This window comes from Ixodes scapularis, unplaced genomic scaffold, assembly GCF_016920785.2.
Source record: "Ixodes scapularis isolate PalLabHiFi unplaced genomic scaffold, ASM1692078v2 PGA_scaffold1__304_contigs__length_218370807, whole genome shotgun sequence".
NCBI classification, from domain to species: domain Eukaryota; kingdom Metazoa; phylum Arthropoda; class Arachnida; order Ixodida; family Ixodidae; genus Ixodes; species Ixodes scapularis.
Window position 1 is genome coordinate 65,871,613 of NW_024609846.1, and position 72,089 is coordinate 65,943,701.

A 72,089-nucleotide genomic window follows, 5' to 3' on the forward strand; every position below is an offset into this window, starting at 1 on the left:
GACATTCATTTTCTGCAGTCTCAGCTTAAGGGTGGACGGAGTAGAATGGTGGGGCACGCGACAGATGTCGCGACAGATTAGTCGCGAAAGAGTCATAGATGAGCCATCGTACAAACAACCGCAAAAGAACCCGTTCAAATTTCTTTTTATTGCTGACGGTCTAGCAAATGATGTTCGTTTTACGTTTTGTGCTCGGGACTATACTTCTCACCTTAGTATGAACCAACGTCACTAAAATACTCAGTTCGGAATATCCCCCTTAAAACCTATAGGTCGCTGGCGTCCACCGAGACCGAGCTAAATACGTACAATAACAGCGCCACCCTTTAGCGGGCCACTGAAGGTTCCCAGAATACCGAAACTCCCAGGCTCGAGGTGCCAAGATGGCGGCTCAATCTTGTTCTTTACTGTGGTCACCATGAGCTTTTAGAAAGCATGCCTTTGCCTAAAAACGAACGGGAAAAGCTCCTTTTATAGGAACCTTTATTGGAGATTAGTACAGAATGACAGGCGCGTGATGCTTTTTAAAATATATAGTTTACAAAGTTTTGAGGTACAATTAGTATTGTTTTTATACAACCATTTCTCACCTGTGATTTCAGGTTGCGCGTCCCGACCTTGGCGCGTCCTGACTTCGGTAGTATTTCGCGGCGCGTCCGCTTGGGAGATGGGGTTGGCGTCCCTGAAACCCATTCCAACGTACATGTTTCAGAGTGAAAATGACCGATTAAAGCCCAACTAGATCCGTCACAGTAGACGCTGTCGAATGCGTCCCTAACCATTGCCCTAACCGATACAGCCGTGCAGTTCCTCGAGTGGCCGCTGCGGGAGAAATGGCAGCGTTGCGATCGTCGTGAGCTCGCCGCTTGTGTACGGATCGGTGGTACTTTTTCAGAGCAGGCTCTATGGCAGTTTCCCAACTGAGATGTTTTAGTCACGTTGGTATGGACAAACTGCGAAGGCTGTGCAAGCGCGAACGGGTAGCCTTGTCAGCCTTGACTGGAGCCATAGCCTCCTCTATACTCACAAAGCCTGGCAGTTCGACGACGGGGCCACGAGCGCCCGATCGCAGATTTGGAGCGTGAGGATCTGGTAGCACACATCATTAAAGAACCATTTATCGGGGAGCCGGGGGAGCCTGGACGCCAGCGCACAGCTTTTGCAGCGGCCAGGACCCGAAACACACTTGTTCGTACCGAAAAACTGTGTTTTGGCGTCTCGCCGCAGTGGGGCGCCAGTGGCGTGGCTCTCCTCTCATCCGTTGTCTTCCGCTCCACCTTTTCCATTTCGGCGGCCGCTTCTCGTGGCGACCTGCCAGGCTTTTTCAGGGCTATGCTGAAGCACTTCCTGCACGAGCGCTCATGCAGCCACCGAAGCTTCATCCAAAGCACTTTATTTTTCAATCAGTCATAAAGAGCTCGGCGTTCTGACAACATCGCAACCCCTGTGCAAGAAGCAGACGAACTTGCGCTCCGCATAGTAGTCAGTGCTAAGGTGTGACGAAGTATAGTGCGAGAGCCTGAGGTTTGAAGATTGGCCCGCTTAATTTACAGAAACGTTCAGTTTCAACGCGAGACACACCGAACGCTGACGAACTCTGGCAGTTTTGGATAATTGGCGCAGCGGCAACTAGAGGGAGCGCGCACTTTTGAAAAGGGTATGGTGCTGCCAGTAACGTCTCGAAGAGGCACGACAGGGCGTCAGTACGCTTAGGCGATATCTTCTTGCTTTGTCGAGGATTGTTCCGACATTTTTGTAGCCTACACTGGCCTAGGTTGAGCAGTTTCGCGTGGCCCTCATAATGAGCCGTGCTCATTATGTGGAGCGCGCGGCGGCGGTGGAGCTCCGCATAATGAGCACGCATAATAAGCGCGCGGTGGCGCGGCTCGCATAATGAGCACGGCTCATTATGAGAGCTACTCAAAGCCGCCGCCGCGCGCTCCGCCGCCGCCGCGCCCACCTCGCCCGCCTTGCCGGTCTGCGCATTCCAGAGGAGTGACGTCATAGCCGCGGCAAACGCACTGGCGCCGCCGCGTGCCCAGCTGTGCGCCTCCGTTGCGCAGTAGCCAAGTCTGACGCTGCACCGGAGCCGCTTGATAGCGCCTCTCACTTTGTGCGCATAAGCTCACGCTACGTATATCCTGGCATAGCCGAGCTAAGCCACCGCAATTTTTTGGTGGACTTTTGGTAAGGCATTTCCTGAGATGTCAGATAAAGCTTCGAATATCCGGCAACCATGGTTTTAAGCAGCAAATATGGCTGATATGTCGGTATTTTTAGGTGTAGCTTATTTTGTGACTAGAGTTAAGTCTGGGGAACACTGTGCCATCGGCGATATTTCTCTGTCTCCAGAAACAGTCAGCAAAAAATGTGAAGGCGAAGAAACTGACGACGAACAGGAAGACTCCAGTGACGGATGAGCGTCGCACGTGTGGCGCTCCACGCTACCCGCCCTTCAAGGCTGCCTCAGAGAGAGCCTGTCCCGAGCCCCAGTACGGGAGCCTCTTCAACCTCAGGGCTGAGACCAGGTGACGATCTGAAACATACACAGCGCATATCCTACTTTTACACTCGCTGTGGGGGGTTGACGCGTGCCGTTGCGCAATACAAGGCGTGATCTGCTTTGCGATTCGCGCGGAGCATACACGGCCCGCAAGTTCGCCTGCTCCCTGCGCACCTCATGCGTTTGTTTTCTCCCGAGCTCAACCAACGATGATGCGAGCTCGGCTGCCTCGTCATCGCGCGTTCTTTATGCGTTATCTATGCTACCCTTTCATTAACTTGCCCCTCTTTGCGTCCCGTTGCGCAAAAGACGCATTTTACAACACTTGCTCGCCGTATAACATTTCGGGCAAACGGGCATCCCATCAGTCGCAACGCCTAGAGTGTGGTGACGTAGTACCACGAAGTACAGTAAAGTGCAGCAGATATATACTATGGTGACTGACAACTTAAGAAAACCCGGGCGTGTCTTTTCACGCTTCTTGTTTCGTAATTCGTACATCGTCGTTCTTATTGGTTAATTCTGCAATCTCATTGGGCTGCTGAGTGATTATGAGATGTTTGGGACTCGCCACGCCCTGGTTTTTTAAAGAAACACTGCAATAACAGAAAAAAAAAATCATTTTTTGGGAATTGAGTGTAAGATACTTTTTTAAAGCTTTTCTGCACGAAAAAAAAAATAGCAATACTATTTACGTGAATAGACGGAATTTAGGTTGTGGTAGCACTGCTCTAGCCCCCGCCAATGCGGAGCGCAAGTTTGTCTGCTTCTTGCACAAGGGTTGCGAGGATGTCAGAAAGCTAAACTTTATTGGCTGATCGAAAAAAAAAATATTGAATAGACCTCAAGGCATTTAGCATTGAGGTCTGCTCACTATCCTTAATTCCAATCAAAGCCAATCAGAACTTGACGTCGTTCTGACGTCACCGCAGCTCCTTCGCTAGAAGCTAGGCAACTTGCTCTCCTCATAACGGAAGGTGCTTAGTTTGCTAAGCACCTTTTCTCGGCTCTCATTGGTTGGAGAGGTGATCAAGGTGTAAAATGTTTGTTGTAAATTTTTTTTTTCGTGCCGTAATACTATTTTTATCGGCACTATTTTTATTTTATGTTTGAGATACAAATAGCCATAATAGAATAATTATAGTATTCAAGACTATCCCTAGATGGCCTTTTCCGATTTTGTTTAAAACGATAACAAAACATGTTGCCTGCGTTTGCGGTGTGCTCAGCGAGAGTAGCTCTTTGAGCTCGTTTATCTCTACGATAAACGAGTCGTTTTGCGTTCACCGAGGTGTTTGGAGGAAGATAACCTCAACCGATCTAATTTACAGCGAGCCCCTGTCCCAAGTACGCGCCTTTGGAAGCGCTCTGCGGGTGCTTAGCAGTGCCTAAGCCTAGCGTCCCATGTCAGCTATGTTGCTTGATCTGGACTGATTTATTCCTTTGCGCGTGTTGATGCTAAACAAACATGTTGGTTCCCGTAAAAGCGGCCCCGCTGCTCTATGAATTGTGCAACCGTCGTGATTGCGACCATGGTTTCAATGCCCGAAAAGGCACCTACACAAGCAAGAATTTGCGAGCCATTTGGCTGGAGGCAATCGGGCGTTCGGCTAGCATCAGCTTTGTCTAGGTATCTTCCCGTCATTTATCGCTTTGAATGGCAAGTATCTCTCAAGTTTTGTATTGCACACACCAAAGCGAATATTTTTAGGTCGCATTTTAATTGTGCGTCATGGCGCTCACCCACCTTGTTTGCGGATGCACGCGAAAATAAGGACAGCAATAACTGAAAAGCTCAAAGGACTGCAAATTTATTTTGTTGACTTGTTTTAGTCCTCTCAGCCGCTTTTTACCGCCGCCAGACGCTGACAAACGCTCGTGTGCACTGAGAAACTGTGGGAGAGGGGAATACGATCAAGCGCAAAGGGACGTTAGAACGCCGAGCTGTGGTTTGAATGATTAGGGGGTAGACTAGCTGCCTCTGTCTCCACTGCACTCGTCGAACGTGTTAGAACGGCGACTCTGGCGTCTGGTGTTTGGGTTTCGCATTCGAACGCGTTCAACGAGTGCTGTGGATCCAAAAGCAGCTATATCTTTAAGCCCACCCACTAATCATTTGAATCAGAGCTCGGCGTTCTGGCGTCCTCAGATGCTCTCGCCTCCTCCTCTCCCTCAATTTCTTGGCGCATTGAACCGTAGCTCGTTCATGATGGAACACTAGAACGCCGCTTTCGTGGTCTCGTCTTGCGAGTGTTGCGAAAGTTTTTACTAGGGGGGGGGGGGGGGGGCAGAACAGCAGATGGACGCAGGCGACAACGAACGTTGACGCGCCACTTTTATGGCCGCGTCTTACGGTCGTAGCAGATCAGACAAGACGCGGTGGTGGAATAGTTAGCAGACGCGTTGCAGATCAGACAAGAATAGACGCGGTGGTGGAATAGCAGACGATGCCGGAGGCTGCGCCGCGCGTCTGCTCGCACGACTAGCAGGCAGAGGTCGGCATTTTAAGTCGCCCTCACTCACCCTCACCCTCACAACCACACTCACCTAAGCCCCTCACTCACCCTCACTTTCATAGCTACACTCACCTTCAGCCCCTCACTCACCCTCACTTTCACAGCTACACTCACCTTAAGCCCCTCACTGACCCTCACCCTCAGAGTCACACTCACCTTCAGCCCTTCACTCACCCTCACTGAACCTCACGGCCCTCACGCACTCACCGCCCTCACGGCCCTCACGCCCCTCACGGCCCTCACGGCCCTCACGCCCCTCACCGCCCTCAAGGCCCTCACGCCCCTCATTCACTCATGGCCCTCACGCCACTCACCGCCCTCACTCCACTCACCGCCCTCACGCCACTCACCCCCCTCACGGCCCTCACCGCCCTCACCGCCCTCACGGCCCTCATCGCCCTCACCGCCCTCACGGCCCTCACCGCCCTCACGGCCCTCACGCACTCATAGCCCTCACGCCACTCACCGCCCTCACGGCCCTCACCGCCCTCACGGCCCTCACGCCACTCACCGCCTTCACGCCACTCACCGCCCTCACGCCGCTCACCGCCCTCACGCCACTCACCGCCCTCACGCCACTCACCGCCCTCACGCCACTCACCGCCCTCACACCCCTCACGTCCCTCACGCACTGATGGCCCTCACGCCACTCAGGCCAGCTTCAGATAGGGCAAAGTCGCCCAGAAACCTTACGTCACAACACCAGCAACACGGGCCGCCCGCGATCACACGCAGCAACCAATTGCTGCAATTTACCATCGTCATAATAAAATTTTATTTTTCTTGCACTATTTAGACACAATTACGCGTTACAAACGTGTTTTTTTGCATTTAAATCTTGTTAGGAATACTAATGCACCTTTTTGAAACAATTTATTTAAAAAAAAACGATCGATTTCAAACCAGAACCAAGTCTTTCGGTGTCATCATCACCGGCACGAGGTATCACGTGAAAATTTTGCGTCCCTGATTGGATGCAGCCTCTTGAAACGCATTCGAATTGCTCCGAGTTGCTTGCTTATTCCGAGCCGCACCCGATCTCAGCAATTCGTGTCGGTCTAGGGAAAACTAGAGAACAGCCCGCCATTAACACCAAAATTGCTGAGAAAGATGCTCGATCTGAAGGGGGCCTCATGCACTCACCGCACTCACGCACTCATGGCCCTCACACACCTCTTGCGCTGACCGCCCTCACGGCCCTCACGGCCCTCACGCCTCTCATGCCACTCACTGCCCTCACCGCACTCATGGCCCTCACACCCCTCACGCACTCACCGCCCTCACACCACTCACACACTCATGGCCCTCACGCCACTCACCGCCCTCACGCCCCTCACGCACTCATGGCTCTCATACCCCTTACCGCCCTCACCACCCTCATGGCCCTCACGGCCCTCACGGCCCTCACCGTCCTCACGGCCCTCACGGCCCTCACCGCCCTCACGGCCCTCACCGCCCTCACGGCCCTCACCGCCCTCACAGCCCTCACGGCCCTCACCACCCTCACAGCCCTCACGGCCCTCATGGCCCTCACGGCCCTCACGGCCCTCACCGCCCTCACGGCCCTCACGGCCCTCACTCCCTCACGGCCCTCACCGCCCTCACAGCCCTCACGGCCCTCACCGCCCTCACAGTCCTCACGGCCCTCACTCACCCTCACACTCGTGAATTTTCCTGGTTCAGAAACTCACTCACACTCACCTCACATGTGAAGATGAGGGTGAGTGAGGTCCCTCATGAGTGAGGTTTGCCGAGGTATGCTAGCAGGTGGTATCAGACGCTTGACTAGACCAGTGGATAGACCCACCGGACGTCGCGGCAGAAACACATCAAGCTGCCGAGCGTGTTCGGTTGAGCAGCCAAGCCAATCCAGTAGTGATGGGCGGTGCCACCATAGAGATCAGTGGGTGCCACTGCACTCTAAAAAAAAACCCATGCGTCTGCTTTCCTGCGCAACATTCGGAGAGCCAATCGCCGTAACTTACGGAGGCAGCTCAGCGAATGGCGATGCCGAAACATATGTTTAGACCAAAAAGCGCAGTCTGAGTTGTGACATTAAGCAATGCAAAACGTCACGCTTGCATTGCTTAATGTCAACTCACACTGCGTTTTTTGGTCTAAACATATGTTTCGGCATTGTCATTCGCTGAGCTGCCTCCGTAAGTTGTGGTGATTGGCTCTCCGAGTGTTTTGCGGGAAAGCAGACGCACGAGCTTTTTTTTAGAGTGTGATCTCTATTGTAGTAAGCTTAATCGCGTATCGGTAGCCCGTCGGTGTCGCCACCGGCGGCCATCGCTTGACACCAGGCAATACACGCAAGTCTATCGGTGAAACGCACAAAAGTGCGAATATTGAAGCATGTACGTTGTGTTCTGAGGCGAGTATTTTAGGGTGTGCTGCGATCCTTATGTCGAGTGTTTCGAGTTCGAATCGGTATTTGTCAAACGCTCGAACGCTGATTAAAAAAATTCAAACGCACCGTAGCACCTACATTTGAGCTGGCAAGCTTGCTCTCGTAGTAAAGTAAACAAAGGAACTTGCCGTCTATGAGATCGTCCTCGGGGAAGCCCAGAAGTTGATGAATGACCAAGGGGTTCCATCTCGACAGCGGCATTCCGAGAGTGGGCGAATTCCGCGTAGCAAAACCTTCGAGCTTGTCGTCTGCTAAATTCAGCTCAACGAAACCGCCACTGGCTCCGCGGTAACTCTAGGTAACTGTCGCCTCATTGAGCTGCACTACATTTCTAACCCAGCGGAATCACCCTTGACCACAAAAAAATTATTTGGAAGAACTCCGAGGGCTTTCAGTTTTAATGTTTTACGCAAGCTATTTGACGGGCTTATCGAAAAGCAGCCAAAAAGTTTCAGCGCTGACAACAGCTTAGAAATGGGGGAAACAGCACTTTTTCTCGTTCTTCCCGTAGAGTCTCATGCATTGGCAGGTGTCAATCAGTGGCCGCCGGACCCAGCTACCGAGGCCGCGGTCCGCGGTCCAGCCTACTACAATAGAGATCAGTGGGCGCTGCCACTACTACTACTAGTACTACTAAGCGTTGTTATGTTGGAAGAGAATAAGAAAAAAAAAAGGGGGGGGGGGGGGGGGGAGAGGACCAATTGTGGATGCGCACCGGGCGCGTTTGTCACTGGCTCTCGGGGGGAGGGGTGTGTGGGAGAGAAGTTGGGAGGGGGGGGGGGTAGGGGGGAGATAGAGATAGAGATAGTTTATAGGAGGGGAGGGAGTGGGCTAAGCCTGAGGAGCGCAAGGGTATTAATTTAGCTGTATCGGGTATCGGATAGATTGTCGGATGTCGGAAATCGAATATTGGGTGGCCGGGAGGGCGCTGCCACTGACACGTGGGCAGGGCTTAGAGCGGGCCATCACCTCTTCCTAAGTTGCGTCAAATGGCATAAATACTGCGCGAATTTTTTTTTGTCTCGTAAAAAAGTTACACGAAGAATGCGTGTAGGTCCTTTAAAAAACTTTATTTCATTTCATTTCAGCGTTTCTTTAAGGCGTATCTAAATATATTCGCTGACAGCTTAAGAAATGCAGGGCGTGGCTTCTTATGTTCACGCTTCTTGTTTTGTGATTGGTTCTTCGGCGTTCTTAACGGCTAAGGCCGCCATCTCATTGATTGTGGAGCGATAATGAGATGCCGAGGTCCCGCCACGCCCTTTTCACCTAACTTTGGACCGCAGCAGCGGACGCTACGAGTAATTTCCGACCGATCCGTATACTGGGAACATTTCACGCGACTACGCTCCTTACGAAGGTTGCGTGACCCGCACGCGACATGGAATTGACTCCGATGATCCGCAGTGTGCGTCCGTTGCAGCCCATCGTGATGTGAAAAACTAAGGGCGAGGAGGATATTATAGAGTGCGCGCTGAGATGTCAGAGCGCCTAACCCTGATTGAAATTAATAGTGGGTAGGCGCGAGGGCTAGCTGGCTTTGACTCCACCAATTATCCCCCTCCAATCGAAGTGAACAAGAGTGTCGTCTGCCTCTCACAGAGTGTCTCGCCTTCGAACGTTTAATAGAGACAAAGGCAGCCATAGCCTTGCGTCTAACCCGTTATCTTTGCAATTAGAGCTCGGCGCTTTGGTGTCCCCGCGCGCTCTCATTTCCTCCTCTCCCTCAGTTTCTACCTTGTCTTGACCGCGGTGGTATGTTGCTCTGCAGGGTGATTGACAAGACAACGATGGCTCCTGGATCAGTACGACAGTCCGGCGGCGCGGCGAGCACTGTGCCGATCAACCGAGGGTTCGGCTGTAGAGGTCCTGAGCCTCAAAGTCCCGATCAGAAAGGTCCTCGGCCCAGAGGTCCTCTCATTCCCGCCGCGGAGACGGCAAGTGCCCCGTGTCGAAACTTCCCACGCTCCGAAAGCATTTTCAGTCTCAAACTGCCCAGACGGAACAGCCTGCCGTCTGTTCATGGTGAGCACCGCGTCGTTGGTGCCTTGAGCGCCTTTGAGGCTCTTTCCCCCCCCCCCCCCCCCCCCCCCCCCTCCGTTAAAGGTATTTTGTTTCGAACTGCTAACAGTCTTATCTTGTGTCGTAGTTATTATTGTACAAATCGCACGAGGATGACACCTGAATAATCCTTCGCTATCCTTTTGGATGTCGACTACATGTATACTTGTGAAAGCTGGAACAGTTGTTCTTTATAAGGTGTAACTCTTTCGTACTTTTCGGTTTTTTTATGTCCCCGCGAGCCCATTGCTTTTTTCGAAACACTATTTTTATTATTTCAAAACTTGAAACAAAATATATTTAATCTTATTAAACCTTTTCCATGCCCATAGTTATCTCCCACTGTCCTTGAGCATGCAACGAGTCGCTCTAGTTTTGCTGGCCCTGGTTACTTCCAAAACCTTGCCCCCCCCAGCACCCTCCCCCCCTCCCGCCCGCCCCCCCCCCCCCCCCCACACACACACACAGAAGCACTTTACATAGTTGAAATATATTATCTTTTATTAAAAATGCCTTTTCTAGACAATGCAACAAGAAATACATGATTCCATAAAAGTACATATATATCTTACATACGTAACGTGCACGCGCGCGCTCCTCCATAAATAGACACTAAATTTCGTGCTAAACTGACGTCTACATCTTAAATAAAAAATATGTTCCGAGTCTGTTCTAACACATTCTCTTCAATCTATTGACATCAGGGCAGGGCCGCCACAGCAAGCCATCAACGGAGAAGACGAACTTAAAATTGCAGCCGCAGGTGACATTAGAACGCAAGGAACGGATCCCTGCTAAACGTCAAGACCACGCGAGCATCAGTTCCGTGGCGGCACAGGGCAAGCCCAGAAACGAGCAACAGCAGCAGCTGTCGTCCCAGCGACAGCACCGGTCGCCTCAGCCAACTCCGTCCAGTTCCAGCCTCATCATGTCCATGAGATTTCTGATGGCCCGTACAGGAAGCGGAATCACCAAGCTTTGTGTCATCCTATGAAGGCATCCTAACAGGGCAACCTGTTATGCTAGGGCTGGAGAAGATTTCACCTGGTACCAAAACGTAACTGCTGATCAGGGTAAAAAAAAAAAGTGACGCAGAAGAGCCGCAGTGTTTCCATACGGTTTCTTGTTGGATATTCGTCTGATATTTAATCGTGCGGCCTCGTGCACCAACGTCTGCGCTAATGCTCCCAAATCCGGTGCTGTACTGATGTATACATATATATATATATATATGGTAATAATTAATTCGATTATTTTGAATCATAAAATAGGTTTATTTCATAATGTAGACCAATAGGGCGTTGTATTCCGCACTACAGAAAAATAAAAGAAGCTCAGCGATACGGTGAATCACCCCTCAAGTGTCCGATGCGGTGAGCTTGCAGTGCCCCAAGGGAAGACGGCACAATAAGGTGAGAGCTTCAGCGCAGAACTCTGAAAGCGCAGAAATAACACGAATTTACCGTTTTCTAGGGACTACAACACTTGTGCAAAAATCGAACTGAAAATCAGACGAAAATAAAAATAAAAAAAAAAATAGTTCCATGACTTTTTTTTTTCTTTAGGTACCGGGTGCAAATTTTAATAGCCAGCAATCGCAAAAATATGCTTTTACAGAAACCGTATTTGTCTTATGCGTGTGATGAACATGTCGCTGTTGCGAAGATATCACAAAATTGTTTTGTGTGTTCGATTTTTGGTTGCTTTTTTGAACATGTGTTCCAGCCTTTAGTTCTTCTGACAGGTGTGCATTTTTGAGGTCCCTAGAAAGACTGGCTGGTCCCCCGTTCGAACGCCTGTCTCCACGCAGCGAGGTGCCAGCGCCGTGCATGAAATTGCAGGGGGCGCTGCGAGTAATCGGTGTGCTGTTGTAGCTCAGTAGCTGTTACTTTCCTCACTCACTACCTCCTTCAGTCTCAACAAGCTTAATGAGAAAAGCATTGTTCACTTCTCTGCCTTTTTAGGAAGGTCAGATTTACCTTTGTTAGCCTGCGACACTGATCTCTATGACAATTGCTGGATCGCGCTTCCCCGCTTGTTCGCCGCAGCGCAAGTGAAGCCACCGGGCTTCACTCGCTTGGGATACGATTTGCCGTTTTTGCTAGCCTTCGCTGCGGTTTTCCAGCGTGCTGACGACACGTTTTCTACTCGTTCGCCGTCATTCGCCGAAGAAGTTTTTTGAAGACTCTGTGTATTGTTGAGACTTGCCGTTGTGAACACGTGGAAAATTTTACGAAAGTGCAGTGTCGCAGGAAAAAGGCACAACACGTCGAAAGGAAGGGCTGGCGGCGTGTTCAAAGCTTCCTTGGCACGCCGAAGTGCCGTGTCTCTGTGCCTTCGCACGCTTGGATACCGACCAAGAACCGACGCCGTGTGTATGTGTTCAGCGAGTGCAATGTGCGTGAAGCTGTTCGTGCCTCTGGATCAGCGTCTTTTCCCCTCGCGGTTTAGGAACGAGCTTAAAGGGATACTGAACCGAAATTTCGAACTTACAAAACAAGGCTGGACAGATAGGCGGGACGATGCAAAACCCAAAAACATCACTCATACCGCGATATCTCTAACGGATCGCCATATTTTTAGAAAAGAAGCGCCCGACTAAACCCGGCCGACGAGGCCGTCAAGGCAAGGCACGTCACGATTTTAATTCCCTCTCCTCCTCACTACGTCCCGTGTCGAGCTGGTGAACCGAAGCGAGGAGGAGAGAAGCGAGGCCGCTCCCCCTCATTCTCAAATTCTCCCGGAGGACAGTGATGTCAGAGGCCTCGCTTGATCGCGCCCTTCTTTTCGAAAAGTGCGGCCATCCGTTTGAGATATCGATGTACGAGCAATGTTTCGGAGTTCGTAGAGTCCCGTTCAACGCTTCTAGAGCCTTATTTTGCGAAATTCAAATTTCGATTCAGTATCCCTTTAATTCAGCGTCCACTAGCGACGGAAGATGGGGAGAAGGTACGTCTTTTTTTCGTCCTTAGACGATTTACACAATACCGTGCACAACAGCTCCTCATCACTGATCAGTGCTGGCTTATTATCAACCTACTTAATTGCACTCGACGTTTGAGCGCGGCTCGCCTAATTGTAATTGGTCAACAGATTGCACACGACCATATCGGCCGCGCTTCAAAGATTTTCATTCTCGCCGTCTTGTACTTTTGCTTTCGAAAACCCCCCTGGCTCCACAACGTTGCCCTATTCGTGCTCACACGGAATCTATTAGAGTAGATTTGGGACATAGCCATGGTTAATATAGTACATAAGAACACGTACAGATCTCCCCCTTTTATTGATAGCAACTCACCGGAACAGCTGGACGATCCAAAACTCCGTGGCCGATATATATGAATGATCTAAAGGCATCTACGTGGGACACACGTTCAGAACTTTGGCGCGGCGTCAATTCTTGACCGGTATCCAAGCGTGCGAAGGCACAAAGATGCATCACTCGGCGTGCCAAGGAAGCTTTGATCACGCCGCGACACCGGCGACACGTTTTCGACGAGTTGTACCTTTTGATACGGCTTCACGCACATTGCACTCGCTAAACACATTCACACGGCGTCGGTTCTTGGTCGGTATCCAAGCGCGCGAAGGCACAGAGACACGGCACTTCGGCGTGCCAAGGATGCTTTGAACACGCCGCCAGCCCTTCCTTTCGACGCGTTGTGCTTTTTTCCTGCGACACTACACTTTCGTAAAATTTTCCACGGGTTCACAACGGCAAGTCTCAACAATACACAGAGTCTTCAAAAAACTTCTTCGGCAAATGACGACGAACGAGTAGAAAACGTGTCGTCAGCACGCTGGAAAACCGCAGCAAAGGCTAGCAAAAACGGCAAATCGTATCCCAAGCGAGTGAAGCCCGGTGGCTTCACTTGCGGGAGCGGCAAGCGCGATCCAGCAATTGTCATTGAGATCAGTGGCCTGCGAGGTGGATGCAGTGGCGATAACTACAAGGATACTGAAGTTCTTCCTTCGCCTCAGTCTTTAGACCAAAGCAGTGAACAACGAGAGGGCAGCAAGGCGAGAACGGCTAAGGCTTCTGAAAGACAGCACCGGCAAATAATTCATCTGCGAAGTGCTGATTTTCTCTTGTCTGTCGTATTTTCTTCAGATTTGTTTCGCGGCTTGGTAACTGCCAAATTCTAGCACGCCGACTGATCGCAGCTCCGCCACGCGCTTTCATTCCGCATCAGTCGCCGACAGGGGCAGTGGACGGAAGGCTAGCCAGTCTTTCTAGTGACAATAGCACGTTTAAAAGTCTCGTGCCAAACATTTTGTACATGCCTCTTCCAACCTATATATCACCATTAAATCATGATCGAGTGATTTCTGTCAGCGTCATAACCCAGGTGATGATGGTAGGGGTAGGTTCGCGTCGCAATTTAGCTTGCGGATTATTCACTATTTTACAGAGGCTGGGGGTGTTATTACTGCATGATGCACGTTGAAGACCCAGGCTAGCAGTGGTACTTCCATAGCCCCCAACGTATGGTCCCTATAAATATAGGATTGTATGGGTACTTCACTGGCTAAATTTTTCATCTAGACTGGAGACACCAGACGCCCATTCCTAACTAACGTCTCGCTAAGTCACTGAATAGGTATCCAGAGTACCGAAACTTCCAAGCACCGCGCCGTGGCGCTCAGATTCATCCATATCTGTGCCGCCATTTCAGAGCCTTGCATAGTACACTGTACGATAACTGTACGTGTGACTACGCATAGCGCGTCGTTGGTGTTGTCGACAGGTCTTCCAGGTAAGTGTGTGGCGCTTTGGATAGCCCCCCATAAATCAGTTACGATAACAATTACATTGCAGTCTAGCTGCTCTCGTAATTATTGCTTCGTTGTTCACATTAAAGACCCCAGGTTTGCAGTCATACCGCACTTATCAAATATCTTATTTCGAGAGAAGCCACTCTCACTGGTTAAATATACAGACAGACCTATAATTCATTCGACGAGGGTGGTCTGTTCCGTGCTCCTGTTGCAGTGGCGAACTTTATCGCTTAGCACTTAGCCGCCTGTTTCTGTCATCACATTACAGGGGCACTGCAAAAGAACGAAGCCAAATGCTGCTTCGAAGGGCATGCCTATCAGAGTCAAACACGAGCGTTCAGTGACGACATTATTCTAGACTCGTCGGGTTATGAAGACATACAATTCTAAAAGGGGGGTCACGCGCGCAAAAGAGGTCATGTGCACAAAAGGTGCTCGTGACCCCTTTTGATCCTTTCAAACGCTTGATTCTTACTAACATTTTTGGTTTGAACGCCTGTAAATCGGTGGGGAGTTTAGATTTTCATAGCTGAATGTTAATTCCAACAATTAGGAAGATCGCCCGTTGTGGTTGCACGATCTTCTTGTTTCGGTTCTCTATTAGTTCATACCAGACTTGTGCTCGTTACTTGAAAAAATGTAATGTATTACAATTACAAATTACCGAGCCTTAAATGTAATGGATTACCGCTACAAATTACTTCCGCTGAAAAGTAACGGATCGCTTTATTCGTTACGTTACAAATTACTTTCAAGTTTTCCGTCCACTTATCCAGAAAACAATAGAAACAATTTGATATTTTTTCACAAAGGTTTTGCAACACTACTTTTTATTTCTCATACCCCGTATTATAGTATCCCTAGGGTGCCTCAATGTCTTTCTGTTTAGGGTGATGCCACCCTTTGTAGTACCCGATGCCGACAGCACGCGCTCACGGGGAAAATGCAAAGAAATCGACGAAAACAAAATGTCGCTATAGCACAGTCAGCGCCACAAAGGCGTGCAGGGACACGCGCTTTCACGCGCTTCTGAAGAAAAAATAAAAATAAAAGTGTGGGATAAAATGGCCAGATGTCTCCACCCTAAGCAAAGCGCACATGAAGGCACCCTAAGTATCCCTATAGGAAGTATTCACTGGCGGCGATAGCTGTGTGCGCGACTGCTGAGCGCGTGCTGATGGCGAGCTTCCACAGTTCTTCGGTAACGTGCATTTCGCACCATCGAGAGTGCCGGTCTTAGCAGCCTATTAATGTGGGCTCGTTCTGAGCATGCGCTCTAAACGGCAGCCACAAATATGGCGCCCAGGGAATACTCCTTATACAGTAAAAATAAAGTATTGTATTTAAGAGAAAGGGTGTAGGTGCACTCCGTTCACCTGTAAGCTGACAAGGCACCGAAAGCCGCAACCACAGCCGCCATCCTTTACGGCCTCCGGAAATGATCCCTGGAATTGTGCAGACAAAGCTAGCGGTGCGCATGCTCAGTACGAGGTTCGCGCGTTCGGCCGCCGGCCGCAACCTCGGCAGTTGCGAAACGTGGCCGTCCACGAGACTCGGAGCGGAGATTCGGCCGCTACGGAGATTCGGAGCTCAAGAAGCGATCTACGAAAGCTCTCTTTTGACTCGTGTGTTTTGCCTGTTATTCACAAGAACAGAAGAATTCGGTTCTAACGTTACAATGTATAGCCAATGCAAATGCAGGTGTCCCAGCTTACCTTGATGTGTTTCCGTAAATTACAGTTTGTTGTTCTTGCTGATACCAATGTGTGTTTTCTTCGCAAGCAAAGTATGCGCTGGAACTCTAGATTTCCGTTCTTCTTAATGCCCCGAATTTTAAACATCTCATTACGAGATGGCCATGGGCACGACGGACACTCCATGACTGAAAACTCGACCAGTCAGAGAAAAAGTGGTGGTTACGGGTTATCGATCGTTCATCGGTTCTCACTTTTATACCAATATTCGTGGAGGCCAGGGGAGGAGAGGGCATAGAGAGCGAGGCAAGTGGTGGCCATCGGTCTCACAAAACGACAGAGGACCACACCACTTTTACGCGTTCTCCCTCTCTCTCTCTTAGCACTCCTTAAACGGCCTCACCTCTCCCCCCCCCCCCCCCCCCCCCGCCCCCACGCCATCCTTTATGTTGATGGTAGACTGTAAAGTGAGGAGTGGACTCGACCATCATGCCCAGACAAGTAAACCAAAAGATGTATCGTCCGTACCACGAAGACGATGCTCGCGCTGGGCGTTTTTCAGCCGAGCCTCAAGAGCGTGCTAGAATTCACTAGCGCACATCAAAGACAAGAGAATTTGACCCCCTCGCGCGAGGCTACATCGTCTGTTACGCGAGTTGTAAACCCGCGAATCGAGGGGGTAAGGACCCACAAATGATGTTTATGCAAGAGGCGGGAGACGTCGAAGAAGTTGGAAAGGGTGAAACGGTGTAAAAGACAAAAACAAATAAACACTAAGAGCTTTTTCCTGCCCGGGAGAAGAAGAAAAACAGGCGACAGAGAGCCTACTCGGCGTTGTCTTACTTGCTCTTTGTCTTTCGTATATTTGTACATGCCTTGCCCGTTTTTCTAGAAATTCTAGTAACCGGTCATACGAAAAATCGTGTTTTCTTTTCGGCTATTTTCCCCTTCCTAACGTTTTCTATTTAGCTGAACTTGCTCTCTTTATGCTGCTGAATGTTCTGCTCGTATTGCTGCAGTTACTGTATACTATGCTCATATTTTTTTTAAAGTAACGAGTAATTAAAGTAGTATGTTACCAATATTTTGTAACGAAATTACATTACAAATTACATCCGAAAAAAAGTAACGTGGTAATTACAAAATTACTTTATAAAGTAACGTATTACAAGTAATCCGTTACTTGCAATAGACTACTTCCCAAGTCTGGTTAAGACCAATGACGCCATTAAAAAGAGTAAATGTGCTCAAACTTGTGAACTTCTTTCACCTATTATGTGCAAAATACATCAGATTTCTTCTTTATTATATTTTTAATGTGTTACTAAGGTCCCACACACTAGTTCCAGCGAACGCGATGCAAATTAAACATGGCCAGAAAAGCTTTGCAGGGCCCTTTTAAGCCGCTAACATTTTTTAACCTTTTTGAGCATTCAAAACACCGTCGTATAAACGCAGTAGCAGTTCATCAATTTATTTACAACTGCATACAAAATGTTCAGGACTGCATGGACAGCAACATGATAGAATAAAATAGTCTTACGCTCTTGTGATAGCTTGAGAATGGCTTTACTGGCCAGATGAAGCTTGCAGCGAAGTCCAGGAATGATCACTCTATGACGATTCTCAGGACAGTTGGCAGTCAACGCAATCTCTGAAAATAATTAATGCACACGAATAAAATCGACGGTGAGTGTTATGACATATTTAGAAAAATGGATGAAGGGACACGTTAACATCGTTCCTGGCGTATGATCCACTAATGCGGCGCGCCTCCAGCGCCCGTGCGCAGCGCTTCTTTTATTTCCACATGCCATATGGTCAGATGACACTAGGCTGGTAGCTTTTATTTATGACATTCGTAACATTCCTTCCCCCCAAATTGTTATTTTAGGGAGAATAACGATGCGGTAATTTGGTGGTCCGTGTGGACCTGCGTGAAGCTGGAGAGCTAGTAATGACTTCAGTAGGTTCGACGACTACTTGTTGAACCATTGGCGCTTCATTTGCTGGCATGGCTGGTAGTATTGCCTGCGTGGGATGACGGTTGCTCATCAAAGAGATGGCGTGCATTTGTTTCTAGAGATTCCGGTGTGAGTGTAGGTATTGGATCGTGAAGTCTACTATGATCGTTATGTCTGCGCCAATTGGTTCAGTCTTCCACTTGTTTTTCGATGGAAGATGCACTTGGGCTAACTCGCACCCACAACTGCCCATGCCGGAAATTCTTCACGATGACGTGTGAGCCAGGCCTTGGCAATTGAACACGACGTGCACCATTGTCCTGGTGTAGTTTCTGCTTCAGCTGTTTTAAAATAAGAAGTTTCCATAAGTCCGGGGAATTTGCAGCACCCTTCCCATAAGCAGTTCTGCAGAGGTTCGACCCGTCAGATCATGAGGGGTCGTCAAGTACTGAAACAGCAATCTCTCAATCTTTGTTTGAAATTCGTCGAGTTGGGCCTTTTCCTGCTTGTTCTTTGCCAGCTGAGCTATACGTTCACATGCACCGTTTGAATCAGTATGATACAATGACACGTTGATGTCCCTGGTGTGATTTCGTCTTAGGAACTGGAGAAATTCGGCACATATAAAAGCAGTTGCATTATCAGATACGATGATGTCTGGTATTCCCTGTGTTGCATAGGTCGTTCTCAAGCAGTTCACTGTGCTTCTGAGGATGGAGAAAATATGGGCATTATTTCAACCCTTAGAGTAGGCATTCATGAGGACTAAAATGTAATGCCCTTGAAAAGGTACCGAAGTCGACGTGCAGTCTTGACCATTTTCTTCCCTGGAAATGGCCAAGGTGTTGAGAATACTGACCGACGCAAGTGCTGATGTTTTTGACATGTCGCACAGGACTTCACCTTATCTGGGATGGCTTCATCAATGTGAGGCCTCTAGACGTGACTTCAGGCAATCATTTTCATTTTTTCAACGCCCGGGTGGCCTTCGTACATTTATTTTTACACTTCTATACTCTGTTTTACCTTATGATATACCGCAGGAAAGGTTACAAGCGCGAGCTCCTTGCTCTGGGGCACACCTCGGCGGCTCAAGCTCTCGTGACTTAAGAGCAGCTGCCAACGCTATGAGCTCGCGCTTCTAGCCTTCGCTGCGGTACAACGTAAGGTGAAACGAAGTATAGTCGAGGATATGCAGGTATCACGCCTCTCGTTTCCTAGAGCACGGAGTCATTTTCTAGGTTAAGCTCGTGCTCTCGAACTCTTAATGGGATAGCTGGCCACCGTCTAACAAGATATCGTGGAACCTCGACAACATCGGACCCTTCTTTGAGGCTTGAATGAACACAGTAGACGACAGCACTCGTGGACTGCATCATTCGAACATAAAATATCGGCTGGCGTCTCCACTGTGATGCTCTTGTTTTTTTAGAGGCAATCTGCTCAGTCCGTCCGCCTGTCGAATTGTCTCCTCTGGACGGTAGACTAACCGCTCATTCACACTGGAAGCGGATCCGCGTTCGCAAAGCGGTTGCGAACGCGGTTGTATAAAGATCCAGTACAACTGCACGCGCACTCGATGACATCAAGTGCGCGTGCAATTGTACTGGATCTTTAGACAACCGCGTTCGCGACCGCTTTGCGAACGCGGATCCGCTCCCAGTGTGAATGAGCGGTAAGGCGTATTCGTGCGCAGAAAACATGATGGCACAGCGTACTACTCTAGAAGAGCTCCGCTCTAGAATGGCCTTGTTGGGACCAAGAAGTCCAAGTAGCGGCGTATGATTTGTAATTGATTGAAAGTGTCTTTGCCAAAAATACATGTGAAATCTTGTAACATAAAAATGAATGCCGAAGCTTCTCTATCCAGTTGACAATAGTTCCTTTCGAATGGCTGCAGGCTTCTGAATGCGAACGCTGGAGGACATTCCACACCTTTGGCTTCGCGGTGGGCCAGAACGGTTTCTAGTTCGAATGGAGTCGAAGCACCACAGGTAAAGATAAGGTCTTGTTTGGGGTTGTGATGAACCAGCACACGGACTGAAGTAGAAAGTTTCTGTTTTTTTTTTTTCTTGGAACAAGGCTTTTTTGTTGTTCTTTCAGCACCACGGCGTTTCGCTTGCTAGCAGGTGAAGTAAGGGGTGTAGAATTGAAGACAGGTTTGGAACGAACTCTTTGTAGTAGCTTACCGAACCCAGGAAACTCTGTAGTTCCTTGATGTTGTTTGGCGCCGGAGCTTCTAGGACTGCTTCGACCCTGCCAGTAACAGAACGTAGACCCTCTGCGTCGATGATGTGTCCCAAGTACGTAAAAGCTAGTGTCCATCATGAATTGAGACTTGCTGAATTTCAGCTTGATTCCTCTTTCTGTCGTTCGGTGGAATACATTGGTGAGGTTGCTCAGGCGAGGTGAGGTCGTTGTCATCCGTACCAGTCACCAAAATGTCATCAAAGTAGACGACGACATGGTTGAGACCTTAGAGTAAGGTTTTCATCTACTTCTGGGAGATGAATGGAGGCGACGAAATTCCAAAAAGGTAACCTCGTGCACTAAAAAACTCCTTTGGGAAGTTTATCGTGGTGTATTTTCTTGACGCGGGATCAACGACCAGCTGCTGGTAGGTGTTTTTCAGGTCAAACTTGGTGAGATTGACCCCACCCTTTGTCCACAACTCCTAAATTCGTGGGATTAGGTAGTGGTCCAGGACTGCAACAGTGTTGACAATCGCTTTATAGTTTCCGCATATGCAAATGCGATCTTCTTACTTTAGGACAGGAACAATCGGTGCTGCACAGCCGGAAGACTTCACGGGTTTCGGGATGCCCTGTTGCTGCAAACTCTGCAGCTTTTCAGACACTGTGTCAAGCAAAGCGAAGGAAACACTCCGTTCCTTAGTTCAGGGTTACACAGCTTATACGTCATACAGAACAGTCTGAACACAGATTGGAACGCGAGTCCCCGCGAAATCCGTGCTTCGAATGTTACATGGAAATGAGTCCAAGGAGAAACTTGGCACGCTGCATTCGAACCACAGATATCGCGGTGACTTGTATTTGCAGACTGTATTTTGTATGATGTCCCAGACAACACCCGACATCCTCAGGACGTCCTCGAAAGGTACAAACGTCCTCAAGGTTTTCAAGACGTCCTCAGGACATCCTGAGAACGTCCGTCGTTGGATCATCCTAGAAACGTCCTTCCGAGGACTTATTGAGGACGAAGGATACAAAGTTAGAGGTAATATATACGTCCTCAATTTGATTGCGTTTTTAAACAAATAAATGAATGATATAGCGGTAGTATACACAGTTCACGTTCACTGCTCAACTAAATTTCACATACAAATTATTACATGTGGTTGCGTAAGTTTAGGACATCTTTTAACTATAGTTTTGATCAAACAATTCTTTAATAAAACCAGGACGCACTACAATTATTATTAGGTTTGTATTTGCGCAGTATTTCGAAATTCAGTTCTATTGGCAACATTCAATCTAGGTGGCGCAAGCTACCGCCTACTACAAGGTGTACCGTTATGGCAATTATTCACCCATCCGAGAGACTCAAGCAAGCTAAGCCAAGCCAGGACAGAAACATAAATAGCGCCGAGGTTGATGATGGCTTGATAATGTGGATGGTTGGGCTAGATGGTAATTCATGTTTGGATGGAGCAGCGCGGATACAGTCACACTCACAGGCACACAAGAAGGAAACAAACTCGCAGCGCTGATTAACAACTCAGTCATATATTTCTTCTTCCTCATATCGTCATCTTCTCCTCCTTCGCCGTTAATGAGAACATTTAAAATTTTTAAACACCAGAAACCAAATAGCCAATAAACATTAATAAATAATAAATAAATAAATAAATAAATAAATGACAATTAAAAAGAAATAAAACTTAAAAATTAAAAGAAATAATTTTTTTAATTTAATTTTATAATTGTAATTTATTTTCTAAAAAATATTTTTTAACTTTATTTTTATTTCTTAAATTGTCTTAGTTTTATTTACTTTTAGCTGTCATTTATTTATTTATTTACTTATTAATGTTTATTGGCTATTTGGTTTCTTGTGTTTAAAAGTTTAAAATGTTCTCATTAACGGCGAAGGAGAAGATGATGACGATTCGAGGAAGAAGAAATTATATATCACTGAGTTGTTAGTCAGCGCTGTTCCATCCAAATTGATGATGGCAGCAATGCAAGGCAGGAGACAAAGGTTAGTTTGTTTTTAAATGAATTCTTCTAAATCACGGAAAGCAATGAACGGCAATTTCGACGGGAAAGATGCCGGCGCGTAAACGAATGCTTCGAGCTTTTCAACTGTGCGAAAGTAGACTCGGTAGCAAGGGTATCTTCCTCACACGAACATTAATTGTGATTTTTTTCTAGACCATCTTAGCTTTCTGCTGTGACTGTCATCACAAATCAATGTTTTAGGAGCAGTGAAGTCAAATTTTGAGTGCGCAAACAAAGCTCACGTGGAGACCATCATCAAAGTATGACTGCGCCACGCTGGAGAGAAACTGAAAAAGCTGCAGTCAAGGGCCGCAGATGTTCGACATGATGGTAAGTTTCTCATATTACCTGTTTTTATTATTAATGCTTATGGAATTGATTTTTTTCTGCAGATCCCGCTCACTATTCGGACTAGTGCTGGCCAAGATGCGAAGCCAGACTGCACGTCTGGTGCAGACATTGAAAAAAGTCATGTATAACATTTGCTCTGCAATAAAGTATTTCTTGAACAGTTAGTTACCTTTGTTTGCAATAATAAATGACACGATCATGCTCATAGTTACAGGCTAAGAACATAGCGCAAAGAAATACGCAGAGGAGAAAGCCGACAGGATGCTGGAGGGGAGAGTTTTTTTTCTCTCCGCTTAAGCATTCCGCCAGCTTTCTTCCTCCTTTCCCTTGCCCTATGTTCTTAGCCTCTCACTGACTAGTGATCTAGAATTAGTGTGTGAATTTCACTTTAAAATAGTGCACAACAAAGCATTTTTTTTTCCTGCAGGCAGCTCTTGCAGGCATCTTCAGGTTCAAAATCCAGTTGGAGAAAACCTAGAAACAATAAAAATGAAAGCATCCTAACAGCTCAGTGAACAGCTGCACCTGCAGTGCATTGTCCTAAAAATGTACTAGAAAAGTCCTTGGCTGCCCTTTTGAGGACGTTCTGAGGATGTCCTGAGGCCGGACAATAGGACGTTTTTAGGATGTTTCCAGGATCATTTGAGGACATCCTCAGGACATCAAATTGTCCTCAAAAGGCTGTCCTGAGGACATCCTGGGGATGTCCAAGTGTTGTCTGGGGTATGAGAAGTGTGACCCCGGCATTAATAAAGTGTGGGTTGGCCTCTTCACGGTCGTTCAGTTTTACCGAAACTCTTTGGAAAGTCTCTGGTTCATCAGAGGATAAAGTGGCGTGCTCATTTATGAGCTGTTGAACATCATTGACGGAGAAGGCATATGCAAGGATGAATACTGCCATGTTCAGTGTCCCCATCCAGTCTCACCCGAATAGCGTGGGCGCGTTGTCTTCAGCTATGGGAGCTCGAAGTTGTTATCCTTGTACTTTACGGTAACATCGACTTTCTCGACCACAGGCGTCAGTTTTCCCGTTTAGTTCCTCAGTTGAATTACAGTAGTTTAATGTTGGAAGACTCGAGGTCAGATTGGGAGATGTTTTTCGGAACGTTCTCTCTCATTTATTCACTTGCACAGTGTCGAATTTCATTTCTATTGGTTTTTATTGAAGCACCAGCTCAACTATGAAAGGAGTGGTCTTTTTAGAAGTGTCTAGTGTCATACGTTGCATGTTTCCCCATCGCGGGGCGAAGGCTCTTTGCGCTGTGGGTGTTTCACGACATATATTGGAGCGGGCTTTCTTGATATGAAATCAATGACTTTCTAAACTAGAAACACCAAGGATGTTTATTATTCACACTATCTGAGAAACTAGATGCATCGTTTTCACTCGGTCACCAAGTGACATACTTATCTAAGACCGTGCTGTCAATGCTTCACTAATACTTTTTTTTTGTTATATCAACAAAATGACTGATTTGACAAGCGTCTTAGTTCTCATTCACACAATATTGTTTGCTTAAATTGCGTTATGAGTCACCCGTACATTCATGCTTCCAATTTCGCATGCAAAGCTATTCCTTAAATTGCTTTTTTGCGTTTCATACTAAGCGAAGCAATTTTAATAGAAAGCTGCACTGCAATCGAATTCTTATTCAGAAGCAGCCGTTCTTCCAAGCATCGTTTGAGCCGAACCAAGCTCAGTCAAAGCAGCCTGATCGGCTGCGAACCGACAAGCAATACGCGGAGAAGACCAGTGAAATACATTCATTTCACAAAACCTGCTTTCTGATTGGACTTGGAATTCTTTCGTTTTATAATGCCAAGTCAGGTACTTTTCCTCTTCGCAGTAGCGTTCCTGCCTGACGGGAAGCGGGAGAGTCTGTTGCCGTTCTTTGCTTGCTTCTCCTACCGAAGGCCCAGCAAGCAGGCATCTAGGAGCCACGAAATACCGAACGTTAGGATACGATTCCCTGAAATTACGTGCTTCACAGCACTAAGTGGCTGAGATGCGACCGGGTGCGTTGCGACATAAGCTGGCCGGTCACAATATGGTGGCATGTCACCGATTGGGACCAGTGACGATGATAGTGACGACTGACGACACACGTCTCACGTGACTGCTGCCGTCCAGTGATACCGGAGAATATCACAACATACTTGGCTAGAGTGAGGCTGTTGTCGGAAAAGCATTACATTTAGCGAGGCTGCGCGTGTTGCGCGCTACAGCATCGTTGTAGCATCGTCAAGGTTCAAAAAAGAGGAAGAACACGTGCGACAACGGCAGTACACACCTGAAAGCGAATAATGTTTAGTAGAACAGCTTCAGCCGATAATGCAACCGTAAGAAATAACCTCCCTTGTGGAAAATTAATTGGCGGTCAAGAGGCGAGTCAGACGCTGAATCTTCAGTGAGCGAGAGGTCGGTCTACCTTTGAGGTATGGTGACACTGCAGGTTCACGCTGTAGATACATAATTCAGCCAGTGTAGTGCGCCTGGGGGGCTATGTTGCGCTTTTTGCACTCCCAGGAGACTAGGGAGAGGGAAGTGACGTCAACGACACAGCAAACGCAGATTGGGTGTTGATTTCGTTTTCTTCTGTCAACATCCAATCTGCGTTTGCTGTGTCGTTGACGTCACTTCCCTCTTCCAAGTCTCCTGGGAGTGCAAAAAGCGCAACATAGCACCCCTGCTAACCCATATGTGAATCACACAGTAGTGATTACACACACACCATTTGCTTTGGATCTTTGTTTCCAGATGAATGCGCAGGATGACGAACCACTGCACTCACGGCCTGTTCCAGTTCTCTGCGAAACCGATGCTGCGTCGGAAGTTTCAAATAATACAGCGGTTATTTGTCCCCAACCCGAAACTCGTGGCAGTCAGTCACAACAGCCAATCACTGACCTTGAACGTAAGTTCAGCGCTTTGTTCTAATCAGTTTTCTATGAATCTATAAACTCGTTTTTCACAACTGCACAGTGTTGATTGCATATCAACAACTGATGTAATATTTAAAGACTACTATTATATTCTCAAATATATGTATGTATCGAAATCAATCGTGACGGAGAAAAATATGCATGCATAGCCATTAATGCAAACTTGTTTCTTTTTCTTTTTTTCCTTTAACTCCACTAGACGGAAGCTCATGCCTGTCTTCGATGCACTCAGGTGCCGCAATTCAGGAAAATAAACTAATGGCAGCCACTGATTTCCTGGGTGCTACCAGAACAAGTGAAGTCGACATGATGGAAGGTATCTGGGCTTTTGATCCCGCCGATACTTCAAGTTTTCACCAGATGACAATACTGAGAGTACCACAAAGTAAGGAACAAGAAATATTGCCGAAGATTTTAACGGAATCGCGTGACACGAGCACGTCGGATAGCACTAAAATAGAAGTACATGGCCTTCCAAGCAATCCAGAAATAAAGCGACAGAAAGGGCGCGGTGTACTCAAGGGCGAAAGCTCCCCTCAGCTTGAATTAAGAGAAATATTATCGGACATCGCCTCGACATCCACCAAAAGCGATCTACGAGGCGCTTCTCAGATTTCGCGGTGTGTCAGCGATCGCTGCGTATGCAAGACGTTACTGAGTGAGGAGCTTTCTTTATGTGGGAAACATCTCTACAGCAACAAGTCGCTACAGCGTCCACATCCTCAGCTATCCTTAGAAAGACGAACTCCGAAGTCAAAATCTTCTGCGGACATCGGTCGTAAAGCAATATCGATGAACTTGGATTCAGAGTTTAAACCCAAAAATGCCAATTATTCGGTCCAGCTGGTACAAGACAAGGCCCACGAAAACGAATTGGATCCGAGAGAAGACAATCTAAGTGGCATTGCTCGAAAGGACATTGCGTGCCCGCCACTTTCTCGAGTTACCAAGTCAGCACTCTCATTAATTTGGGAAAGCAACGAGAATAACAAAATTAACAACGATTTCTACTCAGATACCGTTCGTGCACAGAACATTTCTGGCGATGTAATTATTTTGGAGGATCCCGAAAGTCACCGAGGTAACGGCAGCAGCTCGCTTGGTGAATTCATTGCTGCTGCAACGCCAACAAACGCCCTGGAAGAACAGAATAACGCTCCAAGCAAAGCTAAGACACAACATAACCTCAAGTTTTATGATATAAATACTCCACTCATCCAGCTCCAAGAGAACCACGGATCTTTAATAACCCATCCTGATGAGCACAGTGAAGCCGACACCGCTTCAAGAAAATTCGTGAAACAGAACGTCAGTAATTCGAACGGTACTTCTGGAATGTGCCTTGTTAAAGAAGGATCCGCTGAATATCTGTCTTATGATTTTGCCGTTGCAACAAGTCCCTGGGTGGTTCCAGGTGTAGCATCACACAGCCAGGCTGAATGTAATGAAGAATGCCCTGCTGGCTCTTCAGCACATGTCGAAACTCAAGAATTGTCTCCTCAGCCAAAGATTTCTTTTAGCTGGCCCAGCTGCTCTCTACAATCTGAGTGTCCGCAATCGAAGACGTGCGATGAGAGATACACGAAATTTAACGGCTTCGATGTTCTAAATTCGCACTGCGAAAGTGCATCCAGTGAGATGCAACGGGACAATGCAGTCGTGAGCCGAAGGAAAGTGTTCAGTCTTCCAGACAGGGCGTTGCTCAAGAACGACCCCGCAGTTCAATCAAACGAACAAGGGTCACAGTTGAGGACACGGTGGAGCTGTCCACCGTGCTTAGATAACATAACAGCTAGGTATGTGAACCATGGGAATAATTCTTACGGTGCAAACGATGGTTTTTCCAGTTTGCGGTGTTGTGCCAAGAAGGACTGTCGATACAGGGCTAACGAGCAGTTATTCGATGCCGGCAGCTTTTTTAATTCAGACGCATCCTCTTGTCCATCTGCTTTAACGGGTTCTTTTGCGTCTGAGCTAGGGAGAAGAAGTGATCGGATGGATTGCGAGCGCAAGTTTGACATGGCAACTCTTGATTGTTCGGTGGCTGGAATTGAACAGTCTGCCAGCGGCGGGGTTCGTGCGAAGAGTTCGCAGTCGAAGCTATCGGGCATACAGGATCGACATGACACCAAAGTGTACGGCATGGATGTTATCGCAGAAACGGAAATTGAACAAAATGTTCAAAATGAAAGATGGCATCCTTGCTTGAACGAGGACCGTCGAAAGTCAGGCGCGCCGACCAATATTTCAAAAGGGCTGAAGATTCAACTTTCTGCCGAAGAAACATTTTCTACGCTGGATCAACAGGAAAAACCGGCCCTGTCTGTCCCTGCGGGCGACAAGCCGGAAGAATGCGTAAAATATATAGGGCCTGCCGCGCCGTTCTTGCCCAGTGAAAGCGTGGCATATGCCAATAAGCGCTACAGTGGCTCTCGTCTTGCAGAAATCGTCAACCAGTTTGCGACGAACGTGACTCTCAACGACGTGTCTAAAATTCCGCGCCAAGCATGCATTTGCAGCAACATGGACTATTGCCTCCAGTACACCGACTTTTCTAGTTATGTCACTGGTGGAGTTTTGTCCCTCGGGGAAACACTGGCCCGTATAACCAAGATTGTCTGCAGCCCCTGCGAGGCTGGCGAGCGAAAAGAAAATTAATTAAAAATATGCACGCAAGAGAACAAGACGAGCTAGGGAAGGACACCATTTTACTGTATGACAGTTACTACTTCTGTCTGTGATTAAACTTTAAAAATAAAGCTTAGGAAGGGTTCTGTTGTCATGAGTGGTCACCATTTAATCTGTTTAAGTATTGCGTTAATATTGAAAAATACGATACTTCCGTTTGCTTTAAAGTAGTTCTAAAGCGAAGGCTTCACGACTGCAAATAAATGCCTCTCCAGCATGCATGATTTATGCAGGAACGAGTGGTAAAGTAGGAAACTTTTGCGTTTCGTTTCTCGTAAAATATTAGGCATTCGTTAACGACCATCAGCGCGAGCTTTCGGTAAAGTAACTAATAATCTGTCACGCACAACGGTCTTGACGGTGCGGAATGCAACGGCTCAAAACTGCTGTCGGCCTTTGCCTGACAGCAATGCGCACAGCTATCGCGGCCATAATGGCAGGTATGTGCTGTAGAAGTACAGACAATATTCAATGCTATGAGCGGCGAGAGATTTTGGTGGCGTTCTCCTATGATTCCCTCTCTTGACGTCATTACCTTGTGAACAACAAGTTGAATGGTGTTTGTAATAAGCATGGCTGAAGCTTGAAATCATTGCGCTCTGAAGCCAACACTACCAACATCGTCAAAATTGCAGTTGTTACATTACTCTTATTTCTTTCCATGAGAAATCCTTTGCTGACGTCATATTCAGCATTCGGCCAATCGTGGAATGCCGATCACAGAGACGTTTTCGATCGCGTACGTCGCCATATTTCGCTGGCTGCCACAGTTGTGTGCGCGACTGCTGAGCCCGTGCTGATGGCGTGCTCCCATTTGTTTTGCAACGTGCATTCCACACCATCGAAACTGCATGTCTTATAGCCAGCCCATTAATGTGAGTTTGTTTTGAGCATGCGCCCTGAACAGCGCACTCAAATATGGCGTCCAGTAAATACCCCTTATACTCGGACGGCGAAGTTATTTTCGAATATTAAGCACGCTATAGGCTACAATTGCTTGTCGGGGCACTTGGATGCATGATCTTAAAATCGTGTACATTGAACACACACGTGTAACTTTCCAGTGTGTTGTTAGCTCCGCAATAGATCGCGCTAACCGTCCAACCCAAATTTCACTGCAGAATGTTTATAAACTCTCCACATGAAGTTAACTCTTCCCGTAGCAAATACCCATATATGCAGCTCATTCTGGTGCCCCGCCGCCATTTTATTTCCAAGGACTACGCAGGACAAGCCAGTTGTGCACTGGGGCATTCGTCACCACCTGTAAAGAGAAACATGAAAAAGCTTTATGTTTGTTCACTGACCACTCACTCATAGGCACACTGCGACTTAGACTGGAATTAAACTCCGCTGTAGCGTGGCTTGAGGGACTGCGTAGACTCTGGCTATCGCAAAAGTAAAAAAAAACAAAACAAAAAAAACCCAGTTTTTTTATTGAACTTTAGCTTTATGCGAAAGTTCAAAGATCGTTTATGGGAAACCTAGAAATTCAAGTCATGCGGGGTCATAATTCTAAATAATAAAGTTATAGAGATAAAACAGGTCGTCACTTTGTCTGGCGCATGCTGCAATCGCGGATTCGCTCGTCGATGTTTCCCTCTTTATTTTTAGCCCGGCGCCTGTCGTCGGACGAAAAATTGGACAAAATTAATAGAATAGGAGCCGTGATGTAAATGAGATTCAACCCGAATTTAACCCAACTTGCTATCTCTTTTCGAAAGAACTTAGGTGACCCGCTGCCCTATATTCGTCTCGTACAGGCGGCCCGCTTCCCCGCATAACTTACGAACACGGAGGCAAAGCAAACTTACCAGTTCCCCGTCGTGCGTAGAGCGTAAAAAGCTAGAAACAATGGGTTTACGAGCGGTAGCTTTACTGCCGGACCCACCGCGAACGCTTCGTTTAGTGGGCCGTAAACGCGGGGCCGAGTCCCCCCCGGGGTTCGGTTTACAAGGTGTTACGCCAGCTACGTGGTTACGATGACGACCGCGGCGCGGCGTGGCGTGTTCTGACTGGGCCCAATAGAGAGCCTAGGTTTAAGAGAAGAAGCAACTGGTACCTTAAAAAGCGTTCACAGTTTTAATGGTGGGGGCCTCCTGGACAGATCGGTCGCAAGTGCGCATGCGTTAATTTATCGCGTAGCAACGAGGAGAGGGGATGGTGAGGCGCGGAGACACTTGCAGACGATCCGCGATTGCGTCGCCTCCTCACAGCTCTTATTGGAAACGCGGCCGATGAACGCCATTGGAAGCAGACTGAAATCTAGGCACACTCCTGGACCCGGGGGTGGTGGCGCCTATATTTATGGCGACACGTTTGGCGCGGAGGGACTAGCCGAGTCGCTTTTTCTATTCATGCAGAGGCACGGCGTTGGCCTTGAAGCAGGTATAGTCGAGATGATCATCGGGAGATGATAGAGTGCGGGGTTTCTTTCGGAACTTTCGGGATTTTATGGTGCAGCGACGTGGGCGTCTAGCAAGCAAATGGCCGGGTGGAACGCTTGAAAACGAGCCCTAAACGGGGAAGAAACACGGAAGGAACGTCTGTTAAGGCGGTCGTTCTCCGCGCGAGTTCTACCTAACTCGGGTTAAAAGTTTTTTTTTTCTTCTTTTAGCTATAGAGATCTACAGCTTACGACTTGAGTGTCGGCACTCAGTCCTCAACTTTCTTGTGGGCACCGCCCTTTCGGAGCTTAGTGCAAAGCAGGTGAAATAGACCGATGATGGTGATGATGATGAGGATGCATGTAGCTATCCCTTTCCAACGGGGGGTCACGCACTAATCGTGTCCAAGGCCGGTGGGCTCCTGTGTGCCCTTCACATTATTCTTTTTTTCCACCAATCCATCCATTCATGCCCCTGGATGGATGAATGGATGGATGAATGAATGAATGGATGTTAATTACTATACCCTTCGTAACGGCCGGTAGCTTGCGCCACAACTGCCAATGTAGCTTTGACGGGATTTTTAAAAGGGTATATTGGCGGTCGGAACGATGAAAAGATGCGACATCCTGAGCTTTAGACGTCGCGTCAAGGAGCTCAGGCGATATTGCCGTGTTATGTCCTGGACGGTCTTAGCGTTTCTGAAGGACGTAAAACCGTTTCTTGCGATTTCAGGTAGTCTTTGGGCAATCGACGACGCTAACTCGAAGCACCAAGATGGTTGAACTGCCGTTATTCTGGAGTATTGCTCACTGAGTGGCTTTGGTAACAAATAGTGGAAGACACAGTGTTGGCCAAAATGTTAATTTATACGGGTGATTTTTTTTTTGCATAAATTAATGAAACACGTAATGCTTTAATCGCTCCGGTGGTTCCACTTTTAAAATTTATCGGAATTGTGTTCTGACAGGCCTCAGTGTTTCTTTTTAGAGGAGCACCCTTGCAACGTGTTCCTGTAACGCAGAATATGCTTAATCGGCCGATGTTTATGGATTTCTGTAAAGTTTGGGTGTAACAACCGGCTGTGACAAAAAAAAGAAAAAGAATGACGCCGAAAAGCGTTACGCGCATAGGGAACCCAATAAAAGGGCTTAAAGGGGCGATGCAAACGATTTTTGTATTTTGCGCAAATACCGCTTAGAACGGATCCCTGACGTTTATGACCTGTGAAATACCCGTTTGTTTTTCACCACACGCAATCGAAGTCACAGAAAAAAATAAAGAAAAACGAGCAGAGGTCATCCCCTCAACTCGCAGCCAGAACTAGCGGCCACGTAATCTGGAGCCGATTATATGCCGCCAATGTTGATCATAGCCATGCGCTGGGGTTGGCAAGGCACAGGACACGCGCTGCGTTCCAGACATTGTTATGGTTCGGCTGTTGTCGTCATTGCAGGGATTGGACACAGGACACTACCCGAATGCTTCTCGAGCTGTCGATTATCACGAGCCCAAATTGAGTGCCCACGCAATGCTCGGGTCCAATCTATAAGCCGCATTCAAATATCGTCACTGGGCGGTACTGCTACCGCCGAGCTACGTCATCAGGTTTTGCGAAGGAGAGATTGAATGAAAACGCTCGGTTTTGTCCTCGAAATTACAGCGCAACAAAGGAGTTTCTTGGTCAGTGCCGTGGCGTGCGAGTATCCTTAAGTCCCATTAGTGCCAGTAAGCTCGTGTAAAGTTGAAAAACATTCCAATTGAATATCGTTGCACCGCCGCTTTAAGTCACCCGGTGGGATTTAAACTAAACACCTTCAGATTGCGAGCCAGGTACTTCGCGGACCGAGCTATTCAGTTTTTTGTTTATACATGAAAGTTACTAGAAAGATAGAGAAAGAGAGACAGAAAGTGAGATAGAAATAGAGATAGGAAGAGAATGAGCATTTATTGAAAGGAAACAGTGAGGTCAGCCAGCGCTTTGTGCCGGCTTACTACGCTGTGAAAGGAAGATGGAAAAAAGATTAAAAAAGAGAGTACAGAAAAAGCATAAAAAAAGGAGAGAGGTAAACATAAAAAAAAAAGAAAACACGCCCACGCAATATACAAGCACAAGCGTATAATTTCGATGTTGGCACTTGCCAACATAAAAATTCTATGAGTGTGTTTGTATATTCTGTGTGCGTGCGAATTGGAGCCCTTTGCAGCACACTACAGTGCCGACCAAAAGGCCCAATTCACACACTTCCGTCCGACTACGACCGACTTAGACACGACCGGCCCCCAAACCTCCTGCGACGGCGTATGGCCGGCGGCGCAGCAGCGCCTTCGGTCGTAAGCCGTCGCAAGATGCTCAAAAGCCGGTCCCCTTTTCAGTCGGTCATAGTCGGTCGCAAGTGTGTGAACAGGCCTTAAAGGGATACTAAACCGAGATCTGGATTCAACAAAACACGCGGCAAAAGCGTGCAACGGAATGATACAAAAACCAAAACATCACTCATACAGCGATATCTCAAACGGACGACGGCATTTTTTTTTTTAAAAAGGAGGCGCATTTGATAGATATGTTTACATCTTGTTTCTCCGAGAAGGAGAGGGAACGGCCTCGCGTCTTCTCCACTTCGCCGCCTTGAGAAGGCGAAGCGAGGAGAGGAGGAAACAAGATATCTTGACGTCACGCGCCTCGTCGGCCTGGCTCAATCTCGACCTCTCTTTTTAAAAATACGGTCGTCCATTCGAGATATTGCCTTAAGAGTAGTGTTGTAGGGATTGTAGCGTCCCACCCACATCTCCTGCATTGTTTCTTTTTTAAATCCAAATTTCTGTTCACTATCCCTTTAAAGTGTTCGTTGAAGATAGGTCTTTTTTCTGAAATGCAAAAGAGCTTCCATGGCCTTATAGCTATCAGTGGCAGAATACCAGGATCCAAACAGAAGTTTCAAGTCCACCAGGTCCTCTTCCATTAATTTCAGGGGAGTCTTCAGTGCGGTCTTTTCGATGCTGCAATCCCCGCAGGCACACCAGACGTGTTTCGTATTGTGTACTGTTCTACATGATGAAAATTCGGGAGATTCAACTTTGCCAATTTTAATTATGAAGAAAATATTAGTATATGCAACGTTGAGAAGCAAACGATGTAAGAACATCTCACGTTTCTTTGGTGTATAGCCCTCGTGCTATAGGAAATTGAATTTTAGGATCAATACGTTGAAGGCTAAAATATTGATATTGTGGATTATCCCATAAAGATAGTGAGCTTTCATTACCGATATATTCGATCAAATGATTGGCGTCAGGTCTTGAAAACTGAACAGGTAAAGAAGTGGCGCTGTCGTGGGCGTATTGACCAGCTCTGTCAGCGCAGACGTTTCCAATAATCCCGGAGTGGCCGGGAATCAAGTGAAAGATAAAATGAGGTTCATTCAATGCATACTGAATAGCCTCCAAAAATATCAAGCCTTAGCTATGAGTTAGCGCTGCATTTTATTTTCAAAGAAAAAGCGGACAGTGCAGGCCTTGTGTCGACAAGTGTTGCCGAACATCGTGAGCTTTCAGCGCCCATGTGCAGAACAGCTGCACGAATAGCTGCAAGTGCGGTTGCTTTTGATGAGCTAGCTTGGCTTAGTTTAGCCTGTATGTATGTAGCTGCGAAAGGAATGTATATCCCCATGGCTGGAGATGCGAGCATTGTAGAACTATCGGTCTAGATGTGAGTAAACGACGCGTAAGTTCTTTGAATATATTCGACAGGCAGGAATGGGCAAAATACATGCAAATATGTATTGAAATACAAATACAAAAAACTTCGTCAAAAATGTATTTAATTACAAATCTAATTACATTTCCAAAAAAAAGCATTTAAGTACAAGATATAAATACAACCAAAAGTATTTGGTCCCCTCCAAATAATTTTCCAAATACATTCCTCAAAATTTGCATCAGCGACTTCAGGGCACCTGCAACGGGTTTCTTTGTATTTCATTTTAATTTTGCATCGCAGACTCGGGAGTTAATGTCCGAGGCTCTAGTAACGTAATAGAAATATAATCACCAAAAAATGCACTCAGCTTGGACGTAATAGGTGAAAAAAGTACAGAGCTTCAAGCAGCTTTTTTTGTCGATTACATTTTGGTATAGACCAACAAAGAACCGAGACCACCAAGGCGCGCAGCACTAGCTAGAGAATTTGTATTGTTGCAACTCGCACCAGCTACGGAAATCTGGACGACCCGCGCATTTAGAATGTCCCAGGCAAAAATATGAACGAAAATCAGGCTGGAAAGCATCACAAGTTGTCACAGGCACTTATTTAGCCAGTCTGCCTGTGAACGTCGATTTCGTCACTATTCTTGCCCTGGATTAGCACCGTAATCACAAAGTCACTAAACGCTTGTGCTTGATTGAGAGACACTGCATTCGGTGCAGAACGTAGTTTTCTTCCTGCTCTGGACAGTGACAACAAATTTGAGGGATGTATTTTCGCCCACAAAATTCTGTTTAATTACAATTGTATTTGAAATACCCACGTTTCAGTATTTAAATACATACGTCAAGTACATTACCCTACTTGTAATAAAATACAGATGCAAAATACACAAAGTATTTGAAATACGTATTTCAAATACTTGTATTTGAAATATTGCCCATCCCTGTTAGACAGATATCTGTCTAATTACCGCGGCTGGAGTTACCTTTTTGTAGTGACTACTGGTATCCTTGTCCTTATTTCCAAATGAGGGTACTTCTATGGTGGATATTGTGGAATCGCAGCTACCTCAAATGAAAAATAGCATATAGTCTTCTAAAACCGTAATAACTTGCGCAAAGTCAGATGATGGTCTATATTTAACAATGTCTACCATGTGGTGTTTATACACTCTAGTTTTGTATCGAAGATGGGCTCGCAATGGTTATTGCGTCCTCAATATTGTGGGAGATTTCCCTAGAGATTGTGCTAGAGTTCCAGAGGTGGAGGCGCATTTTGGAAATACTAAGCAGACACGAAGTGCTTGTGCTAGGGCGCTTTCAAGTTCTTTGAAACAAGACCACGAGGCAATCTGCACGACGGGAAAACTGTAGCGCATAAGACCGACAAGTAGAGCGTTATACACAGCCATCAGCGCCGCTACACAGCATCTCGGTATGGTTCCACTGTTTATCGTGATTATATGTATCAACGAAGTGACCTTTTTCTTTTAAGAGGGCGCGGTACCTCTATTTATTCGTCCGTTTCAGCCACCAGATGGCGCGCGGCTCGAAACGTGGTTGAACGCGCAACTTCTAGATGGCGCCAGTATCGAGGTGTGAAAAGGCCCGCGTTATCCGCTGCGTGAAATAGATCCCGAAATCTGCCGTGTTCTCCCGGCGGAGGAAGTTTCCGCATCCCTCGCGCGCGCTTGGTATGTACGCGCGGTGACCGAGTCCGGCCTCTGCGCTGTGTGATGCAGTGGGTGGCGCTCGTTTCTGTTCGGAGCAGACTTGTACACGTTACTGAAAAAAAGTAACTGATTACAATTACAATTACTACAGTCAAAAAAGTAACCGATTACCGTTACTGATTACTGCCTCCCAGAAGTAATTGAACAATTACTGCAAAGTAATTGATTACTTTTCAAGTTACTTTCACGTTACTTCTTATTGCGATGACAGAAATACACAAATACACAGTAAAATATTGCGTACACAATTTCGTTTGGTTATTGTTCCCTTTTTTGTTTTCAGACCCGGACCTTGCCGTGTAGCTGACGCGTCGACCTAAGGAACAAAGCCCACTAAAAAGTCAATAGCGAGTTCCCGCTTCCCGTCGACTTTATCAGCAATCTGCAACGAGATCCGGAACTCCCCAGCCAAGGCTGGTGGCGCGCTTGTAGAAGAGCGTGGCGCAAAAGAGAAAAGGATTTGCCGACTAATCCTAGTTTTATTTTTTTTAGATGTTAAAAAAATGTCAATCATTTTTGCTCCATGGCTGAGTGACTATGTTGATTTTTGTGAGAAAAAAAATTGTGGAATGAAAAATGTAATTGGTAATTGTGTAATTGATTTTGTAATTGATTACAGAAAAAAAAGTAATTGAATTACTCCGAGCGTTACAGCTTGACAAATGTAATTGAAGCGTTACAAAATTACACTTAACTGTAATTGATTACAAGTAATCAATTACTTGTAACGCGTTACGTACAAGTCTGGTTCGGAGGTAGGAATAAAAATGCCGGTCCCCTTTTTTACGGCGCTCGTTTCTATAGCTTGTTTTTCTTTTTTTTTTTTTTTTTCTCAAGTGACCTACAGTACCGCCTGTTCGAAATCGTCCTTTGCGGTGAGCGATTGAGAGTCAGGTTAGCATTTTATTTGGGTCAGCACTACACGTTTAATGGAGACCTCGGGCGGCGATGTAAATATGCATTGCTTCCCAAAGTGTGTCCAAGGTGCGCAATGACAATTGGAAAGGGTATTGAAGGCGCGCGACCGTCGGTTGGTAAAATACGTGCGTTAGATTGACTTATTCAGTCTAATCATTTTTGCCAACGTCTTTTATCTGTTTCGACAAATGACATGGTCGAGTCTATTCATAACCTTAGCTAGATTGGACGTACGGAGTGTCCGGGCTTTAAATAAATTTGCTTCGTTTATGTGAATGAATAACTGTTTTCTCTTTTCCGTGCTCGGTGCTAAGCAAAAATCGCTGAGATGTTATGGTAGCTCAGTGTGGCGGCGTTTTGCACGCTGACTCGCTATTGCATTCGCTGTGCACAATATGTGTTCAGATGGAATGTGCCAAATCGTATTTCCGATCGATATGATAGATTTACTTTGCTACAGTGTTAATTATATTTTCCTGATTTAAACTGGTTCGTCCCTGATCTGAGCCTAAGTTTAAATTCGAAGGGCAGACAGACTTAGCATCGTAACAGCCGTAATGCGCAGAAAGAAATTAGTACCATGAAAGAAAAACAAAAGGATACGAGGTGGCTCAGTGTTATAGAAGTAATGAGTGTGCAAAGGATGGGATACGGTCCATTCGTCACATGCACACTCGTCACAGGACGATTGGTCACAAGACGATTCGTCACACAGGAACATTCGTCATAGGATGACTCGTCACGCGGCCAACCGGTCTCACAATAGTTCGTCTCCCCAAAAATGTATTGTTCAATTTGGTTCGGGCGGACAAAGGCGAAGAATTTGTGAGGAACGTTTTAGCTTCTGATTCGGTACCGAACATTGAATGTTGGTTGGGCCTCAGAAAGTCGGTCACCTCTTATCTTAGCATGTCTTTCGCTTCTCGAGGTCAAAGAATTTGTAACAGACGTTCTAGCTATCTGGCTCCGTCCTGAACGGTGAATGCGGAGGCCATAGAAGAGCGACTATTTTTGAACTACATTCAAAAGGATGGAGGTGATCGCAACAGAGAGAGCCATGATGCTGCACGAGGGGTACTCGTACACATTCGGCAGAAGGAATTCCGATACTTGTTGGTTTTGTCGAATAGGTGTATGCAAGGCAAAACTAAAAACTAATTTGGCTGCCAGTCGGATTATTGCTCGTTCAAGCCTGCAACTGAGATCAACCTGCTGAAGACCCGTAATATAATGAAAGGAAAAGCGGATGAGTATTGTAATATTAGTTTATATAACCATTGGTTTACGTGACAGTGGAAAATTGTGAAACTCCTCATCAGGGTATGTAGGCAGATGTTGAAATTTACAATTTACTATCGTCCCCTGCTCGATCAATGAGACCAGTTGCCCGCATGACGAGTCATCCTGTGACAAATGTTCCTATGTGACGAATCATCCTGTGACCAATCGTCCTGTGACGAATGCGCATGTGACGAATCGTCCTCATCCCGCAAAGAATGCCATCGTACGTTTTTTTTTTCTTTTTTTGTTTTTTTAACTCTCCGCATTGCTGGGAAACGCTCAAGGTACCAGCAAAGACAGCGAGCTGGCGTGAAATTTCCATCGAGCGGAAAACGAGTGTGACTTTTATTTCATCATGCGCTTTCATTTTGATATGGCTCAAAATGGGCGCGAAATAGTAACAGGTAAGGCAACAAAATTTAGATGTTAGGTCTGGAGCACCGCCATACTCAGCCGTGTTGGGGGCATCTCTCGCGAGTCAATACGGCAAAGGTATTGCGCGTCGAACTGTACGTGAGAGTTATCCATTTCAGCGAAACCTTGATTTCGCAAAACTATTGTGGCTCGAGTCGTGGCTTCCAGTACTTGAAAGCCACGAGCGAGAAATAAATGACAGTTGATTTTGAAGGACAATCGCGACGTGGAAACCCATAAAAGAGAGTTCCAATAAGACGAGAGCTTCCCCTTCTCTTCAAGTGCGTGGGTTACGCTCTCAATCCTGCACCTGTGGTAACACCGCAGGCTCCTAAAATGGCTTTGAAAACGTTCCTGATCGCAACAACTTTTTTTTTTTTTTTGTCGAGGCGCTATTTCATTTTTTTTACTTTTTGTCTACCTTGATACCCCATCAGCGCAAAAACTACCATAAACTAAAAAAAAAAATAGTGGGCATACAACGACAACGCACCCACTGGGACCCGAGTCAAGGCAAGAACAACTAACTACTAAAAGGGGAAAAAAATCATGTTCGCATACACAGACAGAACGCCTCCATCGAAAGAAATGAATCATGCGCTTGTTCTGCCAGTCTCGTTGTGCGTCTGTCAAAAGCCACAAAGGAGGAAGACAATCAGCGCCTACACCACTCCCCCCCCCCCCCCCCCCCCCCCCCCCCCCCCACCACCACCACCACCCCTAAAAAGAAGAAAAGAAAGGTTTCTTGGGCGCGCGCGCGGTCGCCCAAGCGATGACCTTGGAAGGGTATGCGATTGCAGCACGTTTGTCCCCCGGTTGTGCCCCTGTCTCAAATGCCACGGTCCGTTTCTCCCAAGTGCCCGTCTTATCTTCCCGAGTATCAACTCCGCAGTGATTCTGAATCATTCCGATGCTTTCCAACGTTGCAAAACTGTTAGACGAATATTTGCACAGAAGTATACTCTGTTCGCAGAACTATCTACGGCGCTAAAATTCAAAAGCGCCGAGTTGGATTGGGGAACTCGTGTAGGTTTAGCTCATCGTTGGAACATTCTTATTCGCTCGATGAACTCCACAAAACGTGTAAATATTAGAATGAACTTTCCAGAGAATGAGAGTTGTTGTCGGGGTTCCAGGCGACCGGACAGGTCGCAATTATTGGCTGATTAAAAATTTTATTTCATAATCACAATCGTATCATCAAGGGCACGCCATTTCCTCATCACTTCTTCTACGAAAAGAGTTGCTGTATTCGTAGCACACACAGACGGAAACGGTTGAGACTGCCCAAATAATATCTTCTTTTGGCAGGTACTGCGCAGCGATTACACACAATGCCTCTAACATAAACATGCTGCTCCCCATGTCTATTCACAAGATGCAATACATCGTTCTCCCAACTTTGTTGAAATGGGCATGAAAGCGCGTAACCGTCACTTTTTTTAAGTTCTACTTAGAGGTGAAGTGTTTACCGTAAAAAGTCGTTAATTATTTATTTTTTTCCGTTTACTACAAAGCTCGATTCCCTTAAATTTTTGTTTTTATATCGTCTCTACAGCGCTTTTACGTCGGTACTTTCGTGTTAGAGGACATCACATAATGTGCGAAAAAAACAACAAAAAAACGGTAGGATCGATGATGCATAGCCTTTTTTTTTTTTTGTGGACATCAAGAAAAAAAAAAAAGATAGTAGTTGCCTTCACTTCGCACTGCATGTTTTGGCACGGAAGTTCCTATTTGGTTATGATGTCTTTACTTTCTTAAAAATTATATACAGTAATTTAAATTACCGAATTACAAAAACGTCGAAATTGTATAATTGCTTTTCGTTGGGACGCCATGACGACAGCGACACTCGTGTTCCCTCGTGGTTTTCGCCAGCATTTCTACGATGAATTGCCAGGATCGCGAGATGCAACAGCGTGACACTCCGTCTTCTGTGACGTCATTTGTTGCACTTCGGGACAACTTTTGATGTATGGCCAGCATAAGACGCTAACCACACCAGTCGGAGACGCGCTGCAGGTGCCATAGTACTGCTCGTAAAAGTAGCTGTCACGTGCTTTGCTCCGCGACTGAGGGTTGCCAAATTACGGTGAAACGGAGTATAGACAAAACAGACTGGACGACATTTACCGGGCATCTTTAGAGCTGCGAAGCTCAAAATCACGCGTACTCATAAGATTTTTTTTTTCTCGCGTGTTTGTGATTTTTATGATGTCCTGCAAGCAAGAAAAAAATATATATGGTGAAGTCACTCCGAGGGGGTAGCGATAACTGCGAGCCACGAACATGAAGGACTCGCTAACATCCGTCAGGAGTGTGAACGGTAAATCGTCACGCAAACATATTCTCACAAGCTGCAAATATTTATTTGGCTTAGCAAGTAGAATACTACTATACTAACGACATGTGATTATTGTACACAAGATACCATTTCTCGGTTCTTCAAAACCATTTCCCAAGTCTGAACGGTCGCGCTACGGGCCGCGGCTAGCCGTGCCCTCGATAGACTACGGAGCTGCGTTGTGTCGTCTGCTACTGTACCGCCAACAGGAGAGCGATAGCTCTGTGTGTTCCACAGATGCGTGTTGCGGTATAACTCTGTACGTCTGTCCTAGAGGAAGACAAAGAGATAGGCTCTGTGACCCCCTCCTAAGCTAACAAAAACAAACAGAAGTATACTCGTTTGGACTGAAAGGTTTACAAAATAGTGACCAGACATTGGAAAAGCATATGTCACAGAACTTGGTTTATGAAATGGCATCATTGTTTCGAGCAAGAAATCACCTGCTCACCACTGGGACGATGAAATCGTCACTATTTATTGCGTCAGGTATATTTGCGCTCATGAAGAAAAATCTGAACACATCCTTCTCCCAAAGTCCTATGTCGAATAATAAACACTTTTTTAAACATCTATGCACAAATAACTCATTTTTTTCTACACTTGTATATGCACGTTAATTGACGTCAAACCGCATTTTTGATTAGATCTTGATGTCTACACCAACTACATTCATATTTTTTAGGGCTTTATTGAACGATAACTTCAACTATAGTTAATGGAACACGATGGCTCGATCTCGACAAAAACCTCAACGTGCGAAGCTTCCACAGACGGTCGCTAGCGAGTATTCTCAATGTGAGACTTCAGAAGCTTTCGCTTGCCATAGGGAGCTTGCTTTCGACTACTGCACTGCACGGGCCCGGAAAGCGCTGCTGTGTGGAGAGGTTGACTTACAAGATGACGTGTTACGTGGTCACGTAAGATGACGTCATTTCGTGTAACGAGATCATGTAAGATGACGTGTTTGTGTCACGTCATCACGTAAGATGACGTCAGTTCGTATGAACTGACGTCATCTTACGACAACGCCAACAACATTAGTGCCGTCCGGAACCATTGACCTTAGAAACGCGCTTCTTCGCTTGAAGAGCTGATATGCGTTGATTGTTATTTGTTTCTTTTGCCTACTACAGACCATTCAAGAACTCGCCTTCTGGGTGCCACCAACTTCGTCTACTGGGCTGTGAAGCGCGTTCGAGCGTGCGCAATACCTCTCTAGGCCGAAAGATTGTACACTGAGTATGCGTTCACAGCTCAATGACTTTGGCATTTTTCGTCAGGATAGATGCTCCCACGAGAAGAGCGTAATGGATATGTGAATAGAATTGGAAATTTGAAATGTTCTTGTCCAATCGCATTTTTCTTTGGTTATCAACGCTTTTTAGCGTCATCACAAGACGTTCAACCCATAATACACTGGTGATTAAAAAATAAGCACCGAAAAACATGCACCGATTTTCGCTCAAAAATAAACACCGGAAAAAAACATACCGTAATCATTACCCATGTCACCTTTTTGGGTGATATGTGAATTTCCAGAAGAACAGCGAGTTATCACCCTCCCCTAGGAATACCCTGACTACAGAGCAGGCGACCCGTTTTTCCCCGCGTTAGATTGTGGTGACCACGAACCGTACGGAGGTCACAGGACGTCCGTGAAAAATAAAAAGGAGGAAAACAACGATCTACTCTGTGCACGCTTCATCCCCAATTTCCACGACCCCAAGGCCGAAGGACGTTTGTGTGAAGGATAACGATAAAATAAAACTTTGCGTCAAAAAAAAAAAGCCCGTTTTTAAAAGAAAAAAAAAAAGTAGAAACAAGCACAACGCGTTGACGGACCGCGAGGTTGTGGAACACCTCGCGGTCCGCTTGCCACAGGACGGTTGTCTTCGACCCATAGCTCCAAGGTGAATTTGCCACTTGCGAAAATACGGAGACCTACCCAGCGAGAACCAGGAAAGCAAGACACGCACACTGACGCCTCGGCGTGCAGAATGAAACAGGATACGGGCGCGGAACACGGCCGCGGAAGAACACCTCGCACAGTGCCGATCCGGCCGATCTCCGAACGGACGATTTCGCATTTCGTGGACAGCGAGCGCCACCGCACGGGAGAGAGAGGTACCTTAAAAACGACGAAAACAAGTACCGACACCTTGGTTCTTTATATTTGCTGTAGTTACGGAACAAATCGACTTACATGAATAATTTGAATATTATTCGATTCCGTAATAAATTTAGAAGACATTAAACGCAATTCTTCTTATGTTTGAATTTAGATAATTTTGTAAATTCGCTCCGAACGCAAGAGTGCCGAATTAGCCGATTTTGACCATTTTCATGATTTTTTTAAAGAATATAATTAAATTTATGACGAAACATCTGTTGCGTTTAGTGTCTCGATAATGACTCAATGTCTTTAAAGCCGAAATTTTCAAGAAGATCCGCGCAGCCGTTATTATGTGAGAAGTTTTTTAATTTGGTGAAAAACCTCATGTATTCTCTATGGGGCTCTGAGGTGCGCCCCCTCTTAACGAAAAAATAGTCAGAGTGCAGGTGAGCTGGTGTAAGTTGAACATGATTGTAAACCTGTTGTGTTCTCTTTTCTGCCACAGTCTCAGGTTTACAATCATGTTCATCTTTTCTTTGGCCGTTTAATATGGGGACCCCAAGCCTATCGAGCGTCACGTCCAAAACTGTATGTTCAGAGAAGTAGGGGTTTGGGGTTCCATCTAAGTTAATGGGGTATCTGTACGTCTGTTTTATGTAAACGCCATGGCCGCTGACTTTTCTGGTGATATATGCAAGCCTGGATTTCTAAGGTACCGTGCGGTTATGCTGACGGCTTTTTCTTGTCTGGCTGTTTTTATATAGAGATTGCTGCAGCCCAATGCTAAACAGCATTGGGCTGAGGACCCTGCCTCAGGGAACCCCCTGTTTGACCTCATCAAAGCCAGTATTGCTACCTTGTGTCGATAAGTAGACTTTCCTTTAAGGTAACTTTGACAGAACAGCACATCAGTTTATGTATTCACTTATCGTTTCATTTTAATATACAACCAAATGAAGTTTATGTACAAAAGACATTCATTCGGCAGTTAAGGGGGATTCATCCGCAATTTATTTGTAGCCTTTTCCTCATAGATGGCGCAGAATTTTTCCGGAACAAACGAGTTGCATGCTCACAGTTGCGCATGCAGGTCAGGCGCTCGGGGTGAGCTCGGGCCACGGGCTGTTCGCCGCCGATCTAGGCGAGCTAGATTTCGTTCGCCTAACGTCCCCCACCAGAGGTAAAGACCAACGGCCGGCACGGAGCACGAGCAATATCCTCAATTTCCAACGGATATAGGGGGTGCGCTGATTGCGCCAACATGGCAGTTAGAGGGTGGTCAATCCGCGGCGCCGTTAGAGAAACGCGTTAAGTGAAATAAATGTTTAGTTTTCTGCCTGGTTATCATGCACGACCTGATCACCGCCTCAAGCATGACCTATCCTGATGCTGCTGCGGAAAGGCTCGAGCCGATCGTGTGCAAGAAATGTCGGGTCACGCAGCTAGAAATTAAATAGAGGTCACGGGACTTTTATTTAGTGCATTGGCGCTTATTATTTGTCTTTTTTGTGCTAACACTTGGTTTTAATGCCCATCAGCACCGTTTTCCTCTTTTCTGACCGCATACACAGCGAAATCAATTACCCAAGTGGCGTTTCAGAGGGTGGCCACCAGGGCGACGACCTCGTAGCTGGAACTTACGGATAGTAAACAAATGACTCCGATTTTCACTGACTCCGAAGTTGGAACCACGTTCGAACCATTCAAACGTGTTTTGTGAACACCTTATTTGCTGATGGTGTTGTGCGTTGGTTTTTATTCGTGTTTTCAGCGTTTGCAAGTGCGTAATTTGTGCGCAGATGAAGTCGCTCACGCAACTTACGCTTTGACATCATATATGCGCAAATTTCATGACCTATAGGGGACGCATTGGCGCCTATCAAAATGGCTATCATTTGAATGATAGTCATAGAACAACAGTGCGAGGCTGGGTAAGCGACGCGTCAGCAAATGTAGTCTTACTATATATAAGCAGTATTAGAGGCTTACTTTATTTTTTCGCGCCAGGAAGATGTAGGCAAGTACATTTATTGTAAAGCCCATCCTCCAGGAGCTAGGGAGCGCGATTCTCACACCGCAAGGTACCACCATCGGTGAAAGTTGAGAAATGACTTTGGTGGGGTTCATCGCTTGTTTGTAGCATGGAATTGGGTTTCTGAAGAGTACGCAGCAACGTGTTAGAATAGATTATTTTCAGGTGGGGCATCCTTTCTGCCGTTATTCCTTCGTGCATGCAGGGTAACGTTCACCTTCCTGTTTAGGGATTCCATGTGCTCCATACGGAGGCAGCGCCACTTTTCTCAGCAGATTTCACGCACTGTGCCAAAAGGGGCCAGAGCTTCGACAATGTGTCTGTCCTCGAGGTAGTCTGGAGGCCACAAGAGCTTGATCTTCAGTTATCGAGTGTTGGAATCAAGGACAATACATTTCTTGCTTTTTCCTAAGAGCTCACCACGAAGGCAAAGTTTTTTCTTCGCAAAAACGTTCACACATGCGTTAGCATTCACAGAGTGCTCATCTGAAATTGTCCGGCAGCTTTTGCCATCTCTCGTCGATTACATCCTTTAGAGTTCCTCGGAAGTCCGGGGCCGTATAAGGCCTAGTAGCTATGTTGGCGTGGAGAAATGCGGGACTGAGGACGAGGCTACTGTTTGGCAAACGTGAGAGTATTTCTTTGTACTCATTCGGGACGACATTCGAAAATTCAGAGATAGCTCGGCCTGTGCATGGTCAATGCGGTGTTTCGAACAGTAAGCATATTTTCATAGCTGTTCTAAACGACAACTTCTTCTTTTGTTGATCTATCCGGTGCAATACCTCCTAGGTGTTGCCCCGACACAGGCAGCAGCGGCGGCGGATAACAAGCAACCTAAAGCTTTGTCCTATATTTTCCAGGACCGCACGCGCCACAGTCCGGACCACGAACAGCAGAGATCGTGCCAAAGTACCAGCCATCAGGGCTGACACAGCGCTTCAAGGGTACAATCTACGTATACGTCACCAACAGAAAAGACAATCGTACAACACCATCGGAATCGGCCTCTAAGCAGGACACAAGCTACATAAGAAACTGTTCCCGACCGGCCCCGACACAGGCAGCAGTGGCGGCGGATAACAAGCTACCTAAATCTTCGTCCTATATTTTTTCAACCACCATGAGTTAATTTTGACGTAACATTATTCACAGAAACGTGGCTCACTGCGAACGAGGCTCCGCCTTATTTTTAAACCTACAACTTTGAAACTTTATACAGATCTGGAAGGGGGTGGTGGAGTAGCCGTGTATTTTGAAGAAAACTTAAACTACGAGGCTACTGGAAGATTTTAAATTAAGAAATAATAATATTGAGTGTCTGGTTGCAAAAGTGAAGTCTGTGTATATTACAACTGTGTAGAGGCCACCTTCTCGCAATGTTACTGACTTTTTAGAAATTTTGATAAATTGATACATTTTTTGGGTGAATTTCCCTACCATTTCTAATACTTGAAGACATCAATCTTAATAGAGTTGCTAACGATGGACACGCCAGACAGTTTCGGGATATTTCAAATCAATATGCACGTAACAACAAAATAACGCTGCCTACCAGGGTGAGTCAAAAGAGTGCAACTCCAATTGACATCTGTGTTACAAATGTGCTTGCAAATAAGCTTGTATCTCGTGCGTTCATAGACGACCATCATAGACTATCTTCTTATTTTTAGCCTGTGCCCTTTCATGCGTGGGGGAAAAAAAGCATACTGAAACGCTTTTTTTTATAGAAATATAAGCGATGAAACGCTGACTACTTTTACTTGCCTTTTAGAAAAAACAAATTGAGGAGAAGTGTTCACAAAGCAAAATGCTTGTTGAGTATTTAATATCTTTCATCGGAAGTATAAAGCTGCTTATGACGCATCCTTTCCTTTAAAACAAACAAAACGGAAGAGTAATAACATTAGAAAACTCTGGGTAAACACATGTTTAGTAAAAAAAAAATATATATATATATATATATCACACATTCTTGCGTTCGTGTGATCTGAACGTACTAAGGGAATAATAATAAAAAAAGAGAAATAAAATAAACTCGGATTTGAGGGCGGCCAAACGCCAGTATTAACAAAACAAAGTTATGTCTGCTCACAATGACCGGATAAAATTATGGGAAGTTTTTAATAATGTAGCAAACCTGAAAGAACCAAAAAGCGCTGTGAAAGAATTTTTAATGAACGGGAACGAGACGACGGGCCTTGAACGAAATGAACCAGCATTTTAAAAATATCGGCGGAAGTATGGTATTAGAAGGCAATACAAACACCGACGTAATGACAGCGACGAAGATAACAAATTCAATAATGTTCTTCCCGACAACAATGTATGATATAGAAACACTCACTGATAAAATAAAGAGAGACGTAGCAGCGGATGACAACGAGTTAAAGGCTGAACCACTCACGCATGCAGCTAGAATTATTCGCCCTATACTATCACACCTCACGAATAGCATGTTAGAGAGCGGTATTTTCCCAACTGATTTGAAGCTGGCTAAAGTTACTCCTATTTACCAGGGCGGTAGTAAAAAAAGTATCGAAAATTATAGGCCCATTTCAGTACTGACAAAATTCTGTAAAATATTTGAAGGCCTAATAGAAAATCGCCTAGAAAGTTTCTTTTTCAAAAAGCATAGTGTAATATCCATTGCCCAATTAGCGGCGAGATGTTTTGGTGGCGCCCTCCTATGGTTCCCCCTTGTGAAGTCATTACCTTGCAAATAACAAGTTCGATGGTGTTTGTAAATAGCATGGTGGAAGCTTGAAATCATTGCACTCTCAAAGGAACACTGCCAACACCGTCAAAATTAAAGTTCTTTCATTCCTCTTATTTCTTCAATGATAAATCCCCTTTCCGACGTCATAGTAAGCGTTCGGCCAATCGTGGAAGGCCGACCACAGCGACGCTTTCGGTCGCGCACGGGCTAATACGGGTTCCAAAAGAAAAAATCTACAGAGCAAGCTCTTCTGGACATAAAAGAGAAATGGGTGGCACATATTTAAAAGAAGTTAATTACACTCGGACTGTTTTTAGATTTAAGGAAAGTATTCGATACCGTTGAGCATAATATTTTACTGAGAAAACTAGAACATTACGGCATCCGCGGGGTCGCGCTCGCATTACTAAAAAGCTATTTAACAAATCGGCAGCAATACGTAAAAATTGTTAGTCTACAGGTTTTCCCGCTCTTTTTAATCCAAGCGACGACCAATATAATCCCGGGGTCACTCAATTGAATCCAAGCGCCATACAATTTAATCCAAGCGCCACACAATTTAATCCCGCGGGGTCAGTCAATTTAGTCCAAAATATACAGGGTGTCACAAAAGAAAATTTACACGGTATTTTTTACCGCAAAAATAAACTAGGCATCGCCGAACGCTCATTCTCCGCCCGAAGGTAGAGCTAGAGGTCACAACCAGATGCCAAAGTTTCAGCCCGATCCGATAACTTAAGGCCACGGTCCCACTGAATGTGGCAGTTTAGGTACTTTTTGGCAGGTCATTACTCATCTCCTTTTAAATACTGCTTTGTGGGATTGATATCATTCAAAAGGCAATGCAATCGTCTTTCATTTGATATTATGTATCTGTTGGTTTTTACTGTTCATGCGCATTTGTAGCGCTGTGAATATGATGGCGCGGACCCTCACTTGCTCCGCTAGTTCATGTTTTATGAACGATCCATTAAAGATAACACGGTTCCAATATAGCAGTTTTGTTAAGATGATGTCGGAGCATAATGTAACGATACACTTTTTTGGTATTTGCACTACTTTGTTTTTTTCATCCCTCCAAATATTGCCCTAAAATTGACATTTTCAGCTCAAATATGTCTTTAATGACACGCGCTAGGGCAATGAAATTAGCTACAGGTGTAGTGCTTATAATTGGTAATATGCAGAAAAAAAATTAATGTTGTGCAAAACTTTTTTGTTTAGATATTTTATATCAAACGTAGCACTTTTTTGTGCTTGGAGTGACTGTACTTCAAATGCCGCTGAGGAAATAATTAAACTATGATAAAATATTTTATAATATTTAGAGCTACAATGGTTGCCCGAGAGGTGGACGATGGCTTTTTCTCATTTTCAAAGTCATAACGCTCCAGGAGCGTTTCAAACTTACCTGTTTTGACGGATATCTTTTTTGGACATCAAACTGATTTATTGGCATTTCATAATATTTATTGTTTGGAATAGATATACATTGCGATGTATTAAATTTTCACAATGATCTTGCTTTGGTTTCTTATTAGGTGTAGAGCTTAGTTAATTTTAAAAACAATTAAAAACTGTTTGGGTATTTTGTTGCGCTACCTGGCGAATAGCAGACAAACTGCTGATTTCTAATGTTCAAAAAATTTCCGAGGGCGGCGTTGGCGTCTGTATCATCATCAATCTCCGTGTCTTTTTACCTTCACATTTAAAAAATATATTGGAAGATTTACTATCGATAACTGAATGGTTTAAGTACTGGGTCAGGCTAATAAATCTAAGACAAATAATTACACAAGCGTAGCGTGATATAATGTGTTCATTATTCGATATGATTGAAATCAATAAACAATGAAGACGAAGAGGAAAAGAATACACCCGAGTTCACTTTATGCCTAGAGTCACTATATGAGCTTTAAAATATCGGCACTCCGTTCCCCAAAATTGTTTTGGGCGCCGCCATTTTGGGTCTTGCTCAGAGCAAACGCAACTGCCGATCATCATGATCCAAAAGTACGACTTCCTCAGCATTAGATGCGGTGCTAAAAAGCTGATGAAATATTGCAATGCTCTGTCGCGGGTTGTTTAAACATTTGTGAGGGACGGAAAAGCGTTTTCTGTGATTTTAGATAAAGCTTCATATAACTGGCAACCATGATTTTAGGCCACGATATGGCCAAGTGACGTTACTCTTTAGCTAATTTACTGGCACAAGCTGGATCAATGAAGAAGAGGCAGGTGTCAAAAGGTAGTGGCTTGTGGAATCCACGGGGCTTACGTCATGGCCCCTCCAGGTATTACAAGCCTCTTGAACAAGAGCATGAATAGTGTCATTAAATAAGCTACGCTTCAGAGTAGCGACACTTGGCCTTATTGTGGCTTAAAATCATGGTTGCCAGTTATTTGAAGCTTTATCTGAAATCACAAAAAACGCTTTTCCGTCCTTCTCTTTAAACAGTTTGCGACAAAGCAAAGTAACATTACATGAGCTTCCTAACACCGAATCTAATGCTGAGGATGTCGCACTTTTCAATCATGACGATCGGCAGTTGCGCCTGCTCTGCACAAGCACCAAAATGGCGGCGTTCACAACACTTTCGGGGAAGAGATTGCCGATACTCTAAGCGCAGCTCATTTATTGGCTCTAGTTCCCGCGAAACTCCTTTTTCCTGACTGAAACTGAAAGTAAATATAAATAATTAATACACCATTATTATAGCTTATTTAGTTATAACAAAATACACATAATGAGAGGAGGAAGCGGGCGGGTAGGAGAAACGCGGGTTTTATGTGCGACCGTTCTAGCCGCCTCAAAAGAGAGAACGCACGAGCTTGCGCTGGTTTAAAAAAAAGCATCCAAAGAAAAGAGGCGGCACGCTGTGTTCTTTGTTATTATGCGCCTAATTGCAAATTGTTGTGTGTATGTTTATACAGCCGGAAGTTAGTCTGCCTTAGTGGGCGTCCGGTGTCTCAGCTGTAGATGAGCAATTTGGCCAGTGCGGTACAACCTGGGGTCTTTAACGTGCACCACGCAGTAGTGATACACGACCGCACGCCGGTACGATGCTCTTCCAGATCGAAACGGGCAGGGGCGGGGTGGGTTCTGCAGAGCGAGCTTTCGCTCCAAGTGCTCCGAGCTGGTGTGCGCTAGACCATGCACTCGGCCACCGACCCCCCCCCCCCCCCCCCCCCCCTTTGTGCCTCTAATTTATATACAGGTATAAGCATCTGAAGATCGACGATGGACGTCGATCGTCTCGAGGTAACGTAACGTAATGACATTATATAAATAATAAACTTGTTGAAGGACTGAACGATTAAATTTTTCAATTCTTGGATTGTAATACGGCGGTAGCCTATTGCACTTACTGTTGATGAAGAGCAATATGAGGTGACGAGGTAATGATTAAATGATGAGGCTCTATAAGAACGACGACATTAGTGGGTGTCGAATCACAACGTACAGTGCCAGACTCGTTTCAAGTATCGTGTACCCAAAGACTTTCTTCACCCGCAACAGTATAGGGTAGAATCAATGAGGATGCTGCTTTACAACTGTACGTGGAACAGGAAAACTGCACTGTGCAGAAGTGCGGCTTATTCGTTAATATGAGGGACGGATTTCTAGCAGCATTCCCTGACTGACTACTTGGAACAAATGGCTTCGTTTACGTAAAGTGTACCCGTTCCAAAAGATTCTTGAAGCATACTTAAACCGCAAAGGAGTATGAGGCGAAAAAGAAGAAAAAGGAGCCTGGTGTGAAAGGTCCAAATCACCACCATAGCTTCTACTATCAAATACAAGGGCAGTTACACAATACACAAAGAGAGTTTTGTGATTTGGTTATATTTACACTTAAGGGCATTGATATCCAACATATTCAGAGAGATAACACCTCCTGGTCAACCAACATAGAGCCTCTTCTACTCAAGTTTTACATGGAAGGCCTGACTTCCGCTGAAATTTCTCACGTAGGCGAGTTGTCCGACCGAATAAACTGCCATTACTCCCGATCTGGGAATCTCTCGATCTTTGTTCGTAGGCCATAGTATCATGAGATCGAGGGGTGTGGCTCTTCGTCCGCCGAATATTGCTTCGGCGGGTTTTTTTCCGTGTAAAGGGGTGTCCAAACAGGACACTACAAAACGCACGACTCCGACAAATCGTGAAAATTGAAGCGGGTGCGAAGCGGGCGCGAAGCGGGCGCGTCCACTTCCATTCTCACGATTTGTCGGAGTCGCGCCTTTTGTAGTGTCCTGTTTGGACACCCCTTAAGATGAAACCGTCGCGTGCTGCCGGAACAAGAACCTGGCGATTCTTCACTGAACTGCTTCTTCCGTAAGCTTCGAAAGTGCCTTTTTCCGTTTCGCACACCATCTGTTCTCCTTGCCCGTTAGTTGCAGGATGGTATGGTGTACTAATGTGAGGCCGGATGCCTGTTTTTTTCTTTGAAAACTTGTTTATTTTACTTGAAGCAAGATTCGGCGCGTTATCAGAGAAAAGTATTTTCGGTAAGGCAAGAGTAGGTAAAAGAGACCGTAGAACGTCAATGACGTGTTTGGACGTCGTGGCAGGCATCGTGTAAACTTCCAGCCACTTAGAGTGCGCATCGACCATGACTCCGCAGATGTGGATACGTTTCGCCACCCACCGACTGAATAGTGGATCGTTTTCAGTTACTGTTCATGATGGCGTTGAACTCAAGGAAGACTTCGAGTCTTTCCACAAAGTTAGCCCAGGTACCAGGACTTTTGTCGAAAGCGGTAAGTGTTCGAAACGTCGACAACGTCGGTAGCCACGAGTTGTGCTTGACACTGAACACTTACCATTCGCTGAGAAGAAACTTACTTGTTCTTCTTCCATGGGTAGTCCGATATCAGGTCATCACCGCAACACCATCTCGCGACAAAACTGGTCTTCATTGTCCGCATGTCCATAGTTAGCAATCACGTCAACTTATAAATTCCCCAACGTTCAAACTTGCCGTCGCTAAACGCCGTTCATTCATAGCGTCTTCATTGCAAATAAACGTCTTCCTATTTCTTCTGATGGTTTTCATCATATTCCTCCTAAGCTGTACTTACAACATTATGTGTGTCTGTACTTCCGAAAATATTGCAACGGCGTTTGTTTTCTGGGAACTATAATGTAACAACCTTTACATCATCTACCGGAACCCGTGAAACATAATATGTCGTGACCTTTTTTTTAGTCGTCATTAAAATGGTGAGGTAAGTACCATAAATCGCGAAGCAGTTTACTTGACGTCCGCTTCCACTGGTGTCTTGGTCTACTGAGCGTGCATTTCTGCAGAGGAAATTTTCATTGATAGAATATTGATAATGATAATGATAATAATAATATTTATTTGCACTCAGAAAGAGATGCCGGTGAGAGCAGAAATACCGAGGGTCCATGCCAGACTGTGTCCATGCCAAACTGTGTCCATGCCAGACTGGGTCCATGCCAGACGACGTGTCCATGCTGATTGACACGTCAATCAGCATTTGGTTCCTTCTTGGTAAGATTTATTGCGAAAGCCCGTTACAACCGCCGAACCGCATGTCCCTATATCAGAGCCTGACATTCTCGCATACATGCGTTTGCTGGGCCACGCTACTTGAGCTAGCTGAGCACAGCTGGCAGCGGCGCGAGCAAGGCCACGAGGGGAACGTGAAGGTGCTCGAGCCATCCCACTGTGAACCAATGTTTCGGCCACCCCACGGATGCGTGTCGCCATCTATTGGTTGAACTAACGCCTTGTTCAAGATGGCTGCCGTGGGACCGCAGCCTTAATCAAAAGTTAAGTGATTTTCTGAAATGTTCAATGGGAATATGAGGCCCATTTTTGCCCGTTTTCGGTTTCTGGTGCCATAGAGCCCCATGTGTTTGAAAACTCCTTCGGCCGCCATTTTCCCATTGAAATTTTCAGAAAATCACTTATAACTTTTGATTAAGTCATCGGATCGGGCTGAAACTTTGGCATCTGCTCGTGACCTCTAGCTCTACCTTTGGGCAGAGAATGAGCGTTCGGCGATGCCTAGTTTATTTTTGCGGTAAAAAAGATGGTGTAAATTTTCTTTTGTGACACCCTGTATATATGCACTTATTGTGTTCAGTGGTCGTTAGAACAATTGTTTATGTAATTAGAATATTCGGGAACGCAATTGATAATTTGATCACTAATGTGATTACTTTGAGTTACTAGTCCCGCTATTGACGAGGCTTAATTGATATGTTGGTTACTCTTTTTAGAGCGCAGCTCTTAGGCACGCGTTTCCAGCTTGAGCGGCCTCGGCGTCGCCGTCGTCGTAACCACGGGGTGCATGATGGGTAAATTCCCCCGCTAAATTTAGCGGAAACTTTTCCCCGCTAAATCTAACAGAAAAATTTCCCCGCTATATTTAGCGGAAAATTTTCTCAGCTAAATCTAGTGGAAAATTTTCCTAGCTAGATTTAGCGGAAAAATTTCCCCACTAAATCTAGCGGAATATTTTCCCCGCTAAATCTAGTGGAAAAGTTCCCCCTAAGTTTAGCGGAAAATTTTCCCCGCTAATTCTAGTGGAAAATTTTCCCCGCTGAATTTAGCGGAACATTTCCCCGCTAAATCTAGTGTACAATTTTCCCCGCTAAATCTAACGTAAAATTTTCCCCGCTAAATCTAGCGGAAAAGTTTCCCCGCTAAGCTTAGCGGAAAATTTGTGGGGTTCAGGAAAGACGTCCGTCGATGCAAATCAACAAACTGATCTTTATAACCGCAATAAAACTGAAAAAGAACATAAAAAAGTGAAAGCCGTTTACAACTCCCTGTAACGCCGAATTAGAGCGCAGCTCTTGAAGAGGAGGAGGGAAGGGTACTGGGGGGGGGTCAAGTGACCTTGGGTGGGGACACGTGACCTAGGGGGGTCACGTGACGATGACGATGCCGATGACGTCATCAGTAACGATGACGATGCGGATACCGATGACGTCATCAGCGATGATGACAATGACGATGCGGATGCCGGTGACGTCATCAGTGATGATGACGATGACGATGCGGATGCCGGTGACGTCATCAGTGACGTCACTGATGACGTCATCAGCGACGTCACTGATGACGTCATCAGTGATGATGACGATGACGATGCGGATGCCGGTGACGTCATCGGTGACGTCATCAGTGACGTCACTGATGACGTCATGAGCGATGATGACGATGACGATGCGGATGCCGGTGACGTCATCAGTGATGATGATGATGACGATGCGGATGCCGGTGACGTCATCAGTGGCGTCACTGATAACGTCATCAGTGATGATGACGATGCAGATGCCGGTGACGTCATCAGTGATGATGACGATGACGATGCGGATGCCGGTGACGTCATCAATGACGTCACTGATGACGTCATCAGCGATGATGATGATGACGATGCGGATGCCGGTGACGTCATCAGTGATGATGACGACGACGATGCAGATGCCGGTGACGTCATCGGTGACGTCACTGATGACGTCATCAGTGATGATAATGACGATGCGGATTCCGGTGACGTCATCAGTGATGATGACGATGACGATGCGGATGCCGGTGACGTCATCAGTGACGACACTGATGACGTCATCAGCGATGATGACGATGACGATGCGGATGCCGGTGACGTCATCAGTGACGTCACTGATGACGTCATCAGCGATGATGACGATGACGATGCGGATGCCGGTGACGTTATCAGTGACGTCACTGATGACGTCATCGGGGGTCACATGACCCCGGGGGTCACGTGACTTGGGGTGTCACGTGACCTTGGGTTCACGTGACCCTGGGGAAGGGGTCACGTGACCTTGGGGTGACCTTGGGGAGTCACGTGACCCCCGATGACTTGGGGAGGGGTCACGTGACCTTGGGGTGACCTTGGGGTCACGTGACCTTGGGATGACCTTGGGGGTCAAGTGACCTTGGGATGACCTTGGTTACGCCGACGGCGACGGCGACGGCAACGGCGACGGCGACGCCGCTCAAGCCGGGAACGGGCCCCTAAGAGCTGCGCTCTAAAAGGAGGCAGAGCTGAGACCGCCCTGCTGCACCATCGAACGCTGCCAGTCTCCTGCTGTTCTGTTCGAGCCCGGATCTGGGTCCGGTCGGTGCTGCTCGTGCCACATCCTTAAAACGTCATTAGCTCCTGAGGTTGTGTGAGCCACCGCTCTAAGGGTCGCGCTTTGGCGCTAGAAATTTTCCCGGCTAAACCTACCTGAAATTTTTCCACTAAATTTAGCGGGGAATTTTTTTCGCTAAATTTAGCTGGGAATTTTCTTCGCTAAACTTACCGGGGAAAATGTTACCCTAAATTTAGAGGAACAATTCCCCGCTAGATTTAGCGGGGAAAATTTGTAGCGCCAAAGTGCGACACTTGTAGCGGTGGCTCACGCAATGTCAGGAGCTAATGACGTTATAAGCATGCGGCACGAGCAGCACCGACGGGACCGAGCTCCGGGCTCGAACAGAACAGCACGAGACTTGCAGCGTTCCACCGTGCAGCAGGGCGGTCTGAGCGGAGCCCCCTTTTTGATGTTCTTTTTCAGTTTTATTGCGGTTATAAAGATCAGTTTTTTTTTATTTTCATCGACAGACGTCTTTCCTGAACCCCACATATTTCCCGCTCAATTTAGCGGGGAAAATTTTCCGCTAGACTTAGCGGGGAAAAGTTTACACTAGATTTAGCGGGGAAAATTTTCCGCTAAATCCAACAGGAAAAATTTTCCGCTAGATGTAGCGCAGAAAATTTTCCACTACATTCAGCGGAGAAAATTTTCCGCTAGACTTAGCGGGGCAAATTTTCCGCTAAATCTAGCTGGGAAGCTTTTCCGCTAGATTTAGCGGGGGATATTTTCCGCTAAATATAGCCGTGAAAATTTTCCGCTAGATCTAGCGGGGAAAACTTTCGCTAAATTTAGCAGGAAAAATTTTCCGCTAGATTTAGCGGGGAAAATGTTTCGCGAGATTAGGGGGGCAAATTTTCCGTTAGATTTAGCGGGTAAAATTTTCCACTAGATTTAGCGGGGAAACTTTTCCGCTCAATTTAGCGGAGAAATTTTTCCGGTAGATTTAGCGGGGAGATTTTTCCGCTAAATTTAGCGGGGGAATTTACCCATCATGCACCGCGTGGTTACGCCGACGGCGACGCCGACGCCGCTCCAGCCGGAAACGGGTGCCTAACAGCTGCGCTCTAAAAAGAGTAACCAACATATCAATTAAGCCTCGTCAATAGTGGGACTAGTAACTCAAAGTAATCACATTAGTGATCAAATTATCAATTGCCCCCCCAAAATTCTAATTGTATAAACAATCGTTCTTAAGTTACCAAATGTGTAAGCGAAACACGACGACTGAACACAGTAGGTGTATATATATATTGTGGATTAAATTGACTGACCCCGGGATTAAATTTTGTGGCGCTTGGATTAAATTGTATGGCGCTTGGACTAAATTGAGTGACCCCGGGATTAAATTGGTCGTCTCTTGGATTAAAATGAGCGGGAAAATCTGTAAAATCAAATAAGGAAAAAACGCTTCATGGTGTCCCGCAGGGTTCCATATTAGGCCTTTTACTTTTCCTAGTTTTTATAAATGATATCATAAGCATTTCTGGTTCCTCGAAGCTAATAATGTATGCAGATGACACTAATATATATATATATATATATATATATATATATATTAGTGAAGCAACTTCAGAATGAATGGAGGAAAAGGCGAACGCCTATCTTTTAAAGCTTTTAAAATGGTTGAGTTTCAATGGGTTACAATTAAACACAAGGAAAACCAAATATGTGATTTTTAAACCAGCAACAAAACGTCTTACAAACTCCCTTAAGATTACGTTTGAAGTCGATTTAATAGAACAAGTAACCGAGCAAAAATTGCTAGCTGGGTGTGTGGTTCAACCAAGAGCTAAACTGGAATACACACGTAAGTAAACTAAACTCAGAATTATCACGAGTTCTTGGCTGTATTTATAGAGTGGCGCGCCTCGTGCCAAGGTGGTTAGTTGAAACATTGTATTACTCTTTATTTTTTTCCAAAATGTGTTACGGAATTATTATAGGGGGCACAACTACAGTATCCGATTACTATAAATTACTAATCCTACAAAAAACAAAAAGGCTCTACGCATATTCGAAAACTCTGGGGGGAGAATAAGAGAACTGCGGACGGAACCACTTTTTATTAAATACAAGATCTTAAAGGCAAATGAACTTATCAACTCAAATTATTTCAATTAATTTATCAAAAAAGGTTATACGCCACCCCAGTCACAACAGAAGAATCGTACCCGTTACGCCATGTTAAAAGAAGGAAACCCCATACAACAAGGGTCTCAAACACGCGGGCCGCATGCGGCTCGTGATGCTCTGGAAAGCGGCCCCCAAGCATTCCGCGGCTGCAAGCCCCCATTCCCATGCCTCGAGAGCCACATGCGCCACAAATAATAATTTTTTATCGTCAATTCTTTTCCGCCCAAAAAGGGACTGTGCTCAAATAATGTGTTCACGCATTTCGCACTATTCCGCTGATCTTCCGGACGGAAAATTGCTTCGTCTAAATATTGCCTTCTTATTCTTTTTCTATATAAATCAACCGTAATGGCGATACCACTACCACGCCATACAAACGTGAGCTCTTTGCCCAAAAAAAGCACTTCGTATGCACAAACTCTTGCTCAGGAGCAGCAACGGCCAAAAATAAAGATACGAGCTCAAGCTTCTAGTATTGTTAACCAATAGCTTTAAAATGAAAAAAAAAAAGCATTTTTATAACGCCGCTTTAACAATCGTCAGGAAAGCAGAAACTGCCGTATGAAGAGAGAGCTTTGACTGCTGAGCCTATAGCCCGCTGCAACTCAACAAGGCAGGGAAGGCGAGTGTAAGACGGGCCGGGAAGGAGGAAGCAGATGGAACGTTGGAGAAGAAATGGGAAAACCTCCTTCTCTCTTTAGAGTTCCGTCTGCTTCCTCCTCCCCCGGCCATCCTTACCCTCGCCCTACCTTCTTGAGTTGCAACGGACTATAGTGAATTGTTTGACAGGGCAAGGACGCTTTGCTTGCTCTCGTTCTATTGAAAACTGCCGGCACTGTGGTGTGGTGATGTTTTACATCTTCCTATAACAACATGTGTGAGGCCAAAGTAGTCGTATACGCAAATGAAAGCTAAAGATGGCAAAACGGTGCGCTTACAGAAAGCAGACAGCAAAATAACCCTTGCCTAGAAATTCTCTGGGGTGTCATTAGAACAGTCGGCTGGTTTCCAACGTACAGGATACGGGCTCCCTTTTCTTCCCTGGGGTGCCTACCACTCGTTCTGTGCTTACCAGTCTTTCTCAGCATGATAAAGCTCGTACATTTTTTTTATGTATCAAACTTTGACGACGAGAATCTTGTCGCCTTGCTGTACAATGCCACAGTGATAATTCTATATGATTACTTGGGAACAAAACTTTCCGGCTCGATGTTCTGTAAACATGGTGTATAAGGACGCGGCAGAAAAGCGGCTGGGTGACGAAAAGGAATGAGTAAAAGTTACAACAAGTTGCGGAGATTGGATATAAACAGCAAAATTTGCCAAAGCGTCAGAACAAAAAAAAAAAGAAAAGAAAAAAAAAACGACTTTTAAAATCTTTCTTTTTGCCAAGAAGAACGAGGTTTCTTTCTTGCTGTTTTGTTTTCTTCTTTTTTTTTTAGTTATTGTCAAGCGTACGAAGGTTGTACGGGTGTTTACATACGGGATCGCAGAGACTTCATATGACACTAAAATCATAACTTCATTTTTTTTTATTTCAATTTACTCGAATCAAAATGGTGGGAGGCTTTAACTATACGAGACATCGAATGGGGCAGCGACGTTGCATCAGCCACTGAATCTCGGCATGAGTCTAAACTTTTTATTGGCTTGTGTCTAATGTTTAACTTCGAACAACTTGTAACACAGCCAACACGAGTGACTGAGTCATCGTTCTGGGTTTTATATTTAGTTCTCGTCGCATAATGAAATACTATAATATGTAAATATATTTAACGGCCTTAGTGATCACAATTGCATCCACTGCTCCTTGCAGACTAAAAATAACATGACCATGGTAAACTGCCGCAAAATTAGAGAATATCGAAGAGCAAACATTGATCTCATTAACATCGGCATCAGGTCTCTTCTGGACTCATGTATGTTTAACATTTTGATCACTCTGTGCACGAAAATCGGTTCCTTTTCAAAGAAACGCTTCTTGCCCTAATTAATCGTCACACACCGCTAATACAGTTTCGGGAGAACCAGTCAGCACCATGGTACGCTCGAGAGCTTAGATCGCTTTGTAACCGGAAGAAACGATTGTACCGAAGCGCACGACATCTTACCACTGATCAGGCCTTGTTCTGCCTTTCTGTTGCTTTCGTACTGAACGAGTCAACCGTCAAAAAAGCCAAAGAACCATCCTACCAGCACAATCTTGCCGCTATTATCAAAAGCAACCCTCAGAAACTTTGGAGCATAATTACTCTCCATTATTGTAAACCAGTCTCTTCAGTAAATGACAATGAAAATTCTCTTACTGATAATGACGCTATGGAAAAGTTGTGTGACGCATGTATGCTGTGTTTAATAATACTATCATAACATCGCCACCAGATATTTCAACCCTATCCGTGCCACCTATGCATTCCATTACTTTTTCAAAAAACGGCATTAGCAAATTAACAGACGCGCTCAAAACGTCATCGTCACTAGGAGCTGACGACATAAACAGAAAAACATTGCAAATGACTAAACCGTTGTAAACTGTTCTTCTAACAGCGTTATTCCAACAATCCATTAACACCGGTGATGTTCCTGACGACAGAAAAGAAGGGAAGGTCGTTCCGGTTCAGAAATGTGGCGATGCGCACTGCCCTCTAAGTTACCGACCCATGTCCTTAGCTTCTGTATGCTGTAAGTTCATGGAACATGTCACTCATTTTCAAGTTATGCAATTCCTCGCACAGAAAAAGTTATTTTTCCTCAATCAACATAGCTTTAGCAAACACCGTTCATGCGAAACGCAGCTTGCCGCTTTCTGTCACGATATTCATTTTTCTCTAGAAAGTGTTCAAGTTGATGCCATTTTTCTCGACTTTTCTGAAGCTTTCGATCACGTTTCCCATAAACTTCTACTAGAGAAGCAGTCCACACTGTCTTTTGACTCTTTCATTCTAGCCTGGATTGAAGGTTTTCTCACCTCTCGAAGTCAGCATGTGCAAGATAACAACTGCCGTTCCCGAAGCGCTCCTGTAACCTCCGGTATACCGCAAGTATCTATTCTTGGACCCCTACTTTTTCTCGTGTATATTAATGGCCTCCCGTTTTCATTGTCCTATAATATTCGCCTATTTGCTGATGACTGCGTAGTCTACAAAAGCATAGCTAACACAGATGACTTGCTTAACCTACAGGCTGATATAGACCGAATTAACGATTGGTGTTCAAAGTGGCAGATATAAATACATCAAAATCCAAATGCCTCTCCTTCTATTGAACTCGTCAACATTTTCGCTCTTCCTACTATGTTGGTAATATTAAAATTGGATCCGTGTCGGCTTACAAGTATCTTGGCGTTCAGTTCACTCAAGACCTTTGCTTTGAAAACCCATATTAATGACTCAAACTTCATTTGTGGCCTCTTGCGCCGTAATTTTCGTCTCGCGTCCCCATCTGTAAAGCGACTTGGATATGTCACATTAGTACATCCGAAACTACACTATGCATTGTCGAACTGGGTTCCCAATCTAAATATCTTGTATCCGACTTAGACTCAGTTCAAAATCGTGCCGCTTGCTTTATAACGTCTCAATGCTTTAGGGTATTTAAATAAATAAATTAAAGTATAGTCGATGTATTTTTTTCTGTCTGTTAATGGCAGGAAATTACTCTAGTAAGAAATAATTCCCATGTTCCGGCATTCATGTTCATGTCCATGTCCATGTCCAGTCACGTCTCGATGTTCTGACTTCCCCTCGCGCTCTCGTGTCCGCCTCCTCTCCCTCGAGTTCTGCCCGCATAAGAAAGATATCGACCAAGCGCATGAGAGAAGCACTTACAGCCCTGTGAGGAAGCCTTCCCCAACTCCTCGTCCTTAAAACGAATAATTTATACGGTTCTTGCGGAAAATTTTGTTTTGTATCGAACTTTCCTATTATTCGATGCATGCTCAACTGCGTTAAAACTACAAGTTCCGACCGACCAAAAGAAGGCATTTGAATAAACCAGATCAAACGAGCACATATACAAAAGCACGCGTCCGTGTTGTAGTCGTGAAATAATAATACGGCGAGAAACTTCGTTTCCTATTCAAATTGGCGTTTGTTTCATTTGCGTACAAATGGAACTAAGTAGCCGCGGGTTCGAAAGAGAAAAATATCCGGGCAGGATTTTCAAAAAAGAAATACTAATGTTCTGGAATTTGTAGCTGGAGCAGCGGTTCTCGGATAGGCATTTTGGCATTTTCTTTTGATCTTTCGTACTTCAGCGAGTCGGGGTTTCAGATAAAACAACACGAAGCGGAGGCGCCTAAGTCGGCGAGGTTCTTAAGGTTTAATATTTTTATTCTCCGTCTAAGTGCATAGGACATCGGCCATCTGAATTAATTGCCTTCCTAACTCGACGCTGGGGACTTGTTATCGTGAGACGTATACTTCTCGTATAAGTACTATGATGGACTACAGACCGCCTTGTTAGAAATATAGGAAGTCGAAAATTTAGGCCTAATCCACTAAGCGTTATCCGTGAAAGCGTTAAGCGCCATTCACACTCTTCCGACCGAGTAAGACCGAGAGAGACCAGACCGGTTTTTAAGCCTTTTGCGACTTCTTAGGACCAGATGCGCTGCAGCGGAGCTGGTCCTAAGAGATCGCAAGAGGCTTAAAAACCGGTCTGGTCTCTCGGTCTTACTCGGTTGCAAAAGTGTGAACGGGCCTATACCCTATGACAAAAACACTTTCAGCCTTTCCACTCTGGTGAAAAAGGAAGAGCAGCGAAGCTGTACTATGGTGTGAATGAAGTAATGGCCGTCCGCAAGTCCCGGCAGGACCCGGCATGACCTCATACCCAGTGACGCCGGAAAAAAAAAACCTATCCCAGATTGCCTCGCGCACCGACGCGCTCTCATCCAAACTAAATTCAACCAGGCTTTCATCGTCTGCTCTCCGCGGGTACGTATTTTCGGCACCGATTTTACGTCCAGATAGAGTTCCCAATGACGTCACGGGCGTCAAAATTATATTTGCTGTTATTTTAACGCAAACACGCTTGATTTTGGATGCCGCCGACTGCATTTTGAAACGACGGTCAGTCGGCGAGTGTGTGCGTGTTCGGGTGCTCGGCGGTGTCCTCGCTGGTGTGTGTTGTATACATGCCGCCTGTGCTCGTCGCGTTCTGTTCCGTATCAATTGCCGACATCCAGGAACATCAAGGTTTTCCAATTTCGTTCGCCCGGTGCCGTTCGTCACTCCTGTTGCAATTGATCATTCGTAGTGTCTAGAGCACCGTCCGACAGCACTTTTGGAGAGCGTTAAGTTTGGTTCGAAAGTGTCGTATAAAATATATTGTCAAAACGACATTTCCGAAGTGGTAAGGTGTCTGCCTCATGTGCAAGCGGTCGCGGGATCGATCCGCGGTGCGGACTCATATTTTTTTGTTGTTGTTGAACATTTTGTTTTGTTGGTGCCTTTGACGATATTTACATTTCGTTTTATACTTAACACTTAAAAAACAAAAAAGAAAAAAAAAAGAATGTTGTCGACAAATTTTTGCTGAACAAAGTGGTATGAGACTTCCTTTCCGGAGGTGCATGGGGGACAGTGGGGCTTGGTACTCGCTCGCCGTTTGTGTGGCGTGAGCCTCTTTTGAACTTCCCGCTCATTATAAGCGAGGCACGCACGCGCGTGCCATGGGGCCCGTGACTTGTGCAGGGCCACGAGGGAATAAACATTCCTTTTTGGTTTGCCGTGACCACGGTGGCCGTGACACGGAGTCAGTCGCATTTCTTTCGGGTGCCACCGAGCACCAATACATGGTGTCAGAAGTGAGACGGAGGACCTCCCCTGGGCCCTTGAGGTCCTTGAACACCACAGTCGACCCGGGACTCAGTTTGGGTAGCCGTCGAACTGCATGTCGGCGGTCGAAGTGTGCCCGTTGGCGCTCTTTGACTTGACGGTCGCGTCTAGTCGCGTCGTTGTTGTTGACTTGGCCGGGAGTCAGAAGAGCTGGGTACACCTGAAGTCTTGAAGCCTTCCGGAGAAGTAAGGATCTGCATTGACTTCACTCACCTCAACACCTCCGTCAAACGAGAGCGCTATGTCCTGCCAACTGTGGAGGAAACGCTTGGCCAGCTGAGGGCGGCGGCAGTGTTTTCGAAGTTGGATGCTAATCCCGGGTTCCATCAGATCGGTCTCTCTCCCTCGTACCAAGAGCTGACCACATTCATCACCCCAATTGGCCGTTTTTGCTTCACACGACTACCTTTTGGGATAACATTAGCTCCGGAATATTTCCAAAAACGCATGTCGGAGATCTTGAGCGGACTGCCCGAAGTTCTCAACCTCATGGATGATATACTTGTCTTCGGCAAGGACCAAGCTGAGCATGATGCAAATCTGCACAAGACTCTCAAGCGCCTAGAGCAAACTGGAGTCACCCTCAACAAAGCCAAGTGTGTCTTCAGCACAAGGGAGGTTACCTTCCTCGTATGTATCATATCCCGCCACGGTGTTCGACCGGACCCAGCAAAGGTCAAGGCAATCAGAGATTTTCCGGCTCTAGAGGATCCTGCCGCCGTCCGTCGGATCCTTGGAATGGTGAACAATCTGGCAAGGTTTCTTCCGAACTTGGCACAAATTACGGCGCAGCTCAGAGACCTGCTTCGAAAAACGTCGGAGTGGACCTGGGGTCCCCCAAAAGCAGCCGCTCTGCAAGGCGTCAAGGATCTCCCGTGTTCAGATTGTTGCATGGCTCACTACAATCCGTCGTATCCCACAATACTCTCGGCGGATGCGTCTTCACACGGATTAGGAGCAGTCTTGCTTCAGGTCCAGCCGGATGGGAGGGACCGTGATGCCTTCGCATCACGGTCCCTTACCCCGAGTGAAACCCGATACGCTCAGGTGGAAAAAGAAGCATTGGCTTTGACCTGGGGAGCAGAGCGGTTTCAAGACTTTTTGCGGGGCCTAACAGCAACATTTCAGACCGTTTATCAACCTTTGCTGACGCTCTTGGGAAAGTCGGCACTGGATGTGCTCCCTCCTCGTATCCAGCGCTTCCGCATGCGTCTCTTGCGGTTCAGCTACAGAATGCAGTATGTTCCTAGCAAGAGCATCGCGACGGCTGATACTCTTCAAGGGCTCCGGTGAGTGAGGAAGAGCCAGCGGAGACACTGACCTGCGCTGAGGTTCAGTCATTCACTGTTGGAGCAGAGATGGGACTCCGAAGCTGCACTCTGCATCCAGTCAAAGAAGCCCAGGAGAAAGACAAAGTTTGCCAGATGCTTCGGGAGTACTGCAAAAACAGATGGCCATCAAAGTCAAGACCTCCTCTCGACTATTCGCCCTTTTGGCAGTACAGAGGAAGCCTGTCCCACTGCGAAGGCTTTCTGCTCTATGGAACCCGTCTCCTTATTCCTGGCTCCCTAAGGAAGGAGATGCTGAAACGACTCCACGAGGGACATCAGGGAATTGGACGGTGCAGGCAGCGCGCGAAAGAAGCTGTCTGGTGGCCAGGCCTGTCGTTCGAGCTGAGAAGGGTTGTCAATACCTGTGTTGTGTGCACGAAGGTACGTCAACAAAACGCCGAGCCTCTCATGCCAACGGTGACGCCATCTCTGCCATGGCAAATGGTGGGGCTGGACTTGTTTCATCTACGAGGCAAGGAGTATTTGCTCTGCGTTGACTACAGGTCTCGCTTTCCCGAGATTGCCTATCTATCGCCTATCGTCAACGAAAGCTGAGGCTGTCATCGAACGTCTAAAGAGCATATTCGCCCGCCATGGCATACCTGCAACGGTAGTAAGCGACAATGGACCACAGTTCTCCTGTGATGCTTTCGCAGAGTTTGCCCTGAACTACGGTTTCCAGCACACTACCAGCAGCCCTCGTCATCCTCAGGCGAATGGAGAGGCCGAGCGCACCGTGCAGTCCATGAAGAATCTGCTTGAGAAAGCAGAGGACCCGTACTTAGCTCTACTTTCGTACCGGAATACCCCGGGTCCGACAGGGTGGACTCCAGCCGAACTCCTCATGGGGCGACGTCCGCGGACGCGGATCCCGGTGTACCCAGCTCTTCTGACTCCCGGCCAAGTCAACAACAACGTCGCGACTCGACGCGACCGTCAAGTCAAACAGCGCCAACGGGCACACTTCGACCGCCGACATGCAGCTCGACGGCTACCCAAACTGAGTCCCGGATTGACTGTGTGGTTGAAGGACCTCAAGTGCCCTGGGGAGGTCCTCCGTCAAGCGGACACGCCAAGGTCTTACTGGGCCAGAACCACAAGAGGGGACGTCCAACGCTACCGAAGAGCCCTCAACAGAATTCCGGCTCATTCCGGTCAACGCGACGAGCTGGTATTGTGCCCAGCCAACACGACCACTCCTGATGGACCTGCTTTACACGAAAAAGACGTTATGGAGCATCCACCAACATTGCAGCAGGTTTCGCAGTCTCAGTCATCGACGCAAGACTGCAGAGTTCCCGTGGCAGGGACGAAGGCTGGAAGAAAAGTGTTTGCCCCCCAGCGGTTTGGTGAATAACTACAGACTACTCGAAACTCTTATTTATCCCCACACTCTAAGAAAAAGTGAGCACCCCCCTAGTCATCATGCGTTTTGACAGCTGTAACTACCCCACAGGCTTACTTAACGACCCTTTGGGCTCGAGCCATTGAGCGCTACCACCCTGTTGGCAGGTGACAAGCATGGGGTAGTCACGTTTTATAAACTCTTGAATTGCATGCAGTCGTTCCATAGTAAAAGTCACTTAAAAAATGTCAAGAAGTAATTGAATCTTGTTTTCTTTGTGCGTTGGTTACCATTCATTCAAGTTTGAACCGGTCGAAACAGGCGTGTGGCTCAGTTCGCCTAAACTGGCAGAAAACAAACATTGCCAAAGAGCACAGGCAACCTTGGTAGGCACCTACTAAAACCCGAGACAGATAAAAAGTATCGCGGTTGTCCTTTTTGGTTCCGTCACGGGTTTTACCATGTACTGTTAGTAAACGTAGTAAACAGCTGGCAGCCGGTGTCGTGCTCGAGGAATTTAACCAAATCTCTAGAAAAGCACAGGAAGCTACGCACAGGCGTGAGTTGACTGGAATGTTCGCCGTCGTCGGTGGCGTTGGCCCGCCGGCGTCCTTTACATCGCTTGTTCTGTTCTCGGCGGAGGCTTTCCAGGCGAGCGATGTGCTCTTCTTTGGCAAGGGAATCTTAAGCGCTCGACGCAGTGGAAGTCGAGGCGACAGTGGGTTTGCGGTTGCGGACCCATTTGCGCTGCTGCGTACGTCGCCGCTCCTTCCGCAGCCAGTCTTCTTTCCTGGAAAGGGCGCGCGGCCGACCCATCATAAGTCCAAACTGAAACTGATAAGAGCGTAGGAAATAGCGCGCAAAATAGACGAGGACGAAGAAACACGTGTGACGAGCGCTGCGCTCGTTACGTGTGCTTCTTCTTTGTCGTCGTCTTTTTCGCGTTGTTTCCTACGATAAATTCCCACCAACGCGACCAACTATAGACGCTTTGCAGCAGCTGTGCATGGACGCCGCCATAACTGACCTTCAGTTTTCGTTTCCTCTTATTTCGTTTATTTCACTTCATCATTACCATAGCAGGCCAGGTTATTGCCATCCTAGATTCAACTGTGTCCTTTTCTAAAGCATCGGCCTTTGTAGAGGATCGTCAACTACCGTTTCAGTTGCTCGGCATCTCGGTAAGACAAGAGAAGGTCAGCAATGGCGGCTGTAATTTGGCGCGTGTGTAAAGCGTCTTATAGACGCTTTACACACGCGGAAAGGTTGCCGCCATCTACGAGCGACGGCGGCAACCAGACTGGTTGTGTGCTCGCCGCCGTCGCTCATAGATGGCGGTAGCTGTCCAGGTAGGTTTGTGTCGACAGGCGTTTGATACCGAAAACGATCTTGGGGAAGCTAACCCTCAACAACTCCGCTGTAAAAAAAAAAAAATAACAGTGTTTTTTTTTTTTTTTTTTTTGAGGGGGGGGGGGGGGGGGACATATATGCTTCCCAACTCCGCTTCACTCCAAACTCACGTACCTTTCAAAATACTTTTTTTAAATTATTAACATTCTGACATGTGCATTTAATTTGCTCCCATCCTGTGGTATTTTCGTCATCTTTTCAGGTTCTCAGAGAGTAAAGAATGTAAAGGTGCAGAAAAAGTAATCGTACCAATCCCTTTCTGGATTTTATGCTTGCTAGAAAAAGTTATACCCACGTCTACAAAAAAAAAAGAAAACACACAAAAACACATATATTTTAAGTCTAGACAGACGTTTTTAGAGCGTAATAAGATCTGCCGAACAAAAAAAAAATATTCCGCCTAATTTGAGCAGACATAGGGGGCGATACAAATTAAAGCATGCATTAATTGGCTAGGTGTCTTTTTTCCCTTCGCCTCATTTACCCTGCTGTTCGTCATTAAAAATAATTGCCTACTCACAGAATCAGATAATTGCCGGGACTTCGATTATTGTTCCTATATTTCCGACGTTTTAGTGCTTTCTTTCTTTCTTCATCCGGTTTCCGACTCGACGTCTTGCGCAAGAAACAGTTCCCCGTCAAGGGCGTCTCCACGAGATCCGATTTCGTCGCGCGGCGGTCTGCCACAAAACACTGCGGTGGACGCCGACAGTGCGGTGGAAGTTACTCGCTTCCTGAACCAACCCACCGCCCCACTTTGATGACCTGTCCCCGTTCTCCTCTGCCTGTGGGTGTGGGGGTGGGAGCCTGATCGCGTGGTGAAATAAAGAGGTATCATTGGCCCAACGAGAGCATATAGTTTCCACCGCACTGTCAGCTTAGAGGTGAACGGAGTAAAGCTACAGGAATAATTACGTCGGGATTACACAACGCGTTCATTTGGTTTCAGGCAAGTCCTGACATAGCTTACAGCGTTGCGTCTTTATATACGCGCAAGCAGAGGCGCGACAGAGAAGTACACCGTTGGATCGGGGATCATTTGTCAGGGTAATAAGGGTGCGCAGTGTCCGCTAGCAATAAACGCAAATTTTGGCTGACAGGCGGGCTAGCATGCATCCTGTCGGCGAAGAGTCGTTGTCGAGGCAGCGACTGTCATCGAGGGAAGACACTGGAGTTTGTACAGTGACCTGAATTGCAGTCGGGGACAGGCTAAAAGCTGATTTCCACACCCGTGTTGGGCGCCAAATGGACGCGTTGTGCTGTCTTGTGCCCCCCTTATGACGAGAGAACTCACTGGTACGTTCACACCATCCATGAAATAACCCTGGAACTGCGTTTAGTTAGAGTGAAAATTATGCGGTGTTTGCAGAAGCAAATGTGCGTCATATTTATGAAAAAGGGTTCCTTAAAACTTTGTCGAAATATTTTTTTTATTTCAAGTGCATATTTGAAAAATGATGGGCTAAAAAAAAAAAAGGTTAGTAATACATCTTTTCCTGTTAAATCTGCGTTTATTTACACTATGTGCAGTTTAAGCCGAAAAGAAGCTAGCCATTGCTCATGGCGTTTTGGAATCAGACTGTCTCTGCTATCGCGGGTGCGCGCGTGCTTTTCTTGAGCCTCGTCTTCGTCTTTCTTGACCGCGATATATATCATATCCCCTTTCTTGATTAACACCCAGTACATAGTCTTTAAAGTGTGCTGGCTGCTTGATCTGGCGACCCCCTCGGGTAGTCCTTGAACCGGGGTCTGCCTGGACGTCCGCGTTGTCGTCCACGGTGTCTCTGTCCTGGACTTCAGCATTATTGTCCATGGTGCCTCTGTCCTGGACGTCAGCATTATTGTCCCCGGTGCATCTGCTCTCGGGCTGTGTCATTTGTGACTCGTCTATGTACTCCGTGGCTGAGTAGATTAAGAATGGCGAAGCTTTTTCTTTGCCCTCTAGAGTTTCCAAGTGTGATCTTCTGGGGCGAATATGATCAACGTGTCGCCGCTGAAGTTTTCCGTCCTCCGTTCTTGTTTGAAAGGATCGAATACCTAGCGGTTTCATGATTACCGCGGTAACCCATGCTGGTCTTCCACCGAAATTTCTCACGTAGACGGTTTGGCCTGCCGAGTAATCTGCCGTTACTCCGTCCTTCGGAGCTTCTCGGTCTTCGCTTGTCGACGAGCTTTGATTCATGAGATCGAGAGGTGTGGCGATCCGTCGGCCGAACATTGCTTCGGCGGGATTTTCCTCGTGGAGGTTGAAACTGTCGTATGCTGCCTGAACAAAAACCTGGCGATTCTGCACTGGATTGTTCCTTCCTTGAGTTTCAGGAGGGCCTTTTTTGTTTCGCCCACCATACGCTCCGCTTGCCCGTTTGTGGCCGGATGATATGGGGCGCTGGTATAGTGTTTGATGCCGTTTCTCGTTAAGAACTCATCCATTTCGTTCGACACGAAATTTGGTGCGTTGTCGGAGAAAATAATTCTGGGTACTCCAAAAGTTGCAAAGGTGGAGCGAAGGGCGTCGATGATGCGTGTAGACGTCGTGGAGTGCATCGACTTCACCTCCAACCACTTCGAGTAAGCGTCGACGACGATGAGGTACGATATCCCGTCAATTGGTCTGGCGAAGTCTATGTGAATTGTCTCCCAGGGTCGAGTGGCAGGTGACCAGTCAGGCGTTGGTACCGTAGACTTGGCCCGATGATGTTGTTGGCACGTCTCACACGCAGCTGCGGTTGCTTCGATGTCTGCGTCAAGCCTTGGCCACCAGAAATGGCTCCGAGCAGTACTTTTCATGGCAACAATACCCGGGTGGTTGGCATGCAGCATTTTCAAAGCTTGCTCGCGTGCTGCTTGTGGTAGAACAACACGTGCCCCCCACGTCACACTGCCGTTGTGTGTCGCCAACTCCAGTTCTCTGCGCTTGTACGGTGCGAACTCGTCTCCTGTCCAGTTTGTGGTGGTTCCGCCTTGTAGTCCTTGGTAGACTTTTGACAAAACGGAGTCTTCCTTGGTCAGACGCGCAATGCGTTGACCCGTCAAGGGTGGGCACTCCATTGCTTCAAGCATAAGTACATCTCCTGGTGGTGCGGCTTCGTCCTTCATAATTGGCAGTGGTAGACGGCTGAGTGCGTCCGCGTTCTGGTGCGCCTTGCCTTGTCGGTAACGCAACTCGTAGTCGTAACAGCCAAGTAGAGGGCACCATCGGGTCATGCGTGGTGACAGCATTACCGGAATCTGTCGACCTTGGCTCATTATCCCCAGAAGTGGCTTGTGATCGGTGTACACGGTCACTTGTCGCCCGGCGACGTACTGGTGGAAATGTTTCATGGCGAAGATGATGGCTAGTCCTTCCTTATCCAGCTGAGCGTAATTACGTTCGCTTTTGCCCAGTGTTCTGGATGCGTAGGCAATTGGAGCTTCTTCTCCGGCGTCGTCCAGCTGCGACAGAACTGCCCCAACACCGTATGGTGATGCGTCGCAAGACAAAACAAGTTTCCGCTTGTCGTCATAGTGAGCGAGCAGGGGTGCTGAACTAAGCAGCACCTTCGGCTCTTTGAAAGCCTTGTGCTCTTCGTTCCCCCAGCGCCACCTGGCGTCTTTGTCAAGCAGTCGATGCAGCCTTTCGGCGGTGGATGCCCTGTTCCGCAGAAAACGACTGTATAGAAGCTCAGCATTCCAAGAAAGGCTTGGAGCTCCTTTTTGTTGCTCGGTTCCGGGGCTTCCGTGATGGCCTTTACCTTCTCGGCGGTTGGTCTCACTCCATTAGCGTCAGCGTGGTAGCCTAGGAATTCTATGGCTGGAACCCCGAATTTGCATTTGGCTTGGGAGACCCGAAGTCCGGTTTCCGCGAGGCGTTGAAGAACGGCTTTCAAGCGTTCTAAGTGTTGCTCTTCAGTTGCCCCTGTGACCATTATGTCATCAAGGTATGCTCCCGTGCCTTCGATGCCTGACAGCAGCGTGTCCATGAATTGCTGAAACAGCAAGGGCGCAACCGAAATTCCAAAAAGAACTCGTTTAACGCGAAAGAGCCCCATCGGTGTCGTTCAGGGCCGTACCCAGAAAAAAATTTCGGGGGGGGGGGGGGG